A 68384-nucleotide genomic window follows, 5' to 3' on the forward strand; every position below is an offset into this window, starting at 1 on the left:
GTGGAGGGAAAGAAAGAGTTGCAAAAAACACCTCCCCACTGTCTGGGAATCATCCCCAGGTCTCAGGCGATACATCTTCTCCTGGCAGTAGTGCTTCAGCATGCCTTCTTTCCCATGCCCCAAAGGCCTCCTCAGCCAGGAGCACAACCCAGCACCATTGGAGAGGCAAGGAAACTTGCCCCAACTCCCTGAGCAGCGAGGGCTGGCGGGACCCTGCAGTGCCACGTGCCTGAGGATGCTCAGGCAGGGGATGTGCTCACAAGGGCCCTGGCTACAAAACCAGCTCTCAGACTACATCAAGGAGGCAATGCACTTCCCTGCCCTGCAGACATGGAGGCAGCTGGGACACGGCCCAGGAGGGCAAGGCAATGCCTTCAGTAGGCAAGCTTCCTGGGACAGACTCTCCCTCCCCATGGCGAGTCACACTCTAATTTCGGAATGGCCATGTGTCAGCCTTTTGGCGTGAGGCCAAGCCAGGAGTGCGTGTTGTCTGCAGGCCCGTGTCCCACGCACAGCTGAATTCCCCTCCGGCCAGGGCTGTTCCCTCCCTGCCTCAGGAAAATGAGCTCTGAGCACTGGGCTGTAGTCGAGTACACAGCTCCAGGCCAGGCCATTATGTATCATGCAGGTCAGGGTCCAAAGCGTGTGAACAAAGCACATGGTGGGGTGAGGAGAGTGGGAGGAACAAGGCGCTGTCCCGACCCCCAGCACACCCCTCTGGTAGTGAGAGGGGAGGAACCCAACTCCACAGGGCTTGCTGAGGAACCAGGGTTTTGGGGAGGGCAATGGTCTCCTTCCACAAGCCTGCTGATTGCACTGCTTGGGGACCCCCAGAGACTGCCACGAGAGGGGACGCCTTTGCCAAAGAAACCAGCAAAAGTCTTCCCAGAAGGAGAAGCTTTCCTTGGGCGCAGGCGTTTGAAACCAGTAGCGCAGCCCACCTGCCTTTCAGGACGCTGCCAGGCAGTGCTCAGGGACTGCTGGAGCAAGCAAGGAGGCAGGCAGGGAGGGGGAAGGATGCAGCATGTCCTCATTCGCAGAAGCCTCTGGGCACCCAGGAGAGCACTGCATTGGTGGGAAGACATGCCCACCTTCCTGCACAGGCGTTGGAAAACAACCTCACCAGATTTCTCCAGACCCATGTCTTCCATCTGCACAGACACCTCCAGCACTTGCGGGCACATCTTCTGCCTGTACACCCATGATGCTGCTCAGGAAATCCTTGGGCCTCTCATCCCAATACTTCAAAAGAGCGTCCCTGGCCTACTGGTCATGGCAGAAATGAGGAAATGAAATGACGGTGTTGATGGAAACCAAAACACAACCTGTGCCATTAGGTAGCATATTTTGCTTGGGAGGTGAGTCTGTTGGAAAATTAGTGCCCGCGTGCAGTGACTGTGGGCCTGGGGCGGTGCAGGAGCAGTATAAAAGCGGGCCCTTCGCCTCACTCTCTCATCCACTCTTCTTGCCTCCACCTCCCTGGGAAGAAGGTGAGTTTGGAGCCCTTTCTCTTCTTCCTCCTCCTCAGCCTGCTCCTCCTTCTGCTGGGTACTGAGGCTGCTTGCCATGGGAGAGGGAAGGGAGCAGAAGGTGGGACATGCAGAGAGGCTGATGCTTGGCTGAGGTATCTCCTGAGCTATGCGCTAGGTGAAGACCTCCCTGGGCTTAGTCACTTTTGGTGAAGCTCTTTTGCGCTGACGGAAAGGGGCGGCCTTGGGCTGGGGGGATAGGCTGCTCTTCAACCACCCCTCCTCCTCTCATTCCCCCTGCCCTCTCTCTCCCAGGCGCACCTCCAGCCCCAAGACATGTCCTGCTACAACCCGTGCCTGCCCTGCCAGCCCTGCGGCCCCACCCCGCTGGCCAACAGCTGCAATGAGCCCTGTGTCAGGCAGTGCCAGGACTCCACCGTCGTCATCCAGCCCTCCCCCGTGGTGGTGACCCTGCCCGGACCCATCCTCAGCTCCTTCCCGCAGAGCACCGCCGTGGGATCCTCCACCTCCGCTGCCGTTGGCAGCATCCTCAGCTCTCAGGGAGTGCCCATCTCCTCCGGGGGCTTTGGCCTCTCGGGCTTCGGCAGCCGCTACTGTGGCAGCCGGTGCCTCCCCTGCTAAAGCTGCTGCCTGCACTGAGGCCTCCACTCGGATCGACCTCGTTTCCCCCTTTTCACTCATTAAACTGCTGCTGCATCCCAGCCTGCGCTTCTCTCTCATCCTTTCCCCTAAAGATGCTCTCCCATGATGCCCACGCAGAGACATGTTCCTCAGGGCTGGTTCTGGGAGGGGCGTGTTGGGGATGATTTTGCACTGATTGTCAACCCAGGCTTGCAGTCAGCATGTTTAGTTGCGCACCGGGTGATCCTCTAGTTTCTAAAATTGTCTGCCTTTCTGCATCGCGGTGGAATTACCCGACATCGTTCAGTCACTACCATCCACTGTGTTGTGCACACCTCTTCTTTTTCCTTGGAAAGCTCAACACTGTGATGCGAGTAGTCAGCAGGGAATGTGGTATTGACAAGACATAGGCACTAGCTTCCCAGGAGAGGCCAGGACAACCCATCCTCACCATAGCATTCTCAAAGGAACAGAGGAACACAGTGCAGTGGGCTGCCTTGACAGCCGACCATAGTAGAATACAATCAGAGAATGGTTGTGCTTGGAAGAGACCTTGAAAGATCATCTAGTCCAAGCCCCCTGCCATGGGCAGGGATATCTGGCACTACCTCACGTCCCTCAAAGTTCCGTTGAACCTCACTTTCAACACTGCCAGTGATGGGGCAGCCCATCATTCTCGGGGCAACCTTTTCCAGTGTCTCACCACCCTCATCGTAATCCATTTCTTCCTTACGTCCAAGCTGCATCTACCCGATTTCAGTTTAAAACCTTCTCCTGTCCCTACAGGCCTTGATAAAATGTCTCTCTCCAACTTCCTTATAAGTCCCCTTTATATATTGAAAGGCTGCAATAAGGTCTCCCCAGAGCCTTCTCTTCTCCAGGCTCAACAACCCCACCTCCCTCAGCCTTTCTTCATAGGACAGCTCTTACATCCCCCAGATCATTTTTGTAGGCCTTCTCTGGACCTCAACTGGCATGCTCATGCACAATTTTTCAACCACCAGTGTCTCCAAGTCCTTCTTTGCAGGGCTGCTCTCAGCCGTTTATCCTCCAGTCTGTATTGATATGGAGGATTGCCCCAACGCAGGTGCAGGACCTTGCACTTGGCCTTGTCCAAGTTCCTGAATTTCACATCGGACCATTCCTCAAGCCTGTCAAGATCCCTCTGGACAGCATCCCTTCCCTCAAGCGTACCAGTTGCACCCCTCACCCTGGTGTCATGCACAAACTTGATGAGGGCGCACTCAGTCGCACTATCCATGTCGTTGGTGAAGGCAGGAAACAGTCTTGGTCCCAGGACGGACCCCCGAAGGACACCAGTCGTCACTGGTTTCCACTTGGACCTGGAGACGTTGACTGTAACTCTTGGGATGCAGCCAAAGTGCTGTGCTTCAAATGTGTGCAGAAACAGTGCAGACAACACACCAAAGCTTTAGCTAGTTCTGCACAGTGCTTGCTCACCATCAAGGCCGTCTCTCTTTCTCACTCTGCACCCCCCACAGCAGAGGCTAGGGGTGGGCAAGCACCGGGGAGGGGACACCACCAGGACAGCTGACCTGAATTGACCACAAGGCTATTGCATGCCACATAACATCACGCTCAGCAATAAAATCTTGCGCAGTCTTTCCGAAGGAGCAGCTCTTGGGAGAATGCATGGGCATGAGTCTGCTGCTGCTAGGTGGTGGGTGATTGCCTTTGCACCACTTGGTTTTCTCCCTTCTTTCCCCTTCCCCTCTTAGACTGGCCTGATCTCAGCCCGAGGGTATTTCGCTTTCTTGCTCTTCCAATTCTCCCCCCATCCAAATGGGACAACGGATTGAGAGAGCTGCTGCGGGGTGCTTAGTACTAGTCAGGGGCAGCACACCACACAGGCCCACGGGCAGCGCATGCCCTCCTTGCCCTGCTCCTTCCCTCTCTGTGCCCAGGCTTTCCTGGGAATGTTTCTGCAGAGAGGGGAGCAGGGAGAGACCCGCGCCAGGAAGAGAGGCAGCGGGTGTGGGCTGAGTGTCTCAAAGGGCTGTCCAAGAGCTCTCCAAAGCAGTGCGCAGACCAGCAGCAAAGGCTGCGGAGAGACTTGCCGCCGACAAAGGGGAGCAGCTGAACTGCTGCAGGACACAGCCGCGCGAGATGATACTTCTCCACCCAGAGCCCTGATCAGAAGCTGCCTTGGTAGTAACCAGCCCTGTCTCCCCACGAATCCTTCGGCCCCTGACAAGCAGGGCCACGAAAGGTGCTTTTGCGGCAACCCCATCAAAACAGGTGCGACTCCCAGCACTCTTCCCGCACACCAAGGACTGTCATCAACATCCTGGGCTATATGAGCAGGCGTGCAGACAGGAGAGCGATGGGAGTGGTGATCGCCCTCTGCTCAGCACTCACCTGACGCCATCTAGAACACTGTTTCGCGTTTTGGGCTCTAATGCAAGAAAGACCTTGACTGAATGGAGGGAGTTCAGCGGAGGGTGGGCTGGATGGTGAGGGGGCTGGAGCACTTGGTTGGGGAGGAGAGGCTGAGGGCACAGGGCTCGCTGAGCACGGAGAAGAGAAGGCTTTGGTGGGAGACCTAAAATCATCTCTGCAGTAGCTATGGTCATTCAACTGCCTCGGGTCACTCTGTCCAGCCCCAGAGAGGCACAGAAGTTCAGAAAGCAGATGGTCACACTGAGCATGGCTAAGCATATTCGAAGCAAGCCTGTGTTAACAATCACGGCAGAACCACCTCTAATGACCTCCTCCCAGACCCACCCCTGAGCAACATCTCTCTTCCTGGGCACCTTGGCAAAGTGTCTGCAGGGGAAAGGACGAGGCAAAGGCATGGGCTGGCATGCAGCAGAACTTTAATGAGGCAAGAGGGAAATGAGGTCAAGACGGGTGCAGGTCCCCGTGCAGGGAGCACCAGGGGCATATATGAATCGGCGCCCCATGGCTGTGGCAGAGGTCCCGCCAGGTCTCCATCTGCCTGCCCCAGAGACAGAGCAGGGCCAGCAGTTCTGCCCTAGGCTGGCTTTGTGGGGCTCACAGCCCACGGGAGTGCAACAGAACAAGGACACAGGAGGGAAAGGAGAGAGTGGAAGGGGGAAAGGCAGGCATGGGCCATGCTTTCGGATAGCCCAGGCTGGCCCCGTCCTTTTGCAAGGGGTGCTGGCGTTGCTCAGTTCCTCAGGAAACAAGTCGATGCTCTGTCCCCAGTCCGGTACCATCTTGTGGGTCCCTGGGGGCCTTCCCCAGGGCCATCGCCAGCAGCTTTAGCAGGGGAGGCAACTCCTGCCACAGTAGCGGCTGCCGAAGCCCGAGAGGCCAAAGCCCCCGGAGGAGATGGGCACTCCCTGAGAGCTGAGGATGCTGCCAACGGCAGCGGAGGTGGAGGATCCCACGGCGGTGCTCTGCGGGAAGGAGCTGAGGATGGGTCCGGGCAGGGTCACCACCACGGGGGAGGGCTGGATGACGACGGTGGAGTCCTGGCACTGCCTGACACAGGGCTCATTGCAGCTGTTGGCCAGCGGGGTGGGGCCGCAGGGCTGGCAGGGCAGGCACGGGTTGTAGCAGGACATGTCTTGGGGCTGGAGGTGCACCTGGAAGAGAGGGCAGGGGGAAGCAGGGCAGGGGCGATGGGTGAGGAGCAGCCTGTCACCCCACCGCGAGGGAGAAAAACCATGAGCTGGAGACAAGAGCTAGAGGCATTTTAGGGAGGCTCACGGGCTTCACCTTCCCCTCAGCCCAAAACAGCCCTGCCAAGAGCATTCAAGCTCATCGAGGTCCCCGTCTAGCCCATCGCCCACTTCAGCCAAGCATCAGCCTCTCTCCATGCCACACCTTCTCTTCCCTTCCCTCTCCCATCATAGGTAGCCCCACGACCCAGTGTAGGACAAACGGCAGGTACACACTGAGAAAACCCAAAGGAAAATGCAGAGGAGGAAGAGAAAGGGCTTCAGACTCACCTTCTTCCCAAGGAGATGGAGGTGAGAAGAGTGGATGAGAGAGTGAGGAGAAGGGCCCGCTTTTATACTGCTCCTGCACCGCCCCAGGCCCACAGTCACTGCACGCGGGCACTAATTTTCCAACAGACTCACCTCCCAAGCAAAATAGCCTACCTAATGCCACAGGTTGTGGTTTGGTTTCCATCGGTGCTGCCATTTCATTTCCTCATTGCTGACATGCTTGGTGTGCCATGCAGGCTCCTTTCATGTGCTGGGATGAGAGGCCCAAGGATACCCCGGGCAGGGTCATGTCTAACTGCTGGACAGGTCCACCTGGCATTGAATCAGGCAAAGCATGTGGAGGGCAACAAGAAGGTCTTCTTCCACGTAGGTCAGCAGCAAAAGCAAGCCTTGGTCAAAGGCAGCCCCAACCCTGAAGGGGGCAGCTTCCCTGGGGACAGGGCTTACAGCAAAGGTGGAGGTAACTCCAAGGTTTCCTTGCCTTGGTCTTGCTCTGGCAGGGTTTGCCGTCAAGAGATCGCTCTCCTGACATTCCTAGGAATATCTGGAACAGGAAAGACCTGCAGCAGTGGAGGATCGGGTCTGGGAGCATTTAAACCGATTGGACTGCCATGACTGCAAGCGACCTGCTGGGAGGCACCCGAGGGAGTCGGTTGGTGTCACTACAAGGTCGCTCTCAAGTCCCTTTGAAAGTCACAGCAGTCAGGGAATGCATCTGAGGACTGGAGGGAAGCCAGTGAGACTCTTACCAATGGGTAAAAGAGCTGACGGGAGGGAGTCAAGAACGTAGAGCCAGACTCTTCCGAGTCCTATCCAGTGAAGGAACAAGAGGTAACGGGCACATATTGAAATAGGGGAAATTCCAGGAAAACAGAAGAAACCACATTGTTAGTGTGAGCATGGTCAAGCACCGGCTGGGGGTGCCCGGATAAATTGTGGCTTCTCCATCCTTGTAGATATTCAGAGCTTGACAGGACTTGGCCCTAAGAACCTTCCAAAGGCTGACCGTGCTTTGAGCAGGGGCGGTTGGACTAGACGATCTCCAGAGGTCCCTTCCAACCTCAAGGATCCTGTGATTCTGTCATGGGCAAAAGAGAGGTGATGCACAGCTGCCACTGACAAGGATAAATTGCTTAGGAACATTGGAATCAAGGGCAGCCTTGGCTGTCACACCTGAGAAGCAGCGGAGTTCACGATGTGAACACAGGAAGGAAAGCCAGTAGCAGAGTGCTGTCCCTGGCTTTCAGGCATGCCAAATTGGGCCTAGTCAGGCAGCTGGTAGGTAGAATGCCATGGAGGCAGCTGTGAAGGGCAAAGGAGCTCAGAAAAGCTGGCAGCGCCTTAGGCACCTCATGGTCCAAGAGCAAGAAGGGTCCAGCCCGATACTCAGGAAAACAAATTCAATGTCTCAGCAGATCACCTTTGCCTAAGGTGGGACTCAAGGTGGGGAAGCAATGTCAAAAGGCAGCATCCTGGAGGTGGAAGGAGGAACGAGCTGCAAAGGAGGAATTTGGAAATAATTCCTAGGCATGTTGCGATGCTGTTAGGAAAGCCAACTCAGCCTGCATTGAGTCTTGCAAGGGGCATGAAGAGCAACAGGCAACAACCATCAAGAGCAACACAGAATCATAGAATCCTAGAATCGTTTAGGTTGGAAAAGACCTTTAAGATCATCGAGTCCAACCGTTAACCTAGCACTGCCAAGTCCACCACTAAACCATGTCCCTTAGCACTATATCTACCCATCTTTGAAATACCTCCAGGGATGAGGACTCAACCACTGCCCTGGGCAGCCTGTGCCAGTGCCTGACTACCCTTTCAGTGAAGAACTTTTTCCTAACATCCAACCTAAACCTGCCCTGGCGCAACTTGAGGCCATTTCCTCTCGTCCTATAGCTTGTTACTGGGGAGAAGAGACCGACCCCCCACCTCGCTGCAACCTCCTTTCAGGCAGTTGTAGAGAGCGATAACATCTCCCCTCAGCCTCCTTTTCTCCAGGCTAAACAACCCCAGCTCCCTCAGCTGCTCCTCCTAAGACTTGTGCTCTACACCCTTCACCAGCTTCGTTGCCCTTCTCTGGCCACGCTCCAGCACCTCAATGTCCTTCCTGTAGTGAGGGCCCAACACTGAACACAGTACTCGAGGTGCAGCCTCACCAGTGCCAAGTACAAGGGGATGATCACGTCCCCAGTCCTGCTGGCCACACTATTTCTGACGCAAGCCAGGATGCCCTTGGCCTTCTGGGCCACCTGGGCACACTGCCGGCTCATATTCAGCCGGCTGTCGACCAACACCCCCAGCTCCTTTTCCGCCAGGCAGCTCTCCAGACATTCTTCCCCAAGCCTGTAGCGTTGCATGGCCTTGTTGTGACCCAAGTGCAGGACCCAGCACTTTGCCTTGTTGAACCTCATACAGCTGGCCTCGGCCCATCGATCCAGCCTGGCCAGGTCCCTCTGTCGAGACTTTCTACCCTCCAGCAGATCAACACGCCCGCCCAACTTGGTGTCATCTGCAAACTGACTGAGGGTGCACTCAATCGCCTCCTCCAGATCCTTGATAAAGACAGTAAACAGAACTGGCCCCATACTGAGCCCTGGGGAGCAGCACTTGTGACTGGCCGCCAACTGGATTTGGCTCCATTCACCACAAGTTTTTGGGCCTGGCCATCCAGACAGTTTTTCACTGGATACGAAGAGTATCCAAGCCATGAATACCCAGTTTCTCCAGGACAATGCCACAGGAAACAGTGTCAAAGACCTTACTAAAGTCCAGATAGACATCCACAGCCTTTCCCTCATCCACTAAGCGGGTCACCTCATCATTGAAGGAGGTCAGGTCAGTCAAGCAGGACCTGCCTTTCATAAACCCATGCTGACTGGGCCTGATCCCCAGTTGTCCTGTACGTGCCGCGTGAAGGCACTCAGGATGATCTGCTCCAGAGCCTTCCCCAGCACTGCTCCAGTGCTCCCCCACTCTCTGGGTGAAGAACCTTTTCCTAATATCCAACCTAAACTGGGACCTCCCTGGTTAGCCAGGACTGCTGATAGACGATGGAAAGTGGCCTGGTGAGCACCTCCGCCAGCTCCCTCAGTACGTCTGGCTGGATCCCATCCGGCCCCATAGACTTGTCCGTGTCTAAGTGGTGTAGCAGGTCACTAACCATTTCCCTGGGGATTACGGGGGCTTCATTCTGCTCCCTGTCCCTATCTTCTAGCTCAGGGGGCTGGGTACCCCGAGCACAACTGGTCCGACTATTAAAGACTGAGGCAAAGAAGGCATTAAGTACCTCAGTCTTTTCCTTCTCCTCTGTCACTAGGCTTCCCCCCGCATCCAATAAAGGATGGAGATTCTCCTTAGCTCTCCTTTTGCTGCTAATGCATTTGGAGAAACAATTTTTGTTGTCTTTTCCAGCAGTAGCCAGTTGGCAGCAGCCAAAGATTGACAGAGGAACCTGTGGGCCCGCTGCTGACGTGGGTAGCTGATTTCCTGAAGAGTGGACAGAGAGCAGGTTGGGGGGAGTCAATGCCTTCTCGCTCTCAGTATTCACCTACAAGGGCTCCCAGGCCGCTGTGCCCTCTGAAAGAGTTGAAGGAAGGAGGGGGAGGCCTCCCAGCAGTGGGCGGGCTTCAAATCAAGGACTGCCTGAGTCAAGTCAACCCGTACAAGCCAGCTGATGCACTGCAAGGCAGGGCTGCTGTAAAGGGCGACTTAGATGTGCTGGAGGACTGGGCCAAAGGAGTCTCAAAGACCTCACCTTCCTAGCCAAAGAGACCAGGCTGTGGTGAGGAGCTCTCTTGAATACTCCGTGGAGGGAAAGAAAGAGTTGCAAAAAACACCTCCCCACTGTCTGGGAATCATCCCCAGGTCTCAGGCGATACATCTTCTCCTGGCAGTAGTGCTTCAGCATGCCTTCTTTCCCATGCCCCAAAGGCCTCCTCAGCCAGGAGCACAACCCAGCACCATTGGAGAGGCAAGGAAACTTGCCCCAACTCCCTGAGCAGCGAGGGCTGGCGGGACCCTGCAGTGCCACGTGCCTGAGGATGCTCAGGCAGGGGATGTGCTCACAAGGGCCCTGGCTACAAAACCAGCTCTCAGACTACATCAAGGAGGCAATGCACTTCCCTGCCCTGCAGACATGGAGGCAGCTGGGACACGGCCCAGGAGGGCAAGGCAATGCCTTCAGTAGGCAAGCTTCCTGGGACAGACTCTCCCTCCCCATGGCGAGTCACACTCTAATTTCGGAATGGCCATGTGTCAGCCTTTTGGCGTGAGGCCAAGCCAGGAGTGCGTGTTGTCTGCAGGCCCGTGTCCCACGCACAGCTGAATTCCCCTCCGGCCAGGGCTGTTCCCTCCCTGCCTCAGGAAAATGAGCTCTGAGCACTGGGCTGTAGTCGAGTACACAGCTCCAGGCCAGGCCATTATGTATCATGCAGGTCAGGGTCCAAAGCGTGTGAACAAAGCACATGGTGGGGTGAGGAGAGTGGGAGGAACAAGGCGCTGTCCCGACCCCCAGCACACCCCTCTGGTAGTGAGAGGGGAGGAACCCAACCCCACAGGGCTTGCTGAGGAACCAGGGTTTTGGGGAGGGCAATGGTCTCCTTCCACAAGCCTGCTGATTGCACTGCTTGGGGACCCCCAGAGACTGCCACGAGAGGGGACGCCTTTGCCAAAGAAACCAGCAAAAGTCTTCCCAGAAGGAGAAGCTTTCCTTGGGCGCAGGCATTTGAAACCAGTAGCGCAGCCCACCTGCCTTTCAGGACGCTGCCAGGCAGTGCTCAGGGACTGCTGGAGCAAGCAAGGAGGCAGGCAGGGAGGGGGAAGGATGCAGCATGTCCTCATTCGCAGAAGCCTCTGGGCACCCAGGAGAGCACTGCATTGGTGGGAAGACATGCCCACCTTCCTGCACAGGCGTTGGAAAACAACCTCACCAGATTTCTCCAGACCCATGTCTTCCATCTGCACAGACACCTCCAGCACTTGCGGGCACATCTTCTGCCTGTACACCCATGATGCTGCTCAGGAAATCCTTGGGCCTCTCATCCCAATACTTCAAAAGAGCGTCCCTGGCCTACTGGTCATGGCAGAAATGAGGAAATGAAATGACGGTGTTGATGGAAACCAAAACACAACCTGTGCCATTAGGTAGCATATTTTGCTTGGGAGGTGAGTCTGTTGGAAAATTACTGCCCGCGTGCAGTGACTGTGGGCCTGGGGCGGTGCAGGAGCAGTATAAAAGCGGGCCCTTCGCCTCACTCTCTCATCCACTCTTCTTGCCTCCACCTCCCTGGGAAGAAGGTGAGTTTGGAGCCCTTTCTCTTCTTCCTCCTCCTCAGCCTGCTCCTCCTTCTCCTCCCCTGGGATTTCTCAACACATACCTGCCTCTTTGTCCTGTGCTGGGTCCTGAGGCTGCTTGCCATGGGAGAGGGAAGGGAGCAGAAGGTGGGACATGCAGAGAGGCTGATGCTTGGCTGAGGTATCTCCTGAGCTATGCGCTAGGTGAAGACCTCCCTGGGCTTAGTCACTTTTGGTGAAGCTCTTTTGCGCTGACGGAAAGGGGCGGCCTTGGGCTGGGGGGATAGGCTGCTCTTCAACCACCCCTCCTCCTCTCATTCCCCCTGCCCTCTCTCTCCCAGGCGCACCTCCAGCCCCAAGACATGTCCTGCTACAACCCGTGCCTGCCCTGCCAGCCCTGCGGCCCCACCCCGCTGGCCAACAGCTGCAATGAGCCCTGTGTCAGGCAGTGCCAGGACTCCACCGTCGTCATCCAGCCCTCCCCCGTGGTGGTGACCCTGCCCGGACCCATCCTCAGCTCCTTCCCGCAGAGCACCGCCGTGGGATCCTCCACCTCCGCTGCCGTTGGCAGCATCCTCAGCTCTCAGGGAGTGCCCATCTCCTCCGGGGGCTTTGGCCTCTCGGGCTTCGGCAGCCGCTACTGTGGCAGCCGGTGCCTCCCCTGCTAAAGCTGCTGCCTGCACTGAGGCCTCCACTCGGATCGACCTCGTTTCCCCCTTTTCACTCATTAAACTGCTGCTGCATCCCAGCCTGCGCTTCTCTCTCATCCTTTCCCCTAAAGATGCTCTCCCATGATGCCCACGCAGAGACATGTTCCTCAGGGCTGGTTCTGGGAGGGGCGTGTTGGGGATGATTTTGCACTGATTGTCAACCCAGGCTTGCAGTCAGCATGTTTAGTTGCGCACCGGGTGATCCTCTAGTTTCTAAAATTGTCTGCCTTTCTGCATCGCGGTGGAATTACCCGACATCGTTCAGTCACTACCATCCACTTTGTTGTGCACACCTCTTCTTTTTCCTTGGAAAGCTCAACACTGTGATGCGAGTAGTCAGCAGGGAATGTGGTATTGACAAGACATAGGCACTAGCTTCCCAGGAGAGGCCAGGACAACCCATCCTCACCATAGCATTCTCAAAGGAACAGAGGAACACAGTGCAGTGGGCTGCCTTGACAGCCGACCATAGTAGAATACAATCAGAGAATGGTTGTGCTTGGAAGAGACCTTGAAAGATCATCTAGTCCAAGCCCCCTGCCATGGGCAGGGATATCTGGCACTACCTCACGTCCCTCAAAGTTCCGTTGAACCTCACTTTCAACACTGCCAGTGATGGGGCAGCCCATCATTCTCGGGGCAACCTTTTCCAGTGTCTCACCACCCTCATCGTAATCCATTTCTTCCTTACGTCCAAGCTGCATCTACCCGATTTCAGTTTAAAACCTTCTCCTGTCCCTACAGGCCTTGATAAAATGTCTCTCTCCAACTTCCTTATAAGTCCCCTTTATATATTGAAAGGCTGCAATAAGGTCTCCCCAGAGCCTTCTCTTCTCCAGGCTCAACAACCCCACCTCCCTCAGCCTTTCTTCATAGGACAGCTCTTACATCCCCCAGATCATTTTTGTAGGCCTTCTCTGGACCTCAACTGGCATGCTCATGCACAATTTTTCAACCACCAGTGTCTCCAAGTCCTTCTTTGCAGGGCTGCTCTCAGCCGTTTATCCTCCAGTCTGTATTGATATGGAGGATTGCCCCAACGCAGGTGCAGGACCTTGCACTTGGCCTTGTCCAAGTTCCTGAATTTCACATCGGACCATTCCTCAAGCCTGTCAAGATCCCTCTGGACAGCATCCCTTCCCTCAAGCGTACCAGTTGCACCCCTCACCCTGGTGTCATGCACAAACTTGATGAGGGCGCACTCAGTCGCACTATCCATGTCATTGGTGAAGGCAGGAAACAGTCTTGGTCCCAGGACGGACCCCCGAAGGACACCAGTCGTCACTGGTTTCCACTTGGACCTGGAGACGTTGACTGTAACTCTTGGGATGCAGCCAAAGTGCTGTGCTTCAAATGTGTGCAGAAACAGTGCAGACAACACACCAAAGCTTTAGCTAGTTCTGCACAGTGCTTGCTCACCATCAAGGCCGTCTCTCTTTCTCACTCTGCACCCCCCACAGCAGAGGCTAGGGGTGGGCAAGCACCGGGGAGGGGACACCACCAGGACAGCTGACCTGAATTGACCACAAGGCTATTGCATGCCACATAACATCACGCTCAGCAATAAAATCTTGCGCAGTCTTTCCAAAGGAGCAGCTCTTGGGAGAATGCACGGGCATGAGTCTGCTGCTGCTAGGTGGTGGGTGATTGCCTTTGCACCACTTGGTTTTCTCCCTTCTTTCCCCTTCCCCTCTTAGACTGGCCTGATCTCAGCCCGAGGGTATTTCGCTTTCTTGCTCTTCCAATTCTCCCCCCATCCGAATGGGACAACGGATTGAGAGAGCTGCTGCGGGGTGCTTAGTACTAGTCAGGGGCAGCACACCACACAGGCCCACGGGCAGCGCATGCCCTCCTTGCCCTGCTCCTTCCCTCTCTGTGCCCAGGCTTTCCTGGGAATGTTTCTGCAGAGAGGGGAGCAGGGAGAGACCCGCGCCAGGAAGAGAGGCAGCGGGTGTGGGCTGAGTGTCTCAAAGGGCTGTCCAAGAGCTCTCCAAAGCAGTGCGCAGACCAGCAGCAAAGGCTGCGGAGAGACTTGCCGCCGACAAAGGGGAGCAGCTGAACTGCTGCAGGACACAGCCGCGCGAGATGATACTTCTCCACCCAGAGCCCTGATCAGAAGCTGCCTTGGTAGTAACCAGCCCTGTCTCCCCACGAATCCTTCGGCCCCTGACAAGCAGGGCCACGAAAGGTGCTTTTGCGGCAACCCCATCAAAACAGGTGCGACTCCCAGCACTCTTCCCGCACACCAAGGACTGTCATCAACGTCCTGGGCTATATGAGCAGGCGTGCAGACAGGAGAGCGATGGGAGTGGTGATCGCCCTCTGCTCAGCACTCACCTGACGCCATCTAGAACACTGTTTCGCGTTTTGGGCTCTAATGCAAGAAAGACCTTGACTGAATGGAGGGAGTTCAGCGGAGGGTGGGCTGGATGGTGAGGGGGCTGGAGCACTTGGTTGGGGAGGAGAGGCTGAGGGCACAGGGCTCGCTGAGCACGGAGAAGAGAAGGCTTTGGTGGGAGACCTAAAATCATCTCTGCAGTAGCTATGGTCATTCAACTGCCTCGGGTCACTCTGTCCAGCCCCAGAGAGGCACAGAAGTTCAGAAAGCAGATGGTCACACTGAGCATGGCTAAGCATATTCGAAGCAAGCCTGTGTTAACAATCACGGCAGAACCACCTCTAATGACCTCCTCCCAGACCCACCCCTGAGCAACATCTCTCTTCCTGGGCACCTTGGCAAAGTGTCTGCAGGGGAAAGGACGAGGCAAAGGCATGGGCTGGCATGCAGCAGAACTTTAATGAGGCAAGAGGGAAATGAGGTCAAGACGGGTGCAGGTCCCCGTGCAGGGAGCACCAGGGGCATATATGAATCGGCGCCCCATGGCTGTGGCAGAGGTCCCGCCAGGTCTCCATCTGCCTGCCCCAGAGACAGAGCAGGGCCAGCAGTTCTGCCCTAGGCTGGCTTTGTGGGGCTCACAGCCCACGGGAGTGCAACAGAACAAGGACACAGGAGGGAAAGGAGAGAGTGGAAGGGGGAAAGGCAGGCATGGGCCATGCTTTCGGATAGCCCAGGCTGGCCCCGTCCTTTTGCAAGGGGTGCTGGCGTTGCTCAGTTCCTCAGGAAACAAGTCGATGCTCTGTCCCCAGTCCGGTACCATCTTGTGGGTCCCTGGGGGCCTTCCCCAGGGCCATCGCCAGCAGCTTTAGCAGGGGAGGCAACTCCTGCCACAGTAGCGGCTGCCGAAGCCCGAGAGGCCAAAGCCCCCGGAGGAGATGGGCACTCCCTGAGAGCTGAGGATGCTGCCAACGGCAGCGGAGGTGGAGGATCCCACGGCGGTGCTCTGCGGGAAGGAGCTGAGGATGGGTCCGGGCAGGGTCACCACCACGGGGGAGGGCTGGATGACGATGGTGGAGTCCTGGCACTGCCTGACACAGGGCTCATTGCAGCTGTTGGCCAGCGGGGTGGGGCCGCAGGGCTGGCAGGGCAGGCACGGGTTGTAGCAGGACATGTCTTGGGGCTGGAGGTGCACCTGGAAGAGAGGGCAGGGGGAAGCAGGGCAGGGGCGATGGGTGAGGAGCAGCCTGTCACCCCACCGCGAGGGAGAAAAACCATGAGCTGGAGACAAGAGCTAGAGGCATTTTAGGGAGGCTCACGGGCTTCACCTTCCCCTCAGCCCAAAACAGCCCTGCCAAGAGCATTCAAGCTCATCGAGGTCCCCGTCTAGCCCATCGCCCACTTCAGCCAAGCATCAGCCTCTCTCCATGCCACACCTTCTCTTCCCTTCCCTCTCCCATCATAGGTAGCCCCACGACCCAGTGTAGGACAAACGGCAGGTACACACTGAGAAAACCCAAAGGAAAATGCAGAGGAGGAAGAGAAAGGGCTTCAGACTCACCTTCTTCCCAAGGAGATGGAGGTGAGAAGAGTGGATGAGAGAGTGAGGAGAAGGGCCCGCTTTTATACTGCTCCTGCACCGCCCCAGGCCCACAGTCACTGCACGCGGGCAGTAATTTTCCAACAGACTCACCTCCCAAGCAAAATAGCCTACCTAGTGCCACAGGTTGTGGTTTGGTTTCCATTGGTGCTGCCATTTCATTTCCTCATTGCTGACATGCTTGGTGTGCCATGCAGGCTCCTTTCATGTGCTGGGATGAGAGGCCCAAGGATACCCCGGGCAGGGTCATGTCTAACTGCTGGACAGGTCCACCTGGCATTGAATCAGGCAAAGCATGTGGAGGGCAACAAGAAGGTCTTCTTCCACATAGGTCAGCAGCAAAAGCAAGCCTTGGTCAAAGGCAGCCCCAACCCTGAAGGGGGCAGCTTCCCTGGGGACAGGGCTTACAGCAAAGGTGGAGGTAACTCCAAGGTTTCCTTGCCTTGGTCTTGCTCTGGCAGGGTTTGCCGTCAAGAGATCGCTCTCCTGACATTCCTAGGAATATCTGGAACAGGAAAGACCTGCAGCAGTGGAGGATCGGGTCTGGGAGCATTTAAACCGATTGGACTGCCATGACTGCAAGCGACCTGCTGGGAGGCACCCGAGGGAGTCGGTTGGTGTCACTACAAGGTCGCTCTCAAGTCCCTTTGAAAGTCACAGCAGTCAGGGAATGCATCTGAGGACTGGAGGGAAGCCAGTGAGACTCTTACCAATGGGTAAAAGAGCTGACGGGAGGGAGTCAAGAACGTAGAGCCAGACTCTTCCGAGTCCTATCCAGTGAAGGAACAAGAGGTAACGGGCACATATTGAAATAGGGGAAATTCCAGGAAAACAGAAGAAACCACATTGTTAGTGTGAGCATGGTCAAGCACCGGCTGGGGGTGCCCGGATAAATTGTGGCTTCTCCATCCTTGTAGATATTCAGAGCTTGACAGGACTTGGCCCTAAGAACCTTCCAAAGGCTGACCGTGCTTTGAGCAGGGGCGGTTGGACTAGACGATCTCCAGAGGTCCCTTCCAACCTCAAGGATCCTGTGATTCTGTCATGGGCAAAAGAGAGGTGATGCACAGCTGCCACTGACAAGGATAAATTGCTTAGGAACATTGGAATCAAGGGCAGCCTTGGCTGTCACACCTGAGAAGCAGCGGAGTTCACGATGTGAACACAGGAAGGAAAGCCAGTAGCAGAGTGCTGTCCCTGGCTTTCAGGCATGCCAAATTGGGCCTAGTCAGGCAGCTGGTAGGTAGAATGCCATGGAGGCAGCTGTGAAGGGCAAAGGAGCTCAGAAAAGCTGGCAGCGCCTTAGGCACCTCATGGTCCAAGAGCAAGAAGGGTCCAGCCCGATACTCAGGAAAACAAATTCAATGTCTCAGCAGATCACCTTTGCCTAAGGTGGGACTCAAGGTGGGGAAGCAATGTCAAAAGGCAGCATCCTGGAGGTGGAAGGAGGAACGAGCTGCAAAGGAGGAATTTGGAAATAATTCCTAGGCATGTTGCGATGCTGTTAGGAAAGCCAACTCAGCCTGCATTGAGTCTTGCAAGGGGCATGAAGAGCAACAGGCAACAACCATCAAGAGCAACACAGAATCATAGAATCCTAGAATCGTTTAGGTTGAAAAAGACCTTTAAGATCATCGAGTCCAACCGTTAACCTAGCACTGCCAAGTCCACCACTAAACCATGTCCCTTAGCACTATATCTACCCATCTTTGAAATACCTCCAGGGATGAGGACTCAACCACTGCCCTGGGCAGCCTGTGCCAGTGCCTGACTACCCTTTCAGTGAAGAACTTTTTCCTAACATCCAACCTAAACCTGCCCTGGCGCAACTTGAGGCCATTTCCTCTCGTCCTATAGCTTGTTACTGGGGAGAAGAGACCGACCCCCCACCTCGCTGCAACCTCCTTTCAGGCAGTTGTAGAGAGCGATAACATCTCCCCTCAGCCTTCTTTTCTCCAGGCTACACAACCCCAGCTCCCTCAGCTGCTCCTCCTAAGACTTGTGCTCTACACCCTTCACCAGCTTCGTTGCCCTTCTCTGGCCACGCTCCAGCACCTCAATGTCCTTCCTGTAGTGAGAGCCCAACACTGAACCCAGTACTCGAGGTGCAGCCTCACCAGTGCCAAGTACAAGGGGATGATCACGTCCCCAGTCCTGCTGGCCACACTATTTCTGACGCAAGCCAGGATGCCCTTGGCCTTCTGGGCCACCTGGGCACACTGCCGGCTCATATTCAGCCGGCTGTCGACCAACACCCCCAGCTCCTTTTCCGCCAGGCAGCTCTCCAGACATTCTTCCCCAAGCCTGTAGCGTTGCATGGCCTTGTTGTGACCCAAGTGCAGGACCCAGCACTTTGCCTTGTTGAACCTCATACAGCTGGCCTCGGCCCATCGATCCAGCCTGGCCAGGTCCCTCTGTCGAGACTTTCTACCCTCCAGCAGATCAACACGCCCGCCCAACTTGGTGTCATCTGCAAACTGACTGAGGGTGCACTCAATCGCCTCCTCCAGATCCTTGATAAAGACAGTAAACAGAACTGGCCCCATACTGAGCCCTGGGGAGCAGCACTTGTGACTGGCCGCCAACTGGATTTGGCTCCATTCACCACAAGTTTTTGGGCCTGGCCATCCAGACAGTTTTTCACTGGATACGAAGAGTATCCAAGCCATGAATACCCAGTTTCTCCAGGACAATGCCACAGGAAACAGTGTCAAAGACCTTACTAAAGTCCAGATAGACATCCACAGCCTTTCCCTCATCCACTAAGCGGGTCACCTCATCATTGAAGGAGGTCAGGTCAGTCAAGCAGGACCTGCCTTTCATAAACCCATGCTGACTGGGCCTGATCCCCAGTTGTCCTGTACGTGCCGCGTGAAGGCACTCAGGATGTTCTGCTCCAGAGCCTTCCCCAGCACTGCTCCAGTGCTCCCCCACTCTCTGGGTGAAGAACCTTTTCCTAATATCCAACCTAAACTGGGACCTCCCTGGTTAGCCAGGACTGCTGATAGACGATGGAAAGTGGCCTGGTGAGCACCTCCGCCAGCTCCCTCAGTACGTCTGGCTGGATCCCATCCGGCCCCATAGACTTGTCCGTGTCTAAGTGGTGTAGCAGGTCACTAACCATTTCCCTGGGGATTACGGGGGCTTCATTCTGCTCCCTGTCCCTATCTTCTAGCTCAGGGGGCTGGGTACCCCGAGCACAACTGGTCTGACTATTAAAGACTGAGGCAAAGAAGGCATTAAGTACCTCAGTCTTTTCCTTCTCCTCTGTCACTAGGTTTCCCCCCGCATCCAATAAAGGATGGAGATTCTCCTTAGCTCTCCTTTTGCTGCTAATGCATTTGGAGAAACAATTTTTGTTGTCTTTTCCAGCAGTAGCCAGTTGGCAGCAGCCAAAGATTGACAGAGGAACCTGTGGGCCCGCTGCTGACGTGGGTAGCTGATTTCCTGAAGAGTGGACAGAGAGCAGGTTGGGGGGAGTCAATGCCTTCTCGCTCTCAGTATTCACCTACAAGGGCTCCCAGGCCGCTGTGCCCTCTGAAAGAGTTGAAGGAAGGAGGGGGAGGCCTCCCAGCAGTGGGCGGGCTTCAAATCAAGGACTGCCTGAGTCAAGTCAACCCGTACAAGCCAGCTGATGCACTGCAAGGCAGGGCTGCTGTAAAGGGCGACTTAGATGTGCTGGAGGACTGGGCCAAAGGAGTCTCAAAGACCTCACCTTCCTAGCCAAAGAGACCAGGCTGTGGTGAGGAGCTCTCTTGAATACTCCGTGGAGGGAAAGAAAGAGTTGCAAAAAACACCTCCCCACTGTCTGGGAATCATCCCCAGGTCTCAGGCGATACATCTTCTCCTGGCAGTAGTGCTTCAGCATGCCTTCTTTCCCATGCCCCAAAGGCCTCCTCAGCCAGGAGCACAACCCAGCACCATTGGAGAGGCAAGGAAACTTGCCCCAACTCCCTGAGCAGCGAGGGCTGGCGGGACCCTGCAGTGCCACGTGCCTGAGGATGCTCAGGCAGGGGATGTGCTCACAAGGGCCCTGGCTACAAAACCAGCTCTCAGACTACATCAAGGAGGCAATGCACTTCCCTGCCCTGCAGACATGGAGGCAGCTGGGACACGGCCCAGGAGGGCAAGGCAATGCCTTCAGTAGGCAAGCTTCCTGGGACAGACTCTCCCTCCCCATGGCGAGTCACACTCTAATTTCGGAATGGCCATGTGTCAGCCTTTTGGCGTGAGGCCAAGCCAGGAGTGCGTGTTGTCTGCAGGCCCGTGTCCCACGCACAGCTGAATTCCCCTCCGGCCAGGGCTGTTCCCTCCCTGCCTCAGGAAAATGAGCTCTGAGCACTGGGCTGTAGTCGAGTACACAGCTCCAGGCCAGGCCATTATGTATCATGCAGGTCAGGGTCCAAAGCGTGTGAACAAAGCACATGGTGGGGTGAGGAGAGTGGGAGGAACAAGGCGCTGTCCCGACCCCCAGCACACCCCTCTGGTAGTGAGAGGGGAGGAACCCAACTCCACAGGGCTTGCTGAGGAACCAGGGTTTTGGGGAGGGCAATGGTCTCCTTCCACAAGCCTGCTGATTGCACTGCTTGGGGACCCCCAGAGACTGCCACGAGAGGGGACGCCTTTGCCAAAGAAACCAGCAAAAGTCTTCCCAGAAGGAGAAGCTTTCCTTGGGCGCAGGCGTTTGAAACCAGTAGCGCAGCCCACCTGCCTTTCAGGACGCTGCCAGGCAGTGCTCAGGGACTGCTGGAGCAAGCAAGGAGGCAGGCAGGGAGGGGGAAGGATGCAGCATGTCCTCATTCGCAGAAGCCTCTGGGCACCCAGGAGAGCACTGCATTGGTGGGAAGACATGCCCACCTTCCTGCACAGGCGTTGGAAAACAACCTCACCAGATTTCTCCAGACCCATGTCTTCCATCTGCACAGACACCTCCAGCACTTGCGGGCACATCTTCTGCCTGTACACCCATGATGCTGCTCAGGAAATCCTTGGGCCTCTCATCCCAATACTTCAAAAGAGCGTCCCTGGCCTACTGGTCATGGCAGAAATGAGGAAATGAAATGACGGTGTTGATGGAAACCAAAACACAACCTGTGCCATTAGGTAGCATATTTTGCTTGGGAGGTGAGTCTGTTGGAAAATTACTGCCCGCGTGCAGTGACTGTGGGCCTGGGGCGGTGCAGGAGCAGTATAAAAGCGGGCCCTTCGCCTCACTCTCTCATCCACTCTTCTTGCCTCCACCTCCCTGGGAAGAAGGTGAGTTTGGAGCCCTTTCTCTTCTTCCTCCTCCTCAGCCTGCTCCTCCTTCTCCTCCCCTGGGATTTCTCAACACATACCTGCCTCTTTGTCCTGTGCTGGGTCCTGAGGCTGCTTGCCATGGGAGAGGGAAGGGAGCAGAAGGTGGGACATGCAGAGAGGCTGATGCTTGGCTGAGGTATCTCCTGAGCTATGCGCTAGGTGAAGACCTCCCTGGGCTTAGTCACTTTTGGTGAAGCTCTTTTGCGCTGACGGAAAGGGGCGGCCTTGGGCTGGGGGGATAGGCTGCTCTTCAACCACCCCTCCTCCTCTCATTCCCCCTGCCCTCTCTCTCCCAGGCGCACCTCCAGCCCCAAGACATGTCCTGCTACAACCCGTGCCTGCCCTGCCAGCCCTGCGGCCCCACCCCGCTGGCCAACAGCTGCAATGAGCCCTGTGTCAGGCAGTGCCAGGACTCCACCGTCGTCATCCAGCCCTCCCCCGTGGTGGTGACCCTGCCCGGACCCATCCTCAGCTCCTTCCCGCAGAGCACCGCCGTGGGATCCTCCACCTCCGCTGCCGTTGGCAGCATCCTCAGCTCTCAGGGAGTGCCCATCTCCTCCGGGGGCTTTGGCCTCTCGGGCTTCGGCAGCCGCTACTGTGGCAGCCGGTGCCTCCCCTGCTAAAGCTGCTGCCTGCACTGAGGCCTCCACTCGGATCGACCTCGTTTCCCCCTTTTCACTCATTAAACTGCTGCTGCATCCCAGCCTGCGCTTCTCTCTCATCCTTTCCCCTAAAGATGCTCTCCCATGATGCCCACGCAGAGACATGTTCCTCAGGGCTGGTTCTGGGAGGGGCGTGTTGGGGATGATTTTGCACTGATTGTCAACCCAGGCTTGCAGTCAGCATGTTTAGTTGCGCACCGGGTGATCCTCTAGTTTCTAAAATTGTCTGCCTTTCTGCATCGCGGTGGAATTACCCGACATCGTTCAGTCACTACCATCCACTTTGTTGTGCACACCTCTTCTTTTTCCTTGGAAAGCTCAACACTGTGATGCGAGTAGTCAGCAGGGAATGTGGTATTGACAAGACATAGGCACTAGCTTCCCAGGAGAGGCCAGGACAACCCATCCTCACCATAGCATTCTCAAAGGAACAGAGGAACACAGTGCAGTGGGCTGCCTTGACAGCCGACCATAGTAGAATACAATCAGAGAATGGTTGTGCTTGGAAGAGACCTTGAAAGATCATCTAGTCCAAGCCCCCTGCCATGGGCAGGGATATCTGGCACTACCTCACGTCCCTCAAAGTTCCGTTGAACCTCACTTTCAACACTGCCAGTGATGGGGCAGCCCATCATTCTCGGGGCAACCTTTTCCAGTGTCTCACCACCCTCATCGTAATCCATTTCTTCCTTACGTCCAAGCTGCATCTACCCGATTTCAGTTTAAAACCTTCTCCTGTCCCTACAGGCCTTGATAAAATGTCTCTCTCCAACTTCCTTATAAGTCCCCTTTATATATTGAAAGGCTGCAATAAGGTCTCCCCAGAGCCTTCTCTTCTCCAGGCTCAACAACCCCACCTCCCTCAGCCTTTCTTCATAGGACAGCTCTTACATCCCCCAGATCATTTTTGTAGGCCTTCTCTGGACCTCAACTGGCATGCTCATGCACAATTTTTCAACCACCAGTGTCTCCAAGTCCTTCTTTGCAGGGCTGCTCTCAGCCGTTTATCCTCCAGTCTGTATTGATATGGAGGATTGCCCCAACGCAGGTGCAGGACCTTGCACTTGGCCTTGTCCAAGTTCCTGAATTTCACATCGGACCATTCCTCAAGCCTGTCAAGATCCCTCTGGACAGCATCCCTTCCCTCAAGCGTACCAGTTGCACCCCTCACCCTGGTGTCATGCACAAACTTGATGAGGGCGCACTCAGTCGCACTATCCATGTCATTGGTGAAGGCAGGAAACAGTCTTGGTCCCAGGACGGACCCCCGAAGGACACCAGTCGTCACTGGTTTCCACTTGGACCTGGAGACGTTGACTGTAACTCTTGGGATGCAGCCAAAGTGCTGTGCTTCAAATGTGTGCAGAAACAGTGCAGACAACACACCAAAGCTTTAGCTAGTTCTGCACAGTGCTTGCTCACCATCAAGGCCGTCTCTCTTTCTCACTCTGCACCCCCCACAGCAGAGGCTAGGGGTGGGCAAGCACCGGGGAGGGGACACCACCAGGACGGCTGACCTGAATTGACCACAAGGCTATTGCATGCCACATAACATCACGCTCAGCAATAAAATCTTGCGCAGTCTTTCCAAAGGAGCAGCTCTTGGGAGAATGCATGGGCATGAGTCTGCTGCTGCTAGGTGGTGGGTGATTGCCTTTGCACCACTTGGTTTTCTCCCTTCTTTCCCCTTCCCCTCTTAGACTGGCCTGATCTCAGCCCGAGGGTATTTCGCTTTCTTGCTCTTCCAACTCTCCCCCCATCCAAATGGGACAACGGATTGAGAGAGCTGCTGCGGGGTGCTTAGTACTAGTCAGGGGCAGCACACCACACAGGCCCACGGGCAGCGCATGCCCTCCTTGCCCTGCTCCTTCCCTCTCTGTGCCCAGGCTTTCCTGGGAATGTTTCTGCAGAGAGGGGAGCAGGGAGAGACCCGCGCCAGGAAGAGAGGCAGCAGGTGTGGGCTGAGTGTCTCAAAGGGCTGTCCAAGAGCTCTCCAAAGCAGTGCGCAGACCAGCAGCAAAGGCTGCGGAGAGACTTGCCGCCGACAAAGGGGAGCAGCTGAACTGCTGCAGGACACAGCCGCGCGAGATGATACTTCTCCACCCAGAGCCCTGATCAGAAGCTGCCTTGGTAGTAACCAGCCCTGTCTCCCCACGAATCCTTCAGCCCCTGACAAGCAGGGCCACGAAAGGTGCTTTTGCGGCAACCCCATCAAAACAGGTGCGACTCCCAGCACTCTTCCCGCACACCAAGGACTGTCATCAACATCCTGGGCTATATGAGCAGGCGTGCAGACAGCAGAGCGATGGGAGTGGTGATCGCCCTCTGCTCAGCACTCACCTGACGCCATCTAGAACACTGTTTCGCGTTTTGGGCTCTAATGCAAGAAAGACCTTGACTGAATGGAGGGAGTTCAGCGGAGGGTGGGCTGGATGGTGAGGGGGCTGGAGCACTTGGTTGGGGAGGAGAGGCTGAGGGCACAGGGCTTGCTGAGCACGGAGAAAAGAAGGCTTTGGTGGGAGACCTAAAATCATCTCTGCAGTAGCTATGGTCATTCAACTGCCTCGGGTCACTCTGTCCAGCCCCAGAGAGGCACAGAAGTTCAGAAAGCAGATGGTCACACTGAGCATGGCTAAGCATATTCGAAGCAAGCCTGTGTTAACAATCACGGCAGAACCACCTCTAATGACCTCCTCCCAGACCCACCCCTGAGCAACATCTCTCTTCCTGGGCACCTTGGCAAAGTGTCTGCAGGGGAAAGGACGAGGCAAAGGCATGGGCTGGCATGCAGCAGAACTTTAATGAGGCAAGAGGGAAATGAGGTCAAGACGGGTGCAGGTCCCCGTGCAGGGAGCACCAGGGGCATATATGAATCGGCGCCCCATGGCTGTGGCAGAGATCCCGCCAGGTCTCCATCTGCCTGCCCCAGAGACAGAGCAGGGCCAGCAGTTCTGCCCTAGGCTGGCTTTGTGGGGCTCACAGCCCACGGGAGCGCAACAGAGCAAGGACACAGGAGGGAAAGGAGAGAGCGGAAGAGGGAAAGGGAGGCATGGGCCATGCTTTCGGAGAGCCCAGGCTGGCCCCGTCCTTTTGCAAGGGGTGCTGGCGTTGCTCAGTTCCTCAGGAAACAAGTCGATGCTCTGTCCCCAGTCCGGTACCATCTTGTGGGTCCCTGGGGGCCTTCCCCAGGGCCATCGCCAGCAGCTTTAGCAGGGGAGGCAACTCCTGCCACAGTAGCGGCTGCCGAAGCCCGAGAGGCCAAAGCCCCCGGAGGAGATGGGCACTCCCTGAGAGCTGAGGATGCTGCCAACGGCAGCGGAGGTGGAGGATCCCACGGCGGTGCTCTGCGGGAAGGAGCTGAGGATGGGTCCGGGCAGGGTCACCACCACGGGGGAGGGCTGGATGACGACAGTGGAGTCCTGGCACTGCCTGACACAGGGCTCATTGCAGCTGTTGGCCAGCGGGGTGGGGCCGCAGGGCTGGCAGGGCAGGCATGGGTTGTAGCAGGACATGTCTTGGGGCTGGAGGTGCACCTGGGAGAGAGGGCAGGGGGAAGCAGGGCAGGGGCGATGGGTGAGGAGCAGCCTGTCACCCCACCGCGAGGGAGAAAAACCATGAGCTGGAGACAAGAGCTAGAGGCATTTTAGGGAGCCTCACGGGCTTCACCTTCCCCTCAGCCCAAAACAGCCCTGCCAAGTGCGACCAAGCTCGTCGAGGTCCCCGTCTAGCCCATCGCCCACTTCAGCCAAGCATCAGCCTCTCTCCATGCCACACCTTCTCTTCCCTTCCCTCTCCCATCATAGGTAGCCCCACGACCCAGTGTAGGACAAACGGCAGGTACACACTGAGAAAACCCAAAGGAAAATGCAGAGGAGGAAGAGAAAGGGCTTCAGACTCACCTTCTTCCCAAGGAGATGGAGGTGAGAAGAGTGGATGAGAGAGTGAGGAGAAGGGCCCGCTTTTATACTGCTCCTGCACCGCCCCAGGCCCACAGTCACTGCACGCGGGCACTAATTTTCCAACAGACTCACCTCCCAAGCAAAATAGCCTACCTAATGCCACAGGTTGTGGTTTGGTTTCCATCGGTGCTGCCATTTCATTTCCTCATTGCTGACATGCTTGGTGTGCCATGCAGGCTCCTTTCATGTGCTGGGATGAGAGGCCCAAGGATACCCCGGGCAGGGTCATGTCTAACTGCTGGACAGGTCCACCTGGCATTGAATCAGGCAAAGCATGTGGAGGGCAACAAGAAGGTCTTCTTCCACATAGGTCAGCAGCAAAATCAAGCCTTGGTCAAAGGCAGCCCCAACCCTGAAGGGGGCAGCTTCCCTGGGGACAGGGCTTACAGCAAAGGTGGAGGTAACTCCAAGGTTTCCTTGCCTTGGTCTTGCTCTGGCAGGGTTTGCCGTCAAGAGATCGCTCTCCTGACATTCCTAGGAATATCTGGAACAGGAAAGACCTGCAGCAGTGGAGGATCGGGTCTGGGAGCATTTAAACCGATTGGACTGCCATGACTGCAAGCGACCTGCTGGGAGGCACCCGAGGGAGTCGGTTGGTGTCACTACAAGGTCGCTCTCAAGTCCCTTTGAAAGTCACAGCAGTCAGGGAATGCATCTGAGGACTGGAGGGAAGCCAGTGAGACTCTTACCAATGGGTAAAAGAGCTGACGGGAGGGAGTCAAGAACGTAGAGCCAGACTCTTCCGAGTCCTATCCAGTGAAGGAACAAGAGGTAACGGGCACATATTGAAATAGGGGAAATTCCAGGAAAACAGAAGAAACCACATTGTTAGTGTGAGCATGGTCAAGCACCGGCTGGGGGTGCCCGGATAAATTGTGGCTTCTCCATCCTTGTAGATATTCAGAGCTTGACAGGACTTGGCCCTAAGAACCTTCCAAAGGCTGACCGTGCTTTGAGCAGGGGCGGTTGGACTAGACGATCTCCAGAGGTCCCTTCCAACCTCAAGGATCCTGTGATTCTGTCATGGGCAAAAGAGAGGTGATGCACAGCTGCCACTGACAAGGATAAATTGCTTAGGAACATTGGAATCAAGGGCAGCCTTGGCTGTCACACCTGAGAAGCAGCGGAGTTCACGATGTGAACACAGGAAGGAAAGCCAGTAGCAGAGTGCTGTCCCTGGCTTTCAGGCATGCCAAATTGGGCCTAGTCAGGCAGCTGGTAGGTAGAATGCCATGGAGGCAGCTGTGAAGGGCAAAGGAGCTCAGAAAAGCTGGCAGCGCCTTAGGCACCTCATGGTCCAAGAGCAAGAAGGGTCCAGCCCGATACTCAGGAAAACAAATTCAATGTCTCAGCAGATCACCTTTGCCTAAGGTGGGACTCAAGGTGGGGAAGCAATGTCAAAAGGCAGCATCCTGGAGGTGGAAGGAGGAACGAGCTGCAAAGGAGGAATTTGGAAATAATTCCTAGGCATGTTGCGATGCTGTTAGGAAAGCCAACTCAGCCTGCATTGAGTCTTGCAAGGGGCATGAAGAGCAACAGGCAACAACCATCAAGAGCAACACAGAATCATAGAATCCTAGAATCGTTTAGGTTGAAAAAGACCTTTAAGATCATCGAGTCCAACCGTTAACCTAGCACTGCCAAGTCCACCACTAAACCATGTCCCTTAGCACTATATCTACCCATCTTTGAAATACCTCCAGGGATGAGGACTCAACCACTGCCCTGGGCAGCCTGTGCCAGTGCCTGACTACCCTTTCAGTGAAGAACTTTTTCCTAACGTCCAACCTAAACCTGCCCTGGCGCAACTTGAGGCCATTTCCTCTCGTCCTATAGCTTGTTACTGGGGAGAAGAGACCGACCCCCCACCTCGCTGCAACCTCCTTTCAGGCAGTTGTAGAGAGCGATAACATCTCCCCTCAGCCTTCTTTTCTCCAGGCTACACAACCCCAGCTCCCTCAGCTGCTCCTCCTAAGACTTGTGCTCTACACCCTTCACCAGCTTCGTTGCCCTTCTCTGGCCACGCTCCAGCACCTCAATGTCCTTCCTGTAGTGAGAGCCCAACACTGAACCCAGTACTCGAGGTGCAGCCTCACCAGTGCCAAGTACAAGGGGATGATCACGTCCCCAGTCCTGCTGGCCACACTATTTCTGACGCAAGCCAGGATGCCCTTGGCCTTCTGGGCCACCTGGGCACACTGCCGGCTCATATTCAGCCGGCTGTCGACCAACACCCCCAGCTCCTTTTCCGCCAGGCAGCTCTCCAGACATTCTTCCCCAAGCCTGTAGCGTTGCATGGGCTTGTTGTGACCCAAGTGCAGGACCCAGCACTTTGCCTTGTTGAACCTCATACAGCTGGCCTCGGCCCATCGATCCAGCCTGGCCAGGTCCCTCTGTCGAGACTTTCTACCCTCCAGCAGATCAACACGCCCGCCCAACTTGGTGTCATCTGCAAACTGACTGAGGGTGCACTCAATCGCCTCCTCCAGATCCTTGATAAAGACAGTAAACAGAACTGGCCCCATACTGAGCCCTGGGGAGCAGCACTTGTGACTGGCCGCCAACTGGATTTGGCTCCATTCACCACAAGTTTTTGGGCCTGGCCATCCAGACAGTTTTTCACTGGATACGAAGAGTATCCAAGCCATGAATACCCAGTTTCTCCAGGACAATGCCACAGGAAACAGTGTCAAAGACCTTACTAAAGTCCAGATAGACATCCACAGCCTTTCCCTCATCCACTAAGCGGGTCACCTCATCATTGAAGGAGGTCAGGTCAGTCAAGCAGGACCTGCCTTTCATAAACCCATGCTGACTGGGCCTGATCCCCAGTTGTCCTGTACGTGCCGCGTGAAGGCACTCAGGATGATCTGCTCCAGAGCCTTCCCCAGCACTGCTCCAGTGCTCCCCCACCCTCTGGGTGAAGAACCTTTTCCTAATATCCAACCTAAACTGGGACCTCCCTGGTTAGCCAGGACTGCTGATAGACGATGGAAAGTGGCCTGGTGAGCACCTCCGCCAGCTCCCTCAGTACGTCTGGCTGGATCCCATCCGGCCCCATAGACTTGTCCGTGTCTAAGTGGTGTTAGCAGGTCACTAACCATTTCCCTGGGGATTACGGGGGCTTCATTCTGCTCCCTGTCCCTATCTTCTAGCTCAGGGGGCTGGGTACCCCGAGCACAACTGGTCCGACTATTAAAGACTGAGGCAAAGAAGGCATTAAGTACCTCAGTCTTTTCCTTCTCCTCTGTCACTAGGCTTCCCCCCGCATCCAATAAAGGATGGAGATTCTCCTTAGCTCTCCTTTTGCTGCTAATGCATTTGGAGAAACAATTTTTGTTGTCTTTTCCAGCAGTAGCCAGTTGGCAGCAGCCAAAGATTGACAGAGGAACCTGTGGGCCCGCTGCTGACGTGGGTAGCTGATTTCCTGAAGAGTGGACAGAGAGCAGGTTGGGGGGAGTCAATGCCTTCTCGCTCTCAGTATTCACCTACAAGGGCTCCCAGGCCGCTGTGCCCTCTGAAAGAGTTGAAGGAAGGAGGGGGAGGCCTCCCAGCAGTGGGCGGGCTTCAAATCAAGGACTGCCTGAGTCAAGTCAACCCGTACAAGCCAGCTGATGCACTGCAAGGCAGGGCTGCTGTAAAGGGCGACTTAGATGTGCTGGAGGACTGGGCCAAAGGAGTCTCAAAGACCTCACCTTCCTAGCCAAAGAGACCAGGCTGTGGTGAGGAGCTCTCTTGAATACTCCGTGGAGGGAAAGAAAGAGTTGCAAAAAACACCTCCCCACTGTCTGGGAATCATCCCCAGGTCTCAGGCGATACATCTTCTCCTGGCAGTAGTGCTTCAGCATGCCTTCTTTCCCATGCCCCAAAGGCCTCCTCAGCCAGGAGCACAACCCAGCACCATTGGAGAGGCAAGGAAACTTGCCCCAACTCCCTGAGCAGCGAGGGCTGGCGGGACCCTGCAGTGCCACGTGCCTGAGGATGCTCAGGCAGGGGATGTGCTCACAAGGGCCCTGGCTACAAAACCAGCTCTCAGACTACATCAAGGAGGCAATGCACTTCCCTGCCCTGCAGACATGGAGGCAGCTGGGACACGGCCCAGGAGGGCAAGGCAATGCCTTCAGTAGGCAAGCTTCCTGGGACAGACTCTCCCTCCCCATGGCGAGTCACACTCTAATTTCGGAATGGCCATGTGTCAGCCTTTTGGCGTGAGGCCAAGCCAGGAGTGCGTGTTGTCTGCAGGCCCGTGTCCCACGCACAGCTGAATTCCCCTCCGGCCAGGGCTGTTCCCTCCCTGCCTCAGGAAAATGAGCTCTGAGCACTGGGCTGTAGTCGAGTACACAGCTCCAGGCCAGGCCATTATGTATCATGCAGGTCAGGGTCCAAAGCGTGTGAACAAAGCACATGGTGGGGTGAGGAGAGTGGGAGGAACAAGGCGCTGTCCCGACCCCCAGCACACCCCTCTGGTAGTGAGAGGGGAGGAACCCAACTCCACAGGGCTTGCTGAGGAACCAGGGTTTTGGGGAGGGCAATGGTCTCCTTCCACAAGCCTGCTGATTGCACTGCTTGGGGACCCCCAGAGACTGCCACGAGAGGGGACGCCTTTGCCAAAGAAACCAGCAAAAGTCTTCCCAGAAGGAGAAGCTTTCCTTGGGCGCAGGCGTTTGAAACCAGTAGCGCAGCCCACCTGCCTTTCAGGACGCTGCCAGGCAGTGCTCAGGGACTGCTGGAGCAAGCAAGGAGGCAGGCAGGGAGGGGGAAGGATGCAGCATGTCCTCATTCGCAGAAGCCTCTGGGCACCCAGGAGAGCACTGCATTGGTGGGAAGACATGCCCACCTTCCTGCACAGGCGTTGGAAAACAACCTCACCAGATTTCTCCAGACCCATGTCTTCCATCTGCACAGACACCTCCAGCACTTGCGGGCACATCTTCTGCCTGTACACCCATGATGCTGCTCAGGAAATCCTTGGGCCTCTCATCCCAATACTTCAAAAGAGCGTCCCTGGCCTACTGGTCATGGCAGAAATGAGGAAATGAAATGACGGTGTTGATGGAAACCAAAACACAACCTGTGCCATTAGGTAGCGTATTTTGCTTGGGAGGTGAGTCTGTTGGAAAATTACTGCCCGCGTGCAGTGACTGTGGGCCTGGGGCGGTGCAGGAGCAGTATAAAAGCGGGCCCTTCGCCTCACTCTCTCATCCACTCTTCTTGCCTCCACCTCCCTGGGAAGAAGGTGAGTTTGGAGCCCTTTCTCTTCTTCCTCCTCCTCAGCCTGCTCCTCCTTCTCCTCCCCTGGGATTTCTCAACACATACCTGCCTCTTTGTCCTGTGCTGGGTCCTGAGGCTGCTTGCCATGGGAGAGGGAAGGGAGCAGAAGGTGGGACATGCAGAGAGGCTGATGCTTGGCTGAGGTATCTCCTGAGCTATGCGCTAGGTGAAGACCTCCCTGGGCTTAGTCACTTTTGGTGAAGCTCTTTTGCGCTGACGGAAAGGGGCGGCCTTGGGCTGGGGGGATAGGCTGCTCTTCAACCACCCCTCCTCCTCTCATTCCCCCTGCCCTCTCTCTCCCAGGCGCACCTCCAGCCCCAAGACATGTCCTGCTACAACCCGTGCCTGCCCTGCCAGCCCTGCGGCCCCACCCCGCTGGCCAACAGCTGCAATGAGCCCTGTGTCAGGCAGTGCCAGGACTCCACCGTCGTCATCCAGCCCTCCCCCGTGGTGGTGACCCTGCCCGGACCCATCCTCAGCTCCTTCCCGCAGAGCACCGCCGTGGGATCCTCCACCTCCGCTGCCGTTGGCAGCATCCTCAGCTCTCAGGGAGTGCCCATCTCCTCCGGGGGCTTTGGCCTCTCGGGCTTCGGCAGCCGCTACTGTGGCAGCCGGTGCCTCCCCTGCTAAAGCTGCTGCCTGCACTGAGGCCTCCACTCGGATCGACCTCGTTTCCCCCTTTTCACTCATTAAACTGCTGCTGCATCCCAGCCTGCGCTTCTCTCTCATCCTTTCCCCTAAAGATGCTCTCCCATGATGCCCACGCAGAGACATGTTCCTCAGGGCTGGTTCTGGGAGGGGCGTGTTGGGGATGATTTTGCACTGATTGTCAACCCAGGCTTGCAGTCAGCATGTTTAGTTGCGCACCGGGTGATCCTCTAGTTTCTAAAATTGTCTGCCTTTCTGCATCGCGGTGGAATTACCCGACATCGTTCAGTCACTACCATCCACTTTGTTGTGCACACCTCTTCTTTTTCCTTGGAAAGCTCAACACTGTGATGCGAGTAGTCAGCAGGGAATGTGGTATTGACAAGACATAGGCACTAGCTTCCCAGGAGAGGCCAGGACAACCCATCCTCACCATAGCATTCTCAAAGGAACAGAGGAACACAGTGCAGTGGGCTGCCTTGACAGCCGACCATAGTAGAATACAATCAGAGAATGGTTGTGCTTGGAAGAGACCTTGAAAGATCATCTAGTCCAAGCCCCCTGCCATGGGCAGGGATATCTGGCACTACCTCACGTCCCTCAAAGTTCCGTTGAACCTCACTTTCAACACTGCCAGTGATGGGGCAGCCCATCATTCTCGGGGCAACCTTTTCCAGTGTCTCACCACCCTCATCGTAATCCATTTCTTCCTTACGTCCAAGCTGCATCTACCCGATTTCAGTTTAAAACCTTCTCCTGTCCCTACAGGCCTTGATAAAATGTCTCTCTCCAACTTCCTTATAAGTCCCCTTTATATATTGAAAGGCTGCAATAAGGTCTCCCCAGAGCCTTCTCTTCTCCAGGCTCAACAACCCCACCTCCCTCAGCCTTTCTTCATAGGACAGCTCTTACATCCCCCAGATCATTTTTGTAGGCCTTCTCTGGACCTCAACTGGCATGCTCATGCACAATTTTTCAACCACCAGTGTCTCCAAGTCCTTCTTTGCAGGGCTGCTCTCAGCCGTTTATCCTCCAGTCTGTATTGATATGGAGGATTGCCCCAACGCAGGTGCAGGACCTTGCACTTGGCCTTGTCCAAGTTCCTGAATTTCACATCGGACCATTCCTCAAGCCTGTCAAGATCCCTCTGGACAGCATCCCTTCCCTCAAGCGTACCAGTTGCACCCCTCACCCTGGTGTCATGCACAAACTTGATGAGGGCGCACTCAGTCGCACTATCCATGTCATTGGTGAAGGCAGGAAACAGTCTTGGTCCCAGGACGGACCCCCGAAGGACACCAGTCGTCACTGGTTTCCACTTGGACCTGGAGACGTTGACTGTAACTCTTGGGATGCAGCCAAAGTGCTGTGCTTCAAATGTGTGCAGAAACAGTGCAGACAACACACCAAAGCTTTAGCTAGTTCTGCACAGTGCTTGCTCACCATCAAGGCCGTCTCTCTTTCTCACTCTGCACCCCCCACAGCAGAGGCTAGGGGTGGGCAAGCACCGGGGAGGGGACACCACCAGGACAGCTGACCTGAATTGACCACAAGGCTATTGCATGCCACATAACATCACGCTCAGCAATAAAATCTTGCGCAGTCTTTCCAAAGGAGCAGCTCTTGGGAGAATGCACGGGCATGAGTCTGCTGCTGCTAGGTGGTGGGTGATTGCCTTTGCACCACTTGGTTTTCTCCCTTCTTTCCCCTTCCCCTCTTAGACTGGCCTGATCTCAGCCCGAGGGTATTTCGCTTTCTTGCTCTTCCAATTCTCCCCCCATCCGAATGGGACAACGGATTGAGAGAGCTGCTGCGGGGTGCTTAGTACTAGTCAGGGGCAGCACACCACACAGGCCCACGGGCAGCGCATGCCCTCCTTGCCCTGCTCCTTCCCTCTCTGTGCCCAGGCTTTCCTGGGAATGTTTCTGCAGAGAGGGGAGCAGGGAGAGACCCGCGCCAGGAAGAGAGGCAGCGGGTGTGGGCTGAGTGTCTCAAAGGGCTGTCCAAGAGCTCTCCAAAGCAGTGCGCAGACCAGCAGCAAAGGCTGCGGAGAGACTTGCCGCCGACAAAGGGGAGCAGCTGAACTGCTGCAGGACACAGCCGCGCGAGATGATACTTCTCCACCCAGAGCCCTGATCAGAAGCTGCCTTGGTAGTAACCAGCCCTGTCTCCCCACGAATCCTTCGGCCCCTGACAAGCAGGGCCACGAAAGGTGCTTTTGCGGCAACCCCATCAAAACAGGTGCGACTCCCAGCACTCTTCCCGCACACCAAGGACTGTCATCAACATCCTGGGCTATATGAGCAGGCGTGCAGACAGGAGAGCGATGGGAGTGGTGATCGCCCTCTGCTCAGCACTCACCTGACGCCATCTAGAACACTGTTTCGCGTTTTGGGCTCTAATGCAAGAAAGACCTTGACTGAATGGAGGGAGTTCAGCGGAGGGTGGGCTGGATGGTGAGGGGGCTGGAGCACTTGGTTGGGGAGGAGAGGCTGAGGGCACAGGGCTCGCTGAGCACGGAGAAAAGAAGGCTTTGGTGGGAGACCTAAAATCATCTCTGCAGTAGCTATGGTCATTCAACTGCCTCGGGTCACTCTGTCCAGCCCCAGAGAGGCACAGAAGTTCAGAAAGCAGATGGTCACACTGAGCATGGCTAAGCATATTCGAAGCAAGCCTGTGTTAACAATCACGGCAGAACCACCTCTAATGACCTCCTCCCAGACCCACCCCTGAGCAACATCTCTCTTCCTGGGCATCTTGGCAAAGTGTCTGCAGGGGAAAGGACGAGGCAAAGGCATGGGCGGGCATGCAGCAGAACTTTAATGAGGCAAGAGGGAAATGAGGTCAAGACGGGTGCAGGTCCCCGTGCAGGGAGCACCAGGGGCATATATGAATCGGCGCCCCATGGCTGTGGCAGAGATCCCGCCAGGTCTCCATCTGCCTGCCCCAGAGACAGAGCAGGGCCAGCAGTTCTGCCCTAGGCTGGCTTTGTGGGGCTCACAGCCCACGGGAGTGCAACAGAACAAGGACACAGGAGGGAAAGGAGAGAGTGGAAGGGGGAAAGGCAGGCATGGGCCATGCTTTCGGATAGCCCAGGCTGGCCCCGTCCTTTTGCAAGGGGTGCTGGCGTTGCTCAGTTCCTCAGGAAACAAGTCGATGCTCTGTCCCCAGTCCGGTACCATCTTGTGGGTCCCTGGGGGCCTTCCCCAGGGCCATCGCCAGCAGCTTTAGCAGGGGAGGCAACTCCTGCCACAGTAGCGGCTGCCAAAGCCCGAGAGGCCAAAGCCGCCAGAGGAGATGGGCACTCCCTGAGAGCTGAGGATGCTGCCAACGGCAGCGGAGGTGGAGGATCCCACGGCGGTGCTCTGCGGGAAGGAGCTGAGGATGGGTCCGGGCAGGGTCACCACCACGGGGGAGGGCTCGATGACAACGGTGGAGTCCTGGCACTGCCTGACACAGGGCTCATTGCAGCTGTTGGCCAGCGGGGTGGGGCCGCAGGGCTGGCAGGGCAGGCACGGGTTGTAGCAGGACATGTCTTGGGGCTGGAGGTGCACCTGGAAGAGAGGGCAGGGGGAAGCAGGGCAGGGGCGATGGGTGAGGAGCAGCCTGTCACCCCACCGCGAGGGAGAAAAACCATGAGCTGGAGACAAGAGCTAGAGGCATTTTAGGGAGCCTCACGGGCTTCACCTTCCCCTCAGCCCAAAACAGCCCTGCCAAGAGCATTCAAGCTCATCGAGGTCCCCGTCTAGCCCATCGCCCACTTCAGCCAAGCATCAGCCTCTCTCCATGCCACACCTTCTCTTCCCTTCCCTCTCCCATCATAGGTAGCCCCACGACCCAGTGTAGGACAAACGGCAGGTACACACTGAGAAAACCCAAAGGAAAACGCAGAGGAGGAAGAGAAAGGGCTTCAGACTCACCTTCTTCCCAAGGAGATGGAGGTGAGAAGAGTGGATGAGAGAGTGAGGAGAAGGGCCCGCTTTTATACTGCTCCTGCACCGCCCCAGGCCCACAGTCACTGCACGCGGGCACTAATTTTCCAACAGACTCACCTCCCAAGCAAAATAGCCTACCTAATGCCACAGGTTGTGGTTTGGTTTCCATCGGTGCTGCCATTTCATTTCCTCATTGCTGACATGCTTGGTGTGCCATGCAGGCTCCTTTCATGTGCTGGGATGAGAGGCCCAAGGATACCCCGGGCAGGGTCATGTCTAACTGCTGGACAGGTCCACCTGGCATTGAATCAGGCAAAGCATGTGGAGGGCAACAAGAAGGTCTTCTTCCACATAGGTCAGCAGCAAAAGCAAGCCTTGGTCAAAGGCAGCCCCAACCCTGAAGGGGGCAGCTTCCCTGGGGACAGGGCTTACAGCAAAGGTGGAGGTAACTCCAAGGTTTCCTTGCCTTGGTCTTGCTCTGGCAGGGTTTGCCGTCAAGAGATCGCTCTCCTGACATTCCTAGGAATATCTGGACCAGGAAAGACCTGCAGCAGTGGAGGATCGGGTCTGGGAGCATTTAAACCGATTGGACTGCCATGACTGCAAGCGACCTGCTGGGAGGCACCCGAGGGAGTCGGTTGGTGTCACTACAAGGTCGCTCTCAAGTCCCTTTGAAAGTCACAGCAGTCAGGGAATGCATCTGAGGACTGGAGGGAAGCCAGTGAGACTCTTACCAATGGGTAAAAGAGCTGACGGGAGGGAGTCAAGAACGTAGAGCCAGACTCTTCCGAGTCCTATCCAGTGAAGGAACAAGAGGTAACGGGCACATATTGAAATAGGGGAAATTCCAGGAAAACAGAAGAAACCACATTGTTAGTGTGAGCATGGTCAAGCACCGGCTGGGGGTGCCCGGATAAATTGTGGCTTCTCCATCCTTGTAGATATTCAGAGCTTGACAGGACTTGGCCCTAAGAACCTTCCAAAGGCTGACCGTGCTTTGAGCAGGGGCGGTTGGACTAGACGATCTCCAGAGGTCCCTTCCAACCTCAAGGATCCTGTGATTCTGTCATGGGCAAAAGAGAGGTGATGCACAGCTGCCACTGACAAGGATAAATTGCTTAGGAACATTGGAATCAAGGGCAGCCTTGGCTGTCACACCTGAGAAGCAGCGGAGTTCACGATGTGAACACAGGAAGGAAAGCCAGTAGCAGAGTGCTGTCCCTGGCTTTCAGGCATGCCAAATTGGGCCTAGTCAGGCAGCTGGTAGGTAGAATGCCATGGAGGCAGCTGTGAAGGGCAAAGGAGCTCAGAAAAGCTGGCAGCGCCTTAGGCACCTCATGGTCCAAGAGCAAGAAGGGTCCAGCCCGATACTCAGGAAAACAAATTCAATGTCTCAGCAGATCACCTTTGCCTAAGGTGGGACTCAAGGTGGGGAAGCAATGTCAAAAGGCAGCATCCTGGAGGTGGAAGGAGGAACGAGCTGCAAAGGAGGAATTTGGAAATAATTCCTAGGCATGTTGCGATGCTGTTAGGAAAGCCAACTCAGCCTGCATTGAGTCTTGCAAGGGGCATGAAGAGCAACAGGCAACAACCATCAAGAGCAACACAGAATCATAGAATCCTAGAATCGTTTAGGTTGAAAAAGACCTTTAAGATCATCGAGTCCAACCGTTAACCTAGCACTGCCAAGTCCACCACTAAACCATGTCCCTTAGCACTATATCTACCCATCTTTGAAATACCTCCAGGGATGAGGACTCAACCACTGCCCTGGGCAGCCTGTGCCAGTGCCTGACTACCCTTTCAGTGAAGAACTTTTTCCTAACGTCCAACCTAAACCTGCCCTGGCGCAACTTGAGGCCATTTCCTCTCGTCCTATAGCTTGTTACTGGGGAGAAGAGACCGACCCCCCACCTCGCTGCAACCTCCTTTCAGGCAGTTGTAGAGAGCGATAACATCTCCCCTCAGCCTCCTTTTCTCCAGGCTACACAACCCCAGCTCCCTCAGCTGCTCCTCCTAAGACTTGTGCTCTACACCCTTCACCAGCTTCGTTGCCCTTCTCTGGCCACACTCCAGCACCTCAATGTCCTTCCTGTAGTGAGAGCCCAACACTGAACACAGTACTCGAGGTGCAGCCTCACCAGTGCCAAGTACAAGGGGATGATCACGTCCCCAGTCCTGCTGGCCACACTATTTCTGACGCAAGCCAGGATGCCCTTGGCCTTCTGGGCCACCTGGGCACACTGCCGGCTCATATTCAGCCGGCTGTCGACCAACACCCCCAGCTCCTTTTCTGCCAGGCAGCTCTCCAGACATTCTTCCCCAAGCCTGTAGCGTTGCATGGCCTTGTTGTGACCCAAGTGCAGGACCCAGCACTTTGCCTTGTTGAACCTCATACAGCTGGCCTCGGCCCATCGATCCAGCCTGGCCAGGTCCCTCTGTCGAGACTTTCTACCCTCCAGCAGATCAACACGCCCGCCCAACTTGGTGTCATCTGCAAACTGACTGAGGGTGCACTCAATCGCCTCCTCCAGATCCTTGATAAAGACAGTAAACAGAACTGGCCCCATACTGAGCCCTGGGGAGCAGCACTTGTGACTGGCCGCCAACTGGATTTGGCTCCATTCACCACAAGTTTTTGGGCCTGGCCATCCAGACAGTTTTTCACTGGATACGAAGAGTATCCAAGCCATGAATACCCAGTTTCTCCAGGACGATGCCACAGGAAACAGTGTCAAAGACCTTACTAAAGTCCAGATAGACATCCACAGCCTTTCCCTCATCCACTAAGCGGGTCACCTCATCATTGAAGGAGGTCAGGTCAGTCAAGCAGGACCTGCCTTTCATAAACCCATGCTGACTGGGCCTGATCCCCAGTTGTCCTGTACGTGCCGCGTGAAGGCACTCAGGATGTTCTGCTCCAGAGCCTTCCCCAGCACTGCTCCAGTGCTCCCCCACTCTCTGGGTGAAGAACCTTTTCCTAATATCCAACCTAAACTGGGACCTCCCTGGTTAGCCAGGACTGCTGATAGACGATGGAAAGTGGCCTGGTGAGCACCTCCGCCAGCTCCCTCAGTACGTCTGGCTGGATCCCATCCGGCCCCATAGACTTGTCCGTGTCTAAGTGGTGTAGCAGGTCACTAACCATTTCCCTGGGGATTACGGGGGCTTCATTCTGCTCCCTGTCCCTATCTTCTAGCTCAGGGGGCTGGGTACCCCGAGCACAACTGGTCCGACTATTAAAGACTGAGGCAAAGAAGGCATTAAGTACCTCAGTCTTTTCCTTCTCCTCTGTCACTAGGCTTCCCCCCGCATCCAATAAAGGATGGAGATTCTCCTTAGCTCTCCTTTTGCTGCTAATGCATTTGGAGAAACAATTTTTGTTGTCTTTTCCAGCAGTAGCCAGTTGGCAGCAGCCAAAGATTGACAGAGGAACCTGTGGGCCCGCTGCTGACGTGGGTAGCTGATTTCCTGAAGAGTGGACAGAGAGCAGGTTGGGGGGAGTCAATGCCTTCTCGCTCTCAGTATTCACCTACAAGGGCTCCCAGGCCGCTGTGCCCTCTGAAAGAGTTGAAGGAAGGAGGGGGAGGCCTCCCAGCAGTGGGCGGGCTTCAAATCAAGGACTGCCTGAGTCAAGTCAACCCGTACAAGCCAGCTGATGCACTGCAAGGCAGGGCTGCTGTAAAGGGCGACTTAGATGTGCTGGAGGACTGGGCCAAAGGAGTCTCAAAGACCTCACCTTCCTAGCCAAAGAGACCAGGCTGTGGTGAGGAGCTCTCTTGAATACTCCGTGGAGGGAAAGAAAGAGTTGCAAAAAACACCTCCCCACTGTCTGGGAATCATCCCCAGGTCTCAGGCGATACATCTTCTCCTGGCAGTAGTGCTTCAGCATGCCTTCTTTCCCATGCCCCAAAGGCCTCCTCAGCCAGGAGCACAACCCAGCACCATTGGAGAGGCAAGGAAACTTGCCCCAACTCCCTGAGCAGCGAGGGCTGGCGGGACCCTGCAGTGCCACGTGCCTGAGGATGCTCAGGCAGGGGATGTGCTCACAAGGGCCCTGGCTACAAAACCAGCTCTCAGACTACATCAAGGAGGCAATGCACTTCCCTGCCCTGCAGACATGGAGGCAGCTGGGACACGGCCCAGGAGGGCAAGGCAATGCCTTCAGTAGGCAAGCTTCCTGGGACAGACTCTCCCTCCCCATGGCGAGTCACACTCTAATTTCGGAATGGCCATGTGTCAGCCTTTTGGCGTGAGGCCAAGCCAGGAGTGCGTGTTGTCTGCAGGCCCGTGTCCCACGCACAGCTGAATTCCCCTCCGGCCAGGGCTGTTCCCTCCCTGCCTCAGGAAAATGAGCTCTGAGCACTGGGCTGTAGTCGAGTACACAGCTCCAGGCCAGGCCATTATGTATCATGCAGGTCAGGGTCCAAAGCGTGTGAACAAAGCACATGGTGGGGTGAGGAGAGTGGGAGGAACAAGGCGCTGTCCCGACCCCCAGCACACCCCTCTGGTAGTGAGAGGGGAGGAACCCAACTCCACAGGGCTTGCTGAGGAACCAGGGTTTTGGGGAGGGCAATGGTCTCCTTCCACAAGCCTGCTGATTGCACTGCTTGGGGACCCCCAGAGACTGCCACGAGAGGGGACGCCTTTGCCAAAGAAACCAGCAAAAGTCTTCCCAGAAGGAGAAGCTTTCCTTGGGCGCAGGCGTTTGAAACCAGTAGCGCAGCCCACCTGCCTTTCAGGACGCTGCCAGGCAGTGCTCAGGGACTGCCGGAGCAAGCAAGGAGGCAGGCAGGGAGGGGGAAGGATGCAGCATGTCCTCATTCGCAGAAGCCTCTGGGCACCCAGGAGAGCACTGCATTGGTGGGAAGACATGCCCACCTTCCTGCACAGGCGTTGGAAAACAACCTCACCAGATTTCTCCAGACCCATGTCTTCCATCTGCACAGACACCTCCAGCACTTGCGGGCACATCTTCTGCCTGTACACCCATGATGCTGCTCAGGAAATCCTTGGGCCTCTCATCCCAATACTTCAAAAGAGCGTCCCTGGCCTACTGGTCATGGCAGAAATGAGGAAATGAAATGACGGTGTTGATGGAAACCAAAACACAACCTGTGCCATTAGGTAGCATATTTTGCTTGGGAGGTGAGTCTGTTGGAAAATTAGTGCCCGCGTGCAGTGACTGTGGGCCTGGGGCGGTGCAGGAGCAGTATAAAAGCGGGCCCTTCGCCTCACTCTCTCATCCACTCTTCTTGCCTCCACCTCCCTGGGAAGAAGGTGAGTTTGGAGCCCTTTCTCTTCTTCCTCCTCCTCAGCCTGCTCCTCCTTCTCCTCCCCTGGGATTTCTCAACACATACCTGCCTCTTTGTCCTGTGCTGGGTCCTGAGGCTGCTTGCCATGGGAGAGGGAAGGGAGCAGAAGGTGGGACATGCAGAGAGGCTGATGCTTGGCTGAGGTATCTCCTGAGCTATGCGCTAGGTGAAGACCTCCCTGGGCTTAGTCACTTTTGGTGAAGCTCTTTTGCGCTGACGGAAAGGGGCGGCCTTGGGCTGGGGGGATAGGCTGCTCTTCAACCACCCCTCCTCCTCTCATTCCCCCTGCCCTCTCTCTCCCAGGCGCACCTCCAGCCCCAAGACATGTCCTGCTACAACCCGTGCCTGCCCTGCCAGCCCTGCGGCCCCACCCCGCTGGCCAACAGCTGCAATGAGCCCTGTGTCAGGCAGTGCCAGGACTCCACCGTCGTCATCCAGCCCTCCCCCGTGGTGGTGACCCTGCCCGGACCCATCCTCAGCTCCTTCCCGCAGAGCACCGCCGTGGGATCCTCCACCTCCGCTGCCGTTGGCAGCATCCTCAGCTCTCAGGGAGTGCCCATCTCCTCCGGGGGCTTTGGCCTCTCGGGCTTCGGCAGCCGCTACTGTGGCAGCCGGTGCCTCCCCTGCTAAAGCTGCTGCCTGCACTGAGGCCTCCACTCGGATCGACCTCGTTTCCCCCTTTTCACTCATTAAACTGCTGCTGCATCCCAGCCTGCGCTTCTCTCTCATCCTTTCCCCTAAAGATGCTCTCCCATGATGCCCACGCAGAGACATGTTCCTCAGGGCTGGTTCTGGGAGGGGCGTGTTGGGGATGATTTTGCACTGATTGTCAACCCAGGCTTGCAGTCAGCATGTTTAGTTGCGCACCGGGTGATCCTCTAGTTTCTAAAATTGTCTGCCTTTCTGCATCGCGGTGGAATTACCCGACATCGTTCAGTCACTACCATCCACTGTGTTGTGCACACCTCTTCTTTTTCCTTGGAAAGCTCAACACTGTGATGCGAGTAGTCAGCAGGGAATGTGGTATTGACAAGACATAGGCACTAGCTTCCCAGGAGAGGCCAGGACAACCCATCCTCACCATAGCATTCTCAAAGGAACAGAGGAACACAGTGCAGTGGGCTGCCTTGACAGCCGACCATAGTAGAATACAATCAGAGAATGGTTGTGCTTGGAAGAGACCTTGAAAGATCATCTAGTCCAAGCCCCCTGCCATGGGCAGGGATATCTGGCACTACCTCACGTCCCTCAAAGTTCCGTTGAACCTCACTTTCAACACTGCCAGTGATGGGGCAGCCCATCATTCTCGGGGCAACCTTTTCCAGTGTCTCACCACCCTCATCGTAATCCATTTCTTCCTTACGTCCAAGCTGCATCTACCCGATTTCAGTTTAAAACCTTCTCCTGTCCCTACAGGCCTTGATAAAATGTCTCTCTCCAACTTCCTTATAAGTCCCCTTTATATATTGAAAGGCTGCAATAAGGTCTCCCCAGAGCCTTCTCTTCTCCAGGCTCAACAACCCCACCTCCCTCAGCCTTTCTTCATAGGACAGCTCTTACATCCCCCAGATCATTTTTGTAGGCCTTCTCTGGACCTCAACTGGCATGCTCATGCACAATTTTTCAACCACCAGTGTCTCCAAGTCCTTCTTTGCAGGGCTGCTCTCAGCCGTTTATCCTCCAGTCTGTATTGATATGGAGGATTGCCCCAACGCAGGTGCAGGACCTTGCACTTGGCCTTGTCCAAGTTCCTGAATTTCACATCGGACCATTCCTCAAGCCTGTCAAGATCCCTCTGGACAGCATCCCTTCCCTCAAGCGTACCAGTTGCACCCCTCACCCTGGTGTCATGCACAAACTTGATGAGGGCGCACTCAGTCGCACTATCCATGTCATTGGTGAAGGCAGGAAACAGTCTTGGTCCCAGGACGGACCCCCGAAGGACACCAGTCGTCACTGGTTTCCACTTGGACCTGGAGACGTTGACTGTAACTCTTGGGATGCAGCCAAAGTGCTGTGCTTCAAATGTGTGCAGAAACAGTGCAGACAACACACCAAAGCTTTAGCTAGTTCTGCACAGTGCTTGCTCACCATCAAGGCCGTCTCTCTTTCTCACTCTGCACCCCCCACAGCAGAGGCTAGGGGTGGGCAAGCACCGGGGAGGGGACACCACCAGGACAGCTGACCTGAATTGACCACAAGGCTATTGCATGCCACATAACATCACGCTCAGCAATAAAATCTTGCGCAGTCTTTCCAAAGGAGCAGCTCTTGGGAGAATGCACGGGCATGAGTCTGCTGCTGCTAGGTGGTGGGTGATTGCCTTTGCACCACTTGGTTTTCTCCCTTCTTTCCCCTTCCCCTCTTAGACTGGCCTGATCTCAGCCCGAGGGTATTTCGCTTTCTTGCTCTTCCAACTCTCCCCCCATCCAAATGGGACAACGGATTGAGAGAGCTGCTGCGGGGTGCTTAGTACTAGTCAGGGGCAGCACACCACACAGGCCCACGGGCAGCGCATGCCCTCCTTGCCCTGCTCCTTCCCTCTCTGTGCCCAGGCTTTCCTGGGAATGTTTCTGCAGAGAGGGGAGCAGGGAGAGACCCGCGCCAGGAAGAGAGGCAGCGGGTGTGGGCTGAGTGTCTCAAAGGGCTGTCCAAGAGCTCTCCAAAGCAGTGCGCAGACCAGCAGCAAAGGCTGCGGAGAGACTTGCCGCCGACAAAGGGGAGCAGCTGAACTGCTGCAGGACACAGCCGCGCGAGATGATACTTCTCCACCCAGAGCCCTGATCAGAAGCTGCCTTGGTAGTAACCAGCCCTGTCTCCCCACGAATCCTTCAGCCCCTGACAAGCAGGGCCACGAAAGGTGCTTTTGCGGCAACCCCATCAAAACAGGTGCGACTCCCAGCACTCTTCCCGCACACCAAGGACTGTCATCAACATCCTGGGCTATATGAGCAGGCGTGCAGACAGCAGAGCGATGGGAGTGGTGATCGCCCTCTGCTCAGCACTCACCTGACGCCATCTAGAACACTGTTTCGCGTTTTGGGCTCTAATGCAAGAAAGACCTTGACTGAATGGAGGGAGTTCAGCGGAGGGTGGGCTGGATGGTGAGGGGGCTGGAGCACTTGGTTGGGGAGGAGAGGCTGAGGGCACAGGGCTCGCTGAGCACGGAGAAAAGAAGGCTTTGGTGGGAGACCTAAAATCATCTCTGCAGTAGCTATGGTCATTCAACTGCCTCGGGTCACTCTGTCCAGCCCCAGAGAGGCACAGAAGTTCAGAAAGCAGATGGTCACACTGAGCATGGCTAAGCATATTCGAAGCAAGCCTGTGTTAACAATCACGGCAGAACCACCTCTAATGACCTCCTCCCAGACCCACCCCTGAGCAACATCTCTCTTCCTGGGCACCTTGGCAAAGTGTCTGCAGGGGAAAGGACGAGGCAAAGGCATGGCCTGGCATGCAGCAGAACTTTAATGAGGCAAGAGGGAAATGAGGTCAAGACGGGTGCAGGTCCCCGTGCAGGGAGCACCAGGGGCATATATGAATCGGCGCCCCATGGCTGTGGCAGAGATCCCGCCAGGTCTCCATCTGCCTGCCCCAGAGACAGAGCAGGGCCAGCAGTTCTGCCCTAGGCTGGCTTTGTGGGGCTCACAGCCCACGGGAGCGCAACAGAACAAGGACACAGGAGGGAAAGGAGAGAGCGGAAGAGGGAAAGGGAGGCATGGGCCATGCTTTCGGATAGCCCAGGCTGGCCCCGTCCTTTTGCAAGGGGTGCTGGCGTTGCTCAGTTCCTCAGGAAACAAGTCGATGCTCTGTCCCCAGTCCGGTACCATCTTGTGGGTCCCTGGGGGCCTTCCCCAGGGCCATCGCCAGCAGCTTTAGCAGGGGAGGCAACTCCTGCCACAGTAGCGGCTGCCGAAGCCCGAGAGGCCAAAGCCCCCGGAGGAGATGGGCACTCCCTGAGAGCTGAGGATGCTGCCAACGGCAGCGGAGGTGGAGGATCCCACGGCGGTGCTCTGCGGGAAGGAGCTGAGGATGGGTCCGGGCAGGGTCACCACCACGGGGGAGGGCTGGATGACGACGGTGGAGTCCTGGCACTGCCTGACACAGGGCTCATTGCAGCTGTTGGCCAGCGGGGTGGGGCCGCAGGGCTGGCAGGGCAGGCATGGGTTGTAGCAGGACATGTCTTGGGGCTGGAGGTGCACCTGGGAGAGAGGGCAGGGGGAAGCAGGGCAGGGGCGATGGGTGAGGAGCAGCCTGTCACCCCACCGCGAGGGAGAAAAACCATGAGCTGGAGACAAGAGCTAGAGGCATTTTAGGGAGCCTCACGGGCTTCACCTTCCCCTCAGCCCAAAACAGCCCTGCCAAGTGCGACCAAGCTCGTCGAGGTCCCCGTCTAGCCCATCGCCCACTTCAGCCAAGCATCAGCCTCTCTCCATGCCACACCTTCTCTTCCCTTCCCTCTCCCATCATAGGTAGCCCCACGACCCAGTGTAGGACAAACGGCAGGTACACACTGAGAAAACCCAAAGGAAAATGCAGAGGAGGAAGAGAAAGGGCTTCAGACTCACCTTCTTCCCAAGGAGATGGAGGTGAGAAGAGTGGATGAGAGAGTGAGGAGAAGGGCCCGCTTTTATACTGCTCCTGCACCGCCCCAGGCCCACAGTCACTGCACGCGGGCAGTAATTTTCCAACAGACTCACCTCCCAAGCAAAATAGCCTACCTAATGCCACAGGTTGTGGTTTGGTTTCCATCGGTGCTGCCATTTCATTTCCTCATTGCTGACATGCTTGGTGTGCCATGCAGGCTCCTTTCATGTGCTGGGATGAGAGGCCCAAGGATACCCCGGGCAGGGTCATGTCTAACTGCTGGACAGGTCCACCTGGCATTGAATCAGGCAAAGCATGTGGAGGGCAACAAGAAGGTCTTCTTCCACGTAGGTCAGCAGCAAAAGCAAGCCTTGGTCAAAGGCAGCCCCAACCCTGAAGGGGGCAGCTTCCCTGGGGACAGGGCTTACAGCAAAGGTGGAGGTAACTCCAAGGTTTCCTTGCCTTGGTCTTGCTCTGGCAGGGTTTGCCGTCAAGAGATCGCTCTCCTGACATTCCTAGGAATATCTGGAACAGGAAAGACCTGCAGCAGTGGAGGATCGGGTCTGGGAGCATTTAAACCGATTGGACTGCCATGACTGCAAGCGACCTGCTGGGAGGCACCCGAGGGAGTCGGTTGGTGTCACTACAAGGTCGCTCTCAAGTCCCTTTGAAAGTCACAGCAGTCAGGGAATGCATCTGAGGACTGGAGGGAAGCCAGTGAGACTCTTACCAATGGGTAAAAGAGCTGACGGGAGGGAGTCAAGAACGTAGAGCCAGACTCTTCCGAGTCCTATCCAGTGAAGGAACAAGAGGTAACGGGCACATATTGAAATAGGGGAAATTCCAGGAAAACAGAAGAAACCACATTGTTAGTGTGAGCATGGTCAAGCACCGGCTGGGGGTGCCCGGATAAATTGTGGCTTCTCCATCCTTGTAGATATTCAGAGCTTGACAGGACTTGGCCCTAAGAACCTTCCAAAGGCTGACCGTGCTTTGAGCAGGGGCGGTTGGACTAGACGATCTCCAGAGGTCCCTTCCAACCTCAAGGATCCTGTGATTCTGTCATGGGCAAAAGAGAGGTGATGCACAGCTGCCACTGACAAGGATAAATTGCTTAGGAACATTGGAATCAAGGGCAGCCTTGGCTGTCACACCTGAGAAGCAGCGGAGTTCACGATGTGAACACAGGAAGGAAAGCCAGTAGCAGAGTGCTGTCCCTGGCTTTCAGGCATGCCAAATTGGGCCTAGTCAGGCAGCTGGTAGGTAGAATGCCATGGAGGCAGCTGTGAAGGGCAAAGGAGCTCAGAAAAGCTGGCAGCGCCTTAGGCACCTCATGGTCCAAGAGCAAGAAGGGTCCAGCCCGATACTCAGGAAAACAAATTCAATGTCTCAGCAGATCACCTTTGCCTAAGGTGGGACTCAAGGTGGGGAAGCAATGTCAAAAGGCAGCATCCTGGAGGTGGAAGGAGGAACGAGCTGCAAAGGAGGAATTTGGAAATAATTCCTAGGCATGTTGGGATGCTGTTAGGAAAGCCAACTCAGCCTGCATTGAGTCTTGCAAGGGGCATGAAGAGCAACAGGCAACAACCATCAAGAGCAACACAGAATCATAGAATCCTAGAATCGTTTAGGTTGAAAAAGACCTTTAAGATCATCGAGTCCAACCGTTAACCTAGCACTGCCAAGTCCACCACTAAACCATGTCCCTTAGCACTATATCTACCCATCTTTGAAATACCTCCAGGGATGAGGACTCAACCACTGCCCTGGGCAGCCTGTGCCAGTGCCTGACTACCCTTTCAGTGAAGAACTTTTTCCTAACGTCCAACCTAAACCTGCCCTGGCGCAACTTGAGGCCATTTCCTCTCGTCCTATAGCTTGTTACTGGGGAGAAGAGACCGACCCCCCACCTCGCTGCAACCTCCTTTCAGGCAGTTGTAGAGAGCGATAACATCTCCCCTCAGCCTCCTTTTCTCCAGGCTACACAACCCCAGCTCCCTCAGCTGCTCCTCCTAAGACTTGTGCTCTACACCCTTCACCAGCTTCGTTGCCCTTCTCTGGCCACACTCCAGCACCTCAATGTCCTTCCTGTAGTGAGGGCCCAACACTGAACCCAGTACTCGAGGTGCAGCCTCACCAGTGCCAAGTACAAGGGGATGATCACGTCCCCAGTCCTGCTGGCCACACTATTTCTGACGCAAGCCAGGATGCCCTTGGCCTTCTGGGCCACCTGGGCACACTGCCGGCTCATATTCAGCCGGCTGTCGACCAACACCCCCAGCTCCTTTTCTGCCAGGCAGCTCTCCAGACATTCTTCCCCAAGCCTGTAGCGTTGCATGGCCTTGTTGTGACCCAAGTGCAGGACCCAGCACTTTGCCTTGTTGAACCTCATACAGCTGGCCTCGGCCCATCGATCCAGCCTGGCCAGGTCCCTCTGTCGAGACTTTCTACCCTCCAGCAGATCAACACGCCCGCCCAACTTGGTGTCATCTGCAAACTGACTGAGGGTGCACTCAATCGCCTCCTCCAGATCCTTGATAAAGACAGTAAACAGAACTGGCCCCATACTGAGCCCTGGGGAGCAGCACTTGTGACTGGCCGCCAACTGGATTTGGCTCCATTCACCACAAGTTTTTGGGCCTGGCCATCCAGACAGTTTTTCACTGGATACGAAGAGTATCCAAGCCATGAATACCCAGTTTCTCCAGGACAATGCCACAGGAAACAGTGTCAAAGACCTTACTAAAGTCCAGATAGACATCCACAGCCTTTCCCTCATCCACTAAGCGGGTCACCTCATCATTGAAGGAGGTCAGGTCAGTCAAGCAGGACCTGCCTTTCATAAACCCATGCTGACTGGGCCTGATCCCCAGTTGTCCTGTACGTGCCGCGTGAAGGCACTCAGGATGATCTGCTCCAGAGCCTTCCCCAGCACTGCTCCAGTGCTCCCCCACCCTCTGGGTGAAGAACCTTTTCCTAATATCCAACCTAAACTGGGACCTCCCTGGTTAGCCAGGACTGCTGATAGACGATGGAAAGTGGCCTGGTGAGCACCTCCGCCAGCTCCCTCAGTACGTCTGGCTGGATCCCATCCGGCCCCATAGACTTGTCCGTGTCTAAGTGGTGTAGCAGGTCACTAACCATTTCCCTGGGGATTACGGGGGCTTCATTCTGCTCCCTGTCCCTATCTTCTAGCTCAGGGGGCTGGGTACCCCGAGCACAACTGGTCTGACTATTAAAGACTGAGGCAAAGAAGGCATTAAGTACCTCAGTCTTTTCCTTCTCCTCTGTCACTAGGCTTCCCCCCGCATCCAATAAAGGATGGAGATTCTCCTTAGCTCTCCTTTTGCTGCTAATGCATTTGGAGAAACAATTTTTGTTGTCTTTTCCAGCAGTAGCCAGTTGGCAGCAGCCAAAGATTGACAGAGGAACCTGTGGGCCCGCTGCTGACGTGGGTAGCTGATTTCCTGAAGAGTGGACAGAGAGCAGGTTGGGGGGAGTCAATGCCTTCTCGCTCTCAGTATTCACCTACAAGGGCTCCCAGGCCGCTGTGCCCTCTGAAAGAGTTGAAGGAAGGAGGGGGAGGCCTCCCAGCAGTGGGCGGGCTTCAAATCAAGGACTGCCTGAGTCAAGTCAACCCGTACAAGCCAGCTGATGCACTGCAAGGCAGGGCTGCTGTAAAGGGCGACTTAGATGTGCTGGAGGACTGGGCCAAAGGAGTCTCAAAGACCTCACCTTCCTAGCCAAAGAGACCAGGCTGTGGTGAGGAGCTCTCTTGAATACTCCGTGGAGGGAAAGAAAGAGTTGCAAAAAACACCTCCCCACTGTCTGGGAATCATCCCCAGGTCTCAGGCGATACATCTTCTCCTGGCAGTAGTGCTTCAGCATGCCTTCTTTCCCATGCCCCAAAGGCCTCCTCAGCCAGGAGCACAACCCAGCACCATTGGAGAGGCAAGGAAACTTGCCCCAACTCCCTGAGCAGCGAGGGCTGGCGGGACCCTGCAGTGCCACGTGCCTGAGGATGCTCAGGCAGGGGATGTGCTCACAAGGGCCCTGGCTACAAAACCAGCTCTCAGACTACATCAAGGAGGCAATGCACTTCCCTGCCCTGCAGACATGGAGGCAGCTGGGACACGGCCCAGGAGGGCAAGGCAATGCCTTCAGTAGGCAAGCTTCCTGGGACAGACTCTCCCTCCCCATGGCGAGTCACACTCTAATTTCGGAATGGCCATGTGTCAGCCTTTTGGCGTGAGGCCAAGCCAGGAGTGCGTGTTGTCTGCAGGCCCGTGTCCCACGCACAGCTGAATTCCCCTCCGGCCAGGGCTGTTCCCTCCCTGCCTCAGGAAAATGAGCTCTGAGCACTGGGCTGTAGTCGAGTACACAGCTCCAGGCCAGGCCATTATGTATCATGCAGGTCAGGGTCCAAAGCGTGTGAACAAAGCACATGGTGGGGTGAGGAGAGTGGGAGGAACAAGGCGCTGTCCCGACCCCCAGCACACCCCTCTGGTAGTGAGAGGGGAGGAACCCAACTCCACAGGGCTTGCTGAGGAACCAGGGTTTTGGGGAGGGCAATGGTCTCCTTCCACAAGCCTGCTGATTGCACTGCTTGGGGACCCCCAGAGACTGCCACGAGAGGGGACGCCTTTGCCAAAGAAACCAGCAAAAGTCTTCCCAGAAGGAGAAGCTTTCCTTGGGCGCAGGCGTTTGAAACCAGTAGCGCAGCCCACCTGCCTTTCAGGACGCTGCCAGGCAGTGCTCAGGGACTGCCGGAGCAAGCAAGGAGGCAGGCAGGGAGGGGGAAGGATGCAGCATGTCCTCATTCGCAGAAGCCTCTGGGCACCCAGGAGAGCACTGCATTGGTGGGAAGACATGCCCACCTTCCTGCACAGGCGTTGGAATACAACCTCACCAGATTTCTCCAGACCCATGTCTTCCATCTGCACAGACACCTCCAGCACTTGCGGGCACATCTTCTGCCTGTACACCCATGATGCTGCTCAGGAAATCCTTGGGCCTCTCATCCCAATACTTCAAAAGAGCGTCCCTGGCCTACTGGTCATGGCAGAAATGAGGAAATGAAATGACGGTGTTGATGGAAACCAAAACACAACCTGTGCCATTAGGTAGCATATTTTGCTTGGGAGGTGAGTCTGTTGGAAAATTAGTGCCCGCGTGCAGTGACTGTGGGCCTGGGGCGGTGCAGGAGCAGTATAAAAGCGGGCCCTTCGCCTCACTCTCTCATCCACTCTTCTTGCCTCCACCTCCCTGGGAAGAAGGTGAGTTTGGAGCCCTTTCTCTTCTTCCTCCTCCTCAGCCTGCTCCTCCTTCTGCTGGGTCCTGAGGCTGCTTGCCATGGGAGAGGGAAGGGAGCAGAAGGTGGGACATGCAGAGAGGCTGATGCTTGGCTGAGGTATCTCCTGAGCTATGCGCTAGGTGAAGACCTCCCTGGGCTTAGTCACTTTTGGTGAAGCTCTTTTGCGCTGACGGAAAGGGGCGGCCTTGGGCTGGGGGGATAGGCTGCTCTTCAACCACCCCTCCTCCTCTCATTCCCCCTGCCCTCTCTCTCCCAGGCGCACCTCCAGCCCCAAGACATGTCCTGCTACAACCCGTGCCTGCCCTGCCAGCCCTGCGGCCCCACCCCGCTGGCCAACAGCTGCAATGAGCCCTGTGTCAGGCAGTGCCAGGACTCCACCGTCGTCATCCAGCCCTCCCCCGTGGTGGTGACCCTGCCCGGACCCATCCTCAGCTCCTTCCCGCAGAGCACCGCCGTGGGATCCTCCACCTCCGCTGCCGTTGGCAGCATCCTCAGCTCTCAGGGAGTGCCCATCTCCTCCGGGGGCTTTGGCCTCTCAGGCTTCGGCAGCCGCTACTGTGGCAGCCGGTGCCTCCCCTGCTAAAGCTGCTGCCTGCACTGAGGCCTCCACTCGGATCGACCTCGTTTCCCCCTTTTCACTCATTAAACTGCTGCTGCATCCCAGCCTGCGCTTCTCTCTCATCCTTTCCCCTAAAGATGCTCTCCCATGATGCCCACGCAGAGACATGTTCCTCAGGGCTGGTTCTGGGAGGGGCGTGTTGGGGATGATTTTGCACTGATTGTCAACCCAGGCTTGCAGTCAGCATGTTTAGTTGCGCACCGGGTGATCCTCTAGTTTCTAAAATTGTCTGCCTTTCTGCATCGCGGTGGAATTACCCGACATCGTTCAGTCACTACCATCCACTTTGTTGTTCACACCTCTTCTTTTTCCTTGGAAAGCTCAACACTGTGATGCAAGTAGTCAGCAGGGAATGTGGTATTGACAAGACATAGGCACTAGCTTCCCAGGAGAGGCCAGGACAACCCATCCTCACCATAGCATTCTCAAAGGAACAGAGGAACACAGTGCAGTGGGCTGCCTTGACAGCCGACCATAGTAGAATACAATCAGAGAATGGTTGTGCTTGGAAGAGACCTTGAAAGATCATCTAGTCCAAGCCCCCTGCCATGGGCAGGGATATCTGGCACTACCTCACGTCCCTCAAAGTTCCGTTGAACCTCACTTTCAACACTGCCAGTGATGGGGCAGCCCATCATTCTCGGGGCAACCTTTTCCAGTGTCTCACCACCCTCATCGTAATCCATTTCTTCCTTACGTCCAAGCTGCATCTACCCGATTTCAGTTTAAAACCTTCTCCTGTCCCTACAGGCCTTGATAAAATGTCTCTCTCCAACTTCCTTATAAGTCCCCTTTATATATTGAAAGGCTGCAATAAGGTCTCCCCAGAGCCTTCTCTTCTCCAGGCTCAACAACCCCACCTCCCTCAGCCTTTCTTCATAGGACAGCTCTTACATCCCCCAGATCATTTTTGTAGGCCTTCTCTGGACCTCAACTGGCATGCTCATGCACAATTTTTCAACCACCAGTGTCTCCAAGTCCTTCTTTGCAGGGCTGCTCTCAGCCGTTTATCCTCCAGTCTGTATTGATATGGAGGATTGCCCCAACGCAGGTGCAGGACCTTGCACTTGGCCTTGTCCAAGTTCCTGAATTTCACATCGGACCATTCCTCAAGCCTGTCAAGATCCCTCTGGACAGCATCCCTTCCCTCAAGCGTACCAGTTGCACCCCTCACCCTGGTGTCATGCACAAACTTGATGAGGGCGCACTCAGTCGCACTATCCATGTCATTGGTGAAGGCAGGAAACAGTCTTGGTCCCAGGACGGACCCCCGAAGGACACCAGTCGTCACTGGTTTCCACTTGGACCTGGAGACGTTGACTGTAACTCTTGGGATGCAGCCAAAGTGCTGTGCTTCAAATGTGTGCAGAAACAGTGCAGACAACACACCAAAGCTTTAGCTAGTTCTGCACAGTGCTTGCTCACCATCAAGGCCGTCTCTCTTTCTCACTCTGCACCCCCCACAGCAGAGGCTAGGGGTGGGCAAGCACCGGGGAGGGGACACCACCAGGACGGCTGACCTGAATTGACCACAAGGCTATTGCATGCCACATAACATCACGCTCAGCAATAAAATCTTGCGCAGTCTTTCCAAAGGAGCAGCTCTTGGGAGAATGCACGGGCATGAGTCTGCTGCTGCTAGGTGGTGGGTGATTGCCTTTGCACCACTTGGTTTTCTCCCTTCTTTCCCCTTCCCCTCTTAGACTGGCCTGATCTCAGCCCGAGGGTATTTCGCTTTCTTGCTCTTCCAACTCTCCCCCCATCCAAATGGGACAACGGATTGAGAGAGCTGCTGCGGGGTGCTTAGTACTAGTCAGGGGCAGCACACCACACAGGCCCACGGGCAGCGCATGCCCTCCTTGCCCTGCTCCTTCCCTCTCTGTGCCCAGGCTTTCCTGGGAATGTTTCTGCAGAGAGGGGAGCAGGGAGAGACCCGCGCCAGGAAGAGAGGCAGCGGGTGTGGGCTGAGTGTCTCAAAGGGCTGTCCAAGAGCTCTCCAAAGCAGTGCGCAGACCAGCAGCAAAGGCTGCGGAGAGACTTGCCGCCGACAAAGGGGAGCAGCTGAACTGCTGCAGGACACAGCCGCGCGAGATGATACTTCTCCACCCAGAGCCCTGATCAGAAGCTGCCTTGGTAGTAACCAGCCCTGTCTCCCCACGAATCCTTCGGCCCCTGACAAGCAGGGCCACGAAAGGTGCTTTTGCGGCAACCCCATCAAAACAGGTGCGACTCCCAGCACTCTTCCCGCACACCAAGGACTGTCATCAACATCCTGGGCTATATGAGCAGGCGTGCAGACAGCAGAGCGATGGGAGTGGTGATCGCCCTCTGCTCAGCACTCACCTGACGCCATCTAGAACACTGTTTCGCGTTTTGGGCTCTAATGCAAGAAAGACCTTGACTGAATGGAGGGAGTTCAGCGGAGGGTGGGCTGGATGGTGAGGGGGCTGGAGCACTTGGTTGGGGAGGAGAGGCTGAGGGCACAGGGCTCGCTGAGCACGGAGAAGAGAAGGCTTTGGTGGGAGACCTAAAATCATCTCTGCAGTAGCTATGGTCATTCAACTGCCTCGGGTCACTCTGTCCAGCCCCAGAGAGGCACAGAAGTTCAGAAAGCAGATGGTCACACTGAGCATGGCTAAGCATATTCGAAGCAAGCCTGTGTTAACAATCACGGCAGAACCACCTCTAATGACCTCCTCCCAGACCCACCCCTGAGCAACATCTCTCTTCCTGGGCACCTTGGCAAAGTGTCTGCAGGGGAAAGGACGAGGCAAAGGCATGGGCTGGCATGCAGCAGAACTTTAATGAGGCAAGAGGGAAATGAGGTCAAGACGGGTGCAGGTCCCCGTGCAGGGAGCACCAGGGGCATATATGAATCGGCGCCCCATGGCTGTGGCAGAGATCCCGCCAGGTCTCCATCTGCCTGCCCCAGAGACAGAGCAGGGCCAGCAGTTCTGCCCTAGGCTGGCTTTGTGGGGCTCACAGCCCACGGGAGCGCAACAGAGCAAGGACACAGGAGGGAAAGGAGAGAGCGGAAGAGGGAAAGGGAGGCATGGGCCATGCTTTCGGAGAGCCCAGGCTGGCCCCGTCCTTTTGCAAGGGGTGCTGGCGTTGCTCAGTTCCTCAGGAAACAAGTCGATGCTCTGTCCCCAGTCCGGTACCATCTTGTGGGTCCCTGGGGGCCTTCCCCAGGGCCATCGCCAGCAGCTTTAGCAGGGGAGGCAACTCCTGCCACAGTAGCGGCTGCCGAAGCCCGAGAGGCCAAAGCCCCCGGAGGAGATGGGCACTCCCTGAGAGCTGAGGATGCTGCCAACGGCAGCGGAGGTGGAGGATCCCACGGCGGTGCTCTGCGGGAAGGAGCTGAGGATGGGTCCGGGCAGGGTCACCACCACGGGGGAGGGCTGGATGACGACGGTGGAGTCCTGGCACTGCCTGACACAGGGCTCATTGCAGCTGTTGGCCAGCGGGGTGGGGCCGCAGGGCTGGCAGGGCAGGCATGGGTTGTAGCAGGACATGTCTTGGGGCTGGAGGTGCACCTGGGAGAGAGGGCAGGGGGAAGCAGGGCAGGGGCGATGGGTGAGGAGCAGCCTGTCACCCCACCGCGAGGGAGAAAAACCATGAGCTGGAGACAAGAGCTAGAGGCATTTTAGGGAGCCTCACGGGCTTCACCTTCCCCTCAGCCCAAAACAGCCCTGCCAAGTGCGACCAAGCTCGTCGAGGTCCCCGTCTAGCCCATCGCCCACTTCAGCCAAGCATCAGCCTCTCTCCATGCCACACCTTCTCTTCCCTTCCCTCTCCCATCATAGGTAGCCCCACGACCCAGTGTAGGACAAACGGCAGGTACACACTGAGAAAACCCAAAGGAAAATGCAGAGGAGGAAGAGAAAGGGCTTCAGACTCACCTTCTTCCCAAGGAGATGGAGGTGAGAAGAGTGGATGAGAGAGTGAGGAGAAGGGCCCGCTTTTATACTGCTCCTGCACCACCCCAGGCCCACAGTCACTGCACGCGGGCACTAATTTTCCAACAGACTCACCTCCCAAGCAAAATAGCCTACCTAATGCCACAGGTTGTGGTTTGGTTTCCATCGGTGCTGCCATTTCATTTCCTCATTGCTGACATGCTTGGTGTGCCATGCAGGCTCCTTTCATGTGCTGGGATGAGAGGCCCAAGGATACCCCGGGCAGGGTCATGTCTAACTGCTGGACAGGTCCACCTGGCATTGAATCAGGCAAAGCATGTGGAGGGCAACAAGAAGGTCTTCTTCCACGTAGGTCAGCAGCAAAAGCAAGCCTTGGTCAAAGGCAGCCCCAACCCTGAAGGGGGCAGCTTCCCTGGGGACAGGGCTTACAGCAAAGGTGGAGGTAACTCCAAGGTTTCCTTGCCTTGGTCTTGCTCTGGCAGGGTTTGCCGTCAAGAGATCGCTCTCCTGACATTCCTAGGAATATCTGGACCAGGAAAGACCTGCAGCAGTGGAGGATCGGGTCTGGGAGCATTTAAACCGATTGGACTGCCATGACTGCAAGCGACCTGCTGGGAGGCACCCGAGGGAGTCGGTTGGTGTCACTACAAGGTCGCTCTCAAGTCCCTTTGAAAGTCACAGCAGCCAGGGAATGCATCTGAGGACTGGAGGGAAGCCAGTGAGACTCTTACCAATGGGTAAAAGAGCTGACGGGAGGGAGTCAAGAACGTAGAGCCAGACTCTTCCGAGTCCTATCCAGTGAAGGAACAAGAGGTAACGGGCACATATTGAAATAGGGGAAATTCCAGGAAAACAGAAGAAACCACATTGTTAGTGTGAGCATGGTCAAGCACCGGCTGGGGGTGCCCGGATAAATTGTGGCTTCTCCATCCTTGTAGATATTCAGAGCTTGACAGGACTTGGCCCTAAGAACCTTCCAAAGGCTGACCGTGCTTTGAGCAGGGGCGGTTGGACTAGACGATCTCCAGAGGTCCCTTCCAACCTCAAGGATCCTGTGATTCTGTCATGGGCAAAAGAGAGGTGATGCACAGCTGCCACTGACAAGGATAAATTGCTTAGGAACATTGGAATCAAGGGCAGCCTTGGCTGTCACACCTGAGAAGCAGCGGAGTTCACGATGTGAACACAGGAAGGAAAGCCAGTAGCAGAGTGCTGTCCCTGGCTTTCAGGCATGCCAAATTGGGCCTAGTCAGGCAGCTGGTAGGTAGAATGCCATGGAGGCAGCTGTGAAGGGCAAAGGAGCTCAGAAAAGCTGGCAGCGCCTTAGGCACCTCATGGTCCAAGAGCAAGAAGGGTCCAGCCCGATACTCAGGAAAACAAATTCAATGTCTCAGCAGATCACCTTTGCCTAAGGTGGGACTCAAGGTGGGGAAGCAATGTCAAAAGGCAGCATCCTGGAGGTGGAAGGAGGAACGAGCTGCAAAGGAGGAATTTGGAAATAATTCCTAGGCATGTTGCGATGCTGTTAGGAAAGCCAACTCAGCCTGCATTGAGTCTTGCAAGGGGCATGAAGAGCAACAGGCAACAACCATCAAGAGCAACACAGAATCATAGAATCCTAGAATCGTTTAGGTTGAAAAAGACCTTTAAGATCATCGAGTCCAACCGTTAACCTAGCACTGCCAAGTCCACCACTAAACCATGTCCCTTAGCACTATATCTACCCATCTTTGAAATACCTCCAGGGATGAGGACTCAACCACTGCCCTGGGCAGCCTGTGCCAGTGCCTGACTACCCTTTCAGTGAAGAACTTTTTCCTAACATCCAACCTAAACCTGCCCTGGCGCAACTTGAGGCCATTTCCTCTCGTCCTATAGCTTGTTACTGGGGAGAAGAGACCGACCCCCCACCTCGCTGCAACCTCCTTTCAGGCAGTTGTAGAGAGCGATAACATCTCCCCTCAGCCTCCTTTTCTCCAGGCTAAACAACCCCAGCTCCCTCAGCTGCTCCTCCTAAGACTTGTGCTCTACACCCTTCATCAGCTTCGTTGCCCTTCTCTGGCCACGCTCCAGCACCTCAATGTCCTTCCTGTAGTGAGGGCCCAACACTGAACACAGTACTTGAGGTGCAGCCTCACCAGTGCCAAGTACAAGGGGATGATCACGTCCCCAGTCCTGCTGGCCACACTATTTCTGACGCAAGCCAGGATGCCCTTGGCCTTCTGGGCCACCTGGGCACACTGCCGGCTCATATTCAGCCGGCTGTCGACCAACACCCCCAGCTCCTTTTCCGCCAGGCAGCTCTCCAGACATTCTTCCCCAAGCCTGTAGCGTTGCATGGGCTTGTTGTGACCCAAGTGCAGGACCCAGCACTTTGCCTTGTTGAACCTCATACAGCTGGCCTCGGCCCATCGATCCAGCCTGGCCAGGTCCCTCTGTCGAGACTTTCTACCCTCCAGCAGATCAACACGCCCGCCCAACTTGGTGTCATCTGCAAACTGACTGAGGGTGCACTCAATCGCCTCCTCCAGATCCTTGATAAAGACAGTAAACAGAACTGGCCCCATACTGAGCCCTGGGGAGCAGCACTTGTGACTGGCCGCCAACTGGATTTGGCTCCATTCACCACAAGTTTTTGGGCCTGGCCATCCAGACAGTTTTTCACTGGATACGAAGAGTATCCCAGCCATGAATACCCAGTTTCTCCAGGACAATGCCACAGGAAACAGTGTCAAAGACCTTACTAAAGTCCAGATAGACATCCACAGCCTTTCCCTCATCCACTAAGCGGGTCACCTCATCATTGAAGGAGGTCAGGTCAGTCAAGCAGGACCTGCCTTTCATAAACCCATGCTGACTGGGCCTGATCCCCAGTTGTCCTGTACGTGCCGCGTGAAGGCACTCAGGATGATCTGCTCCAGAGCCTTCCCCAGCACTGCTCCAGTGCTCCCCCACCCTCTGGGTGAAGAACCTTTTCCTAATATCCAACCTAAACTGGGACCTCCCTGGTTAGCCAGGACTGCTGATAGACGATGGAAAGTGGCCTGGTGAGCACCTCCGCCAGCTCCCTCAGTACGTCTGGCTGGATCCCATCCGGCCCCATAGACTTGTCCGTGTCTAAGTGGTGTAGCAGGTCACTAACCATTTCCCTGGGGATTACGGGGGCTTCATTCTGCTCCCTGTCCCTATCTTCTAGCTCAGGGGGCTGGGTACCCCGAGCACAACTGGTCTGACTATTAAAGACTGAGGCAAAGAAGGCATTAAGTACCTCAGTCTTTTCCTTCTCCTCTGTCACTAGGCTTCCCCCCGCATCCAATAAAGGATGGAGATTCTCCTTAGCTCTCCTTTTGCTGCTAATGCATTTGGAGAAACAATTTTTGTTGTCTTTTCCAGCAGTAGCCAGTTGGCAGCAGCCAAAGATTGACAGAGGAACCTGTGGGCCCGCTGCTGACGTGGGTAGCTGATTTCCTGAAGAGTGGACAGAGAGCAGGTTGGGGGGAGTCAATGCCTTCTCGCTCTCAGTATTCACCTACAAGGGCTCCCAGGCCGCTGTGCCCTCTGAAAGAGTTGAAGGAAGGAGGGGGAGGCCTCCCAGCAGTGGGCGGGCTTCAAATCAAGGACTGCCTGAGTCAAGTCAACCCGTACAAGCCAGCTGATGCACTGCAAGGCAGGGCTGCTGTAAAGGGCGACTTAGATGTGCTGGAGGACTGGGCCAAAGGAGTCTCAAAGACCTCACCTTCCTAGCCAAAGAGACCAGGCTGTGGTGAGGAGCTCTCTTGAATACTCCGTGGAGGGAAAGAAAGAGTTGCAAAAAACACCTCCCCACTGTCTGGGAATCATCCCCAGGTCTCAGGCGATACATCTTCTCCTGGCAGTAGTGCTTCAGCATGCCTTCTTTCCCATGCCCCAAAGGCCTCCTCAGCCAGGAGCACAACCCAGCACCATTGGAGAGGCAAGGAAACTTGCCCCAACTCCCTGAGCAGCGAGGGCTGGCGGGACCCTGCAGTGCCACGTGCCTGAGGATGCTCAGGCAGGGGATGTGCTCACAAGGGCCCTGGCTACAAAACCAGCTCTCAGACTACATCAAGGAGGCAATGCACTTCCCTGCCCTGCAGACATGGAGGCAGCTGGGACACGGCCCAGGAGGGCAAGGCAATGCCTTCAGTAGGCAAGCTTCCTGGGACAGACTCTCCCTCCCCATGGCGAGTCACACTCTAATTTCGGAATGGCCATGTGTCAGCCTTTTGGCGTGAGGCCAAGCCAGGAGTGCGTGTTGTCTGCAGGCCCATGTCCCACGCACAGCTGAATTCCCCTCCGGCCAGGGCTGTTCCCTCCCTGCCTCAGGAAAATGAGCTCTGAGCACTGGGCTGTAGTCGAGTACACAGCTCCAGGCCAGGCCATTATGTATCATGCAGGTCAGGGTCCAAAGCGTGTGAACAAAGCACATGGTGGGGTGAGGAGAGTGGGAGGAACAAGGCGCTGTCCCGACCCCCAGCACACCCCTCTGGTAGTGAGAGGGGAGGAACCCAACTCCACAGGGCTTGCTGAGGAACCAGGGTTTTGGGGAGGGCAATGGTCTCCTTCCACAAGCCTGCTGATTGCACTGCTTGGGGACCCCCAGAGACTGCCACGAGAGGGGACGCCTTTGCCAAAGAAACCAGCAAAAGTCTTCCCAGAAGGAGAAGCTTTCCTTGGGCGCAGGCGTTTGAAACCAGTAGCGCAGCCCACCTGCCTTTCAGGACGCTGCCAGGCAGTGCTCAGGGACTGCCGGAGCAAGCAAGGAGGCAGGCAGGGAGGGGGAAGGATGCAGCATGTCCTCATTCGCAGAAGCCTCTGGGCACCCAGGAGAGCACTGCATTGGTGGGAAGACATGCCCACCTTCCTGCACAGGCGTTGGAAAACAACCTCACCAGATTTCTCCAGACCCATGTCTTCCATCTGCACAGACACCTCCAGCACTTGCGGGCACATCTTCTGCCTGTACACCCATGATGCTGCTCAGGAAATCCTTGGGCCTCTCATCCCAATACTTCAAAAGAGCGTCCCTGGCCTACTGGTCATGGCAGAAATGAGGAAATGAAATGACGGTGTTGATGGAAACCAAAACACAACCTGTGCCATTAGGTAGCATATTTTGCTTGGGAGGTGAGTCTGTTGGAAAATTAGTGCCCGCGTGCAGTGACTGTGGGCCTGGGGCGGTGCAGGAGCAGTATAAAAGCGGGCCCTTCGCCTCACTCTCTCATCCACTCTTCTTGCCTCCACCTCCCTGGGAAGAAGGTGAGTTTGGAGCCCTTTCTCTTCTTCCTCCTCCTCAGCCTGCTCCTCCTTCTGCTGGGTACTGAGGCTGCTTGCCATGGGAGAGGGAAGGGAGCAGAAGGTGGGACATGCAGAGAGGCTGATGCTTGGCTGAGGTATCTCCTGAGCTATGCGCTAGGTGAAGACCTCCCTGGGCTTAGTCACTTTTGGTGAAGCTCTTTTGCGCTGACGGAAAGGGGCAGCCTTGGGCTGGGGGGATAGGCTGCTCTTCAACCACCCCTCCTCCTCTCATTCCCCCTGCCCTCTCTCTCCCAGGCGCACCTCCAGCCCCAAGACATGTCCTGCTACAACCCGTGCCTGCCCTGCCAGCCCTGCGGCCCCACCCCGCTGGCCAACAGCTGCAATGAGCCCTGTGTCAGGCAGTGCCAGGACTCCACCGTCGTCATCCAGCCCTCCCCCGTGGTGGTGACCCTGCCTGGACCCATCCTCAGCTCCTTCCCGCAGAGCACCGCCGTGGGATCCTCCACCTCCGCTGCCGTTGGCAGCATCCTCAGCTCTCAGGGAGTGCCCATCTCCTCCGGGGGCTTTGGCCTCTCGGGCTTCGGCAGCCGCTACTGTGGCAGCCGGTGCCTCCCCTGCTAAAGCTGCTGCCTGCACTGAGGCCTCCACTCGGATCGACCTCGTTTCCCCCTTTTCACTCATTAAACTGCTGCTGCATCCCAGCCTGCGCTTCTCTCTCATCCTTTCCCCTAAAGATGCTCTCCCATGATGCCCACGCAGAGACATGTTCCTCAGGGCTGGTTCTGGGAGGGGCGTGTTGGGGATGATTTTGCACTGATTGTCAACCCAGGCTTGCAGTCAGCATGTTTAGTTGCGCACCGGGTGATCCTCTAGTTTCTAAAATTGTCTGCCTTTCTGCATCGCGGTGGAATTACCCGACATCGTTCAGTCACTACCATCCACTGTGTTGTGCACACCTCTTCTTTTTCCTTGGAAAGCTCAACACTGTGATGCAAGTAGTCAGCAGGGAATGTGGTATTGACAAGACATAGGCACTAGCTTCCCAGGAGAGGCCAGGACAACCCATCCTCACCATAGCATTCTCAAAGGAACAGAGGAACACAGTGCAGTGGGCTGCCTTGACAGCCGACCATAGTAGAATACAATCAGAGAATGGTTGTGCTTGGAAGAGACCTTGAAAGATCATCTAGTCCAAGCCCCCTGCCATGGGCAGGGATATCTGGCACTACCTCACGTCCCTCAAAGTTCCGTTGAACCTCACTTTCAACACTGCCAGTGATGGGGCAGCCCATCATTCTCGGGGCAACCTTTTCCAGTGTCTCACCACCCTCATCGTAATCCATTTCTTCCTTACGTCCAAGCTGCATCTACCCGATTTCAGTTTAAAACCTTCTCCTGTCCCTACAGGCCTTGATAAAATGTCTCTCTCCAACTTCCTTATAAGTCCCCTTTATATATTGAAAGGCTGCAATAAGGTCTCCCCAGAGCCTTCTCTTCTCCAGGCTCAACAACCCCACCTCCCTCAGCCTTTCTTCATAGGACAGCTCTTACATCCCCCAGATCATTTTTGTAGGCCTTCTCTGGACCTCAACTGGCATGCTCATGCACAATTTTTCAACCACCAGTGTCTCCAAGTCCTTCTTTGCAGGGCTGCTCTCAGCCGTTTATCCTCCAGTCTGTATTGATATGGAGGATTGCCCCAACGCAGGTGCAGGACCTTGCACTTGGCCTTGTCCAAGTTCCTGAATTTCACATCGGACCATTCCTCAAGCCTGTCAAGATCCCTCTGGACAGCATCCCTTCCCTCAAGCGTACCAGTTGCACCCCTCACCCTGGTGTCATGCACAAACTTGATGAGGGCGCACTCAGTCGCACTATCCATGTCATTGGTGAAGGCAGGAAACAGTCTTGGTCCCAGGACGGACCCCCGAAGGACACCAGTCGTCACTGGTTTCCACTTGGACCTGGAGACGTTGACTGTAACTCTTGGGATGCAGCCAAAGTGCTGTGCTTCAAATGTGTGCAGAAACAGTGCAGACAACACACCAAAGCTTTAGCTAGTTCTGCACAGTGCTTGCTCACCATCAAGGCCGTCTCTCTTTCTCACTCTGCACCCCCCACAGCAGAGGCTAGGGGTGGGCAAGCACCGGGGAGGGGACACCACCAGGACGGCTGACCTGAATTGACCACAAGGCTATTGCATGCCACATAACATCACGCTCAGCAATAAAATCTTGCGCAGTCTTTCCAAAGGAGCAGCTCTTGGGAGAATGCACGGGCATGAGTCTGCTGCTGCTAGGTGGTGGGTGATTGCCTTTGCACCACTTGGTTTTCTCCCTTCTTTCCCCTTCCCCTCTTAGACTGGCCTGATCTCAGCCCGAGGGTATTTCGCTTTCTTGCTCTTCCAACTCTCCCCCCATCCAAATGGGACAACGGATTGAGAGAGCTGCTGCGGGGTGCTTAGTACTAGTCAGGGGCAGCACACCACACAGGCCCACGGGCAGCGCATGCCCTCCTTGCCCTGCTCCTTCCCTCTCTGTGCCCAGGCTTTCCTGGGAATGTTTCTGCAGAGAGGGGAGCAGGGAGAGACCCGCGCCAGGAAGAGAGGCAGCGGGTGTGGGCTGAGTGTCTCAAAGGGCTGTCCAAGAGCTCTCCAAAGCAGTGCGCAGACCAGCAGCAAAGGCTGCGGAGAGACTTGCCGCCGACAAAGGGGAGCAGCTGAACTGCTGCAGGACACAGCCGCGCGAGATGATACTTCTCCACCCAGAGCCCTGATCAGAAGCTGCCTTGGTAGTAACCAGCCCTGTCTCCCCACGAATCCTTCGGCCCCTGACAAGCAGGGCCACGAAAGGTGCTTTTGCGGCAACCCCATCAAAACAGGTGCGACTCCCAGCACTCTTCCCGCACACCAAGGACTGTCATCAACATCCTGGGCTATATGAGCAGGCGTGCAGACAGGAGAGCGATGGGAGTGGTGATCGCCCTCTGCTCAGCACTCACCTGACGCCATCTAGAACACTGTTTCGCGTTTTGGGCTCTAATGCAAGAAAGACCTTGACTGAATGGAGGGAGTTCAGCGGAGGGTGGGCTGGATGGTGAGGGGGCTGGAGCACTTGGTTGGGGAGGAGAGGCTGAGGGCACAGGGCTCGCTGAGCACGGAGAAGAGAAGGCTTTGGTGGGAGACCTAAAATCATCTCTGCAGTAGCTATGGTCATTCAACTGCCTCGGGTCACTCTGTCCAGCCCCAGAGAGGCACAGAAGTTCAGAAAGCAGATGGTCACACTGAGCATGGCTAAGCATATTCGAAGCAAGCCTGTGTTAACAATCACGGCAGAACCACCTCTAATGACCTCCTCCCAGACCCACCCCTGAGCAACATCTCTCTTCCTGGGCACCTTGGCAAAGTGTCTGCAGGGGAAAGGACGAGGCAAAGGCATGGGCTGGCATGCAGCAGAACTTTAATGAGGCAAGAGGGAAATGAGGTCAAGACGGGTGCAGGTCCCCGTGCAGGGAGCACCAGGGGCATATATGAATCGGCGCCCCATGGCTGTGGCAGAGATCCCGCCAGGTCTCCATCTGCCTGCCCCAGAGACAGAACAGGGCCAGCAGTTCTGCCCTAGGCTGGCTTTGTGGGGCTCACAGCCCACGGGAGTGCAACAGAACAAGGACACAGGAGGGAAAGGAGAGAGCGGAAGAGGGAAAGGGAGGCATGGGCCATGCTTTCGGAGAGCCCAGGCTGGCCCCGTCCTTTTGCAAGGGGTGCTGGCGTTGCTCAGTTCCTCAGGAAACAAGTCGATGCTCTGTCCCCAGTCCGGTACCATCTTGTGGGTCCCTGGGGGCCTTCCCCAGGGCCATCGCCAGCAGCTTTAGCAGGGGAGGCAACTCCTGCCACAGTAGCGGCTGCCGAAGCCCGAGAGGCCAAAGCCCCCGGAGGAGATGGGCACTCCCTGAGAGCTGAGGATGCTGCCAACGGCAGCGGAGGTGGAGGATCCCACGGCGGTGTTCTGCGGGAAGGAGCTGAGGATGGGTCCGGGCAGGGTCACCACCACGGGGGAGGGCTGGATGACAACGGTGGAGTCCTGGCACTGCCTGACACAGGGCTCATTGCAGCTGTTGGCCAGCGGGGTGGGGCCGCAGGGCTGGCAGGGCAGGCACGGGTTGTAGCAGGACATGTCTTGGGGCTGGAGGTGCACCTGGAAGAGAGGGCAGGGGGAAGCAGGGCAGGGGCGATGGGTGAGGAGCAGCCTGTCACCCCACCGCGAGGGAGAAAAACCATGAGCTGGAGACAAGAGCTAGAGGCATTTTAGGGAGGCTCACAGGCTTCACCTTCCCCTCAGCCCAAAACAGCCCTGCCAAGTGCGACCAAGCTCATCGAGGTCCCCGTCTAGCCCATCGCCCACTTCAGCCAAGCATCAGCCTCTCTCCATGCCACACCTTCTCTTCCCTTCCCTCTCCCATCATAGGTAGCCCCATGACCCAGTGTAGGACAAACGGCAGGTACACACTGAGAAAACCCAAAGGAAAACGCAGAGGAGGAAGAGAAAGGGCTTCAGACTCACCTTCTTCCCAAGGAGATGGAGGTGAGAAGAGTGGATAAGAGAGTGAGGAGAAGGGCCCGCTTTTATACTGCTCCTGCACCGCCCCAGGCCCACAGTCACTGCACGCGGGCACTAATTTTCCAACAGACCCACCTCCCAAGCAAAACATCTTACCTGATGCCACAGGTTGTGGTTTGGTTTCCGTCAATGCTGCCATTTCATTTCCTCATTGCTGACATGCTTGGTGTGCCATGCAGGCTCCTTTCATGTGCTAGGATGAGAGGCCCAAGGATACCCCGGGCAGGGTCGTATCATTGAGGGCACAAGGTGCCTCCTAACTGCTGGAGGGGTCCACCTGGCATGGAATCATAGAATCATAGAATGATAGAATACCAGGTTGGAAGGAACCTCAAGGATCATCTAGTCCATCCTTTCCAGGCCAGAATTTGCACGGTCTACACAAGATGGCCCAGCACCATGTCCAGCTGAGTCTTAAACGTGCTCAGTGTGGCGGAGTCAACCACTTCCCTAGGGAGATTATTCCAATGGTTGACTGTTCTCGTTGTGAAAAATTTTCCCCTCGTGTCCAGTCGGAATCTCCCTGGGATTAACTTGTACCCAGTACCCCTTGTCCTCACCATGGGACTCCTGGTAAAAAGGGAGTCTCTGTCTTCTTTTTAGCTCCCCTTTAAGTACTGGCACATGGTGATGAGATCACTTCTAAGCCTCCTTTTCTCAAGGCTGAACAAGCCCACTTCTCTCAGCCTGTCCTCATATGGCAGGCTTCCCAGACCCTTGACCATCTTGGTGGCCCTTCTCTGGACCCCCTCCAGACTCTCCACATCTGTTTTCTATAACGGGGACCAGAACTGTACACAGTATTCCAGCTCTGGCCTGACAAGCGCCGAGTAGAGTGGGATAATGATTTCTTTATCTCGCCTGGTGATGCCCTTTTTGATGCAACCCACAATCCTATTGGCCTTCTTGACTGCAGCAGCACACTGTTCACTCCGATTGAGCTTCCTGTCCACCAGGACCCCCAGGTCCCGTTCCACAGAGCTGCTCTCTAGCCACGGGGATCCCAGTCTGTTCTGCACTCCTGGATTATGTTTTCCCAGGTGCAAGACCTTACACTTGGCCTTGTTAAACTTCATAAGGATCGTGTTAGCCCACTCTTCCAGCCTATCCAGATCTTCCTGCAGGATGGCTCTCCCTTCCAGAGTGTCCGCTTCCCCACTCACTTTGGTGTCATCCGCAAACTTCATCAGGCTACGCTTGATCCTGGTTTCCAGATCAGTTATGAAGGTATTGAATAGCCTTGGGCCCAATATCGATCCCTGGGGGACCCCACCTGTGATGGGTTGCCAGTTTGAAAAAGAGCTATTTACCACCATCCTTTGGGAGCGGCCCGTCAGCCAGTTCCTCACCCACTGCACACACCACTTGTCTAGGCCATAACGCATCAATTTCTCCAGGAGGAGGCCGTGGGGAACCATATCGAAAGCCTTAGAGAAGTCCAGGTAGACAATATCCACCGCTTGCCCCATGTCAACCGAGCAGGTCACTTTATCATAGAAGGCCACCAGATTTGTCAGGCACAATCCGCCCTTGGCGAAGCCGCATTGGCTTTTCCCAATCATGTGCTGCATTTGACTCATGATGGCCCCCAGGACAATCCGTTCCATAACTTTCCCGGGCATTGAAGTAACACTGATGGGCCTATAATTACCCGGATCCTCCCTTGACACCTTCTTGGAGATAGGGGTAACATTCGCCTTCCTCCAGTCCTCTGGGACATCCCCTGATCTCCCCATAGCTTGAATCAGGCAAAGCATGTGGAGGGCAACAAGAAGGTCTTCTTCCACGTAGGTCAGCAGCAAAAGCAAGCCTTGGTCAAAGGCAGCCCCAACCCTGAAGGGGGCAGCTTCCCTGGGGACAGGGCTTACAGCAAAGGTGGAGGTAACTCCAAGGTTTCTTTGCCTTGGTCTTGCTCTGGCAGGGTTTGCTGTCAAGAGATCGCTCTCCTGACATTTTCCTAGGAATATCTGGAACAGGAAAGACCTGCAGCAGAGGAGAATCAGGTCTGAGAACATTTAAACCAATTGGACTGACACGAGTGCAAGTGACCTGCTGGGAGGCACCCGAGGGAGTCGATTGGTGTCACTACAAGGTTGCTCCCAAGTCCCTTTGAAAGTCACAGCAGTCAGGGAATGCATCTGAGGACTGGAAGAAAGCCAACGGGCCTCCTGTCTTCAAGAAAGGCACGAAGGAGGAGCTGGGGAACGACAGGCCCGTCAGCCTCACCTCGATCCCTGCAAAGGTGATGGAGCAAGTCATCCTGGAAGCCATTTGCCAAGATGAAAAGACAAGAAGGTGCTTGTGAGTGGTCAGCATGTATTTATGGAGGGGAAAGCACGCCTGACCAACTTCACGGCATTCTTTGATGACGTGCCTGCCTCCGGTGGGTGAGAGAAGTGCACCAAACGTTGTTCGCCTCATCTAACCAAGGCCTTTGATGCTGCCTCCTGTCACAATCCTTACAGACCAACTGACGAAATACAGGCCAGGGAGGAGGGCAGTGCAGGGGATTGAAATCTGGCATGGGTCCTGCTCTCCAAGGGTTGTGATGAGCGGCATGCAGTCCAGCTGGCAGCCACTCACTCCTGGTGCCCGGTAGGGGTCCAGACTAGGGTCAGTATTGTTTAACCCTTTTTTTAAGGAACTGCAGGGTTGGAAGGATTACACCCTCAGCAAGTCTGCAGGTGACACACACTTGGGGGAGGAGGTCTTGATACAGCAGATAGCTGTGCTGCTGTTCAGAGGGATGTCGAAAGAGTGGAGACATGGGTAGGCAGGAATGTCATGAGGTTCAGCCAAGGGAAATACAAAAAACTCTTTATGCAAAGTCCTGTAATGGGGGAGGAAGAACCTCATGCACCACTACAGGTTGGAGCCAATGGGCTGCAAAACAGCTTTGCAGCTGAGGGTGTGGGTCCTGGTGGACACCATGAGGCAGCCATTGCAGCAAGGGCATCCAACAGCATCCTGGGCTGCA

General features: G+C 55.8%; 11 protein-coding genes across 11 annotated transcripts; 6 read left to right on the forward strand and 5 right to left on the reverse strand.

Moving 5' to 3' along the window:
- Nucleotides 1-5356: 5356 nt before the first annotated feature.
- On the reverse strand, nt 5357-5662 carry LOC309599927 (feather keratin 1-like; the record flags this gene model as incomplete). Its single annotated transcript, XM_082331830.1, has 1 exon — nt 5357-5662. One exon carries the CDS (start codon nt 5660-5662, stop codon nt 5357-5359), a length of 306 nt encoding a protein of 101 aa, XP_082187956.1.
- Nucleotides 5663-11703: 6041 nt separating this feature from the next.
- On the forward strand, nt 11704-12009 carry LOC309599872 (feather keratin Cos1-2-like; the record flags this gene model as incomplete). The annotated part of the gene is made up of 1 exon (XM_082331739.1): nt 11704-12009. The coding sequence occupies one exon, from the start codon at nt 11704-11706 to the stop codon at nt 12007-12009; it is 306 nt and encodes a 101-aa protein (XP_082187865.1).
- Nucleotides 12010-15254: 3245 nt separating this feature from the next.
- Nucleotides 15255-15560, reverse strand: LOC309599869 (feather keratin 1-like; the record flags this gene model as incomplete). The annotated part of the gene is made up of 1 exon (XM_082331736.1): nt 15255-15560. The coding sequence occupies one exon, from the start codon at nt 15558-15560 to the stop codon at nt 15255-15257; it is 306 nt and encodes a 101-aa protein (XP_082187862.1).
- A 6041-nt stretch (nt 15561-21601) lies between these two features.
- Nucleotides 21602-21907, forward strand: LOC309599818 (feather keratin Cos1-2-like; the record flags this gene model as incomplete). The annotated part of the gene is made up of 1 exon (XM_082331650.1): nt 21602-21907. The coding sequence occupies one exon, from the start codon at nt 21602-21604 to the stop codon at nt 21905-21907; it is 306 nt and encodes a 101-aa protein (XP_082187776.1).
- Nucleotides 21908-25152: 3245 nt separating this feature from the next.
- Nucleotides 25153-25458, reverse strand: LOC309599831 (feather keratin 1-like; the record flags this gene model as incomplete). The annotated part of the gene is made up of 1 exon (XM_082331670.1): nt 25153-25458. One exon carries the CDS (start codon nt 25456-25458, stop codon nt 25153-25155), a length of 306 nt encoding a protein of 101 aa, XP_082187796.1.
- A 6042-nt stretch (nt 25459-31500) lies between these two features.
- Nucleotides 31501-31806, forward strand: LOC309600065 (feather keratin Cos1-2-like; the record flags this gene model as incomplete). The annotated part of the gene is made up of 1 exon (XM_082332119.1): nt 31501-31806. One exon carries the CDS (start codon nt 31501-31503, stop codon nt 31804-31806), a length of 306 nt encoding a protein of 101 aa, XP_082188245.1.
- A 9592-nt stretch (nt 31807-41398) lies between these two features.
- On the forward strand, nt 41399-41704 carry LOC309599871 (feather keratin Cos1-2-like; the record flags this gene model as incomplete). The annotated part of the gene is made up of 1 exon (XM_082331738.1): nt 41399-41704. One exon carries the CDS (start codon nt 41399-41401, stop codon nt 41702-41704), a length of 306 nt encoding a protein of 101 aa, XP_082187864.1.
- Nucleotides 41705-44949: 3245 nt separating this feature from the next.
- On the reverse strand, nt 44950-45255 carry LOC309599949 (feather keratin 1-like; the record flags this gene model as incomplete). The annotated part of the gene is made up of 1 exon (XM_082331877.1): nt 44950-45255. The coding sequence occupies one exon, from the start codon at nt 45253-45255 to the stop codon at nt 44950-44952; it is 306 nt and encodes a 101-aa protein (XP_082188003.1).
- Nucleotides 45256-51252: 5997 nt separating this feature from the next.
- Nucleotides 51253-51558, forward strand: LOC309599858 (feather keratin Cos1-2-like; the record flags this gene model as incomplete). Its single annotated transcript, XM_082331724.1, has 1 exon — nt 51253-51558. The coding sequence occupies one exon, from the start codon at nt 51253-51255 to the stop codon at nt 51556-51558; it is 306 nt and encodes a 101-aa protein (XP_082187850.1).
- A 9548-nt stretch (nt 51559-61106) lies between these two features.
- Nucleotides 61107-61412, forward strand: LOC309599838 (feather keratin Cos1-2-like; the record flags this gene model as incomplete). The annotated part of the gene is made up of 1 exon (XM_082331678.1): nt 61107-61412. One exon carries the CDS (start codon nt 61107-61109, stop codon nt 61410-61412), a length of 306 nt encoding a protein of 101 aa, XP_082187804.1.
- Nucleotides 61413-64657: 3245 nt separating this feature from the next.
- Nucleotides 64658-64963, reverse strand: LOC309599863 (feather keratin 1-like; the record flags this gene model as incomplete). The annotated part of the gene is made up of 1 exon (XM_082331729.1): nt 64658-64963. One exon carries the CDS (start codon nt 64961-64963, stop codon nt 64658-64660), a length of 306 nt encoding a protein of 101 aa, XP_082187855.1.
- Nucleotides 64964-68384: the final 3421 nt, after the last annotated feature.

This window comes from Platalea leucorodia (assembly GCF_965183815.1).
Source record: "Platalea leucorodia genome assembly, chromosome: 22".
Classification (NCBI taxonomy): Eukaryota; Metazoa; Chordata; class Aves; order Pelecaniformes; family Threskiornithidae; genus Platalea; species Platalea leucorodia.